General features: G+C 45.5%; 1 protein-coding gene across 1 annotated transcript; it reads right to left on the bottom strand.

The window, feature by feature from the left end:
- Window positions 1-22875: 22875 nt before the first annotated feature.
- Window positions 22876-67291, bottom strand: LOC119434844 (nose resistant to fluoxetine protein 6). The gene is made up of 15 exons (XM_037701899.2): window positions 66667-67291; window positions 53828-54039; window positions 47828-47939; window positions 47443-47527; window positions 39881-39969; window positions 39547-39729; window positions 38438-38531; window positions 36564-36650; window positions 35330-35495; window positions 34586-34668; window positions 32050-32172; window positions 30698-30818; window positions 28342-28528; window positions 26231-26373; window positions 22876-24645 (listed from the first exon to the last, which is right to left on the bottom strand). The coding sequence occupies exons 1-15, from the start codon at window positions 66992-66994 to the stop codon at window positions 24385-24387; spliced, it is 2274 nt and encodes a 757-aa protein (XP_037557827.1). The 5' UTR covers window positions 66995-67291; the 3' UTR covers window positions 22876-24384.
- Between the last annotated feature and the right edge of the window lie 4798 nt (window positions 67292-72089).

The raw sequence follows: 72089 nt of genomic DNA, 5'->3' as shown, positions 1-72089 counted from the left end.
TGCACTGGGCAAGTGCCGCTTTTAAATGGCCGCAATTCACGCCAACGCTTTAGGTGATTTGCGCCATGAATGCACTGGGTATGTGCCGCTCTTCAAGGAAGGAAGGAAGGAAGATAAGAGGTGAAAGGCAGAGAGGTTAAACAAGTTAAGTGTCCGGTTGGCTACTCTGCACAGGGGGATGGGGTAAGGGCAGAAAAGATTAGAAAGCAAGAGAAGATTATAAAGAAGAAAACAAAAACAACAAAAACATCAGTCCGCGCAATTCTACAGTTTTTCACTAAGTCCTGTTTCTTTTAAAAAGCGCACTAGCGCTTTTAAAGCAGTTCGTTCCGACGTCGGCTGGGACCAGGGACCAAGAATTCTGGCTTCCGTAAGGGGCCGGCTGTCATCTTGTCGAGCGTGGTTCTGAGGACTTTCCTTTGTGCACTAAAACGACGACAATCACACAGAAGATGTGCTATCGTCTCTTCGCACCCGCAAGTTTCACAATCTGGACTTGTGACCATTCTGATAAGGTAGGAGTACGCGTTGGTAAAAGCTACTCCAAGTCTTAATGAACCTATTATGAACTAGGGTGACTGAGTTTGTGCCACTGTGAGTGCGGCCAACGAGGGACCAATTCTCAGCGTTAGCAAGTACCTACGCGCCACGCTTCTCGTGCAGGAGACCACGCGCGGACTTCTCGGCAGTACCACTAAATGGCGCATCCTGTTCAGAAAGAAGCGCGAAAGAGGAACCCGGTTGCCGCATGACGCATTTCTGAGCGTTTGCACGCATCAGTGCGCCATGGTTTCAGAAGCCAAGCGCAGGCTTCGCAGCGCCAAGTGTTCTTAGGAAAGCGCGAAAGAGGAATTATGTTGCAGTGCACGTCTCATACATAACGCGTTTCAACAGTGGCAATACGTTACGTCGTTATATAAATTCAATGCTCAACGCATTACCGTCGACAGCCATCGTGAGATGGGTTCTGCCATGGAGGAAGGAAAATATAGGAGGGAGCATACCGCAACGCGATTGTCGCCGCCTGTGGGGGCCCAACACGTGATAAAAACGTCACAGCGTGGAGGATACGTCAGAGCGCGCGGTAGGTTTTAATATTCCCGATTGATTTTTGTTTTCAATGCCCATGCGAAACCATTTGAAATTCTTGAAATAAACAAAAACGAGGAAAAAAAAGGAACAACCTTTCTCCTTCCTGCATGTGAGCAGCTGCCGGCCGAGCGCGTACCGAATACAAACTACCGGTAACCAAACGTCTCGGCAAATCTCGATTCTCCGTGATCTCGACGCAAGAGGTCACGTGTTGGGTCCCCACTGCTGGCTACACGAAGCGTTCGCTTGCCAAGGCTGGCTGCGTGACGTAATGCTCCCTCCTATATTTTTCTTCCTCCTCCATGGTTCTGCCACCCCCCCTTTTTTTTTTGGGGGGGGGGGGGGTTCTTTCCTTCTTCCCAGTATACTCTGGTACGTCCCAGAACCATTGATATATCCTCCGCACCGGGTATGTGAATTTCCGTGGTTGTGGAGCGGCCAAGGATTGTGTATTTTAATGATAAGCCTTATTTGCCTCTAACTAGGAACTTTGCGGTCGGCAGGTTTCCGTCTCGCCTTGTTTGAGGCTTTTTCAATAAAGAATTGCGTGTCCGATGGCGGTATTTGAAACCGGGCCTCCCAGAGAAACAGCTCCATGCTCTACTTATTAGGCCACAGACGCCCATGTATGGCGCAAGAGAACAACAACGTTACCAACCTCTTCAGACTTGTAACTTGATGGTTGGCGCGTGTGTCACGTCACAGAGCAAGAATTTGCTTGTCTCTTGCGAGAGCGCGCCAGTCTCCCCCATACTTTTCTCGTGGCATCCAGATGTTACGTGACATTGCACTAACTTACCAATCAGCCCAGTTTACCAAGTGAACTATATTCGGGATGTACCCAAATTGTAATGGATAAGATTGTACGTTTCATCACCGGTGTACAATGAACGAATCATGGTGCCATTGTCGTAGCCATCGTCGTGAAGTCATGGATCATCGTCGTCGTTGTCGTGCCGTCGCCTTACCGTTCTCGTCAAACATGCCTTTGCATCACGAAAACAATTGTTCGACGGGCACGACACGTTGCGCCATCCGTTCGCACTTTGCGGAACCCCTAATCATGCTGATAGCAAGCTACTGCAAAATACTTCGCTTAACATAGATTCCCACAATGTGTTGTGTGCATACTTCTTCTAATCACCGTCTATGGAAAATGAGAACGAATGAAACGTATTTAATTTTGAAACCGATAGCAATGAACGATACAATTGATTGAGCTTTCTTTTTCTTTTTAGCTCATCACGAAAATATCATACACGATTTTCGTAGTACCTTACTCGACATACAGAACTGTCCAATTTATTACACTGAACGATAAACTGAACTATCAAAATTACCGCAGATCCCACGCACCATGTTGGAATCTACACACAGCGAAGTAGAGTGTGCTGAAACCTGTGATAGCTTTTGTGTTATTACAATGTCGGTACAAGGTCATACCGAAGGCCCTTGCCCATCATCTACGTTACAAACTGTCCAAACACAGCCATTTCGTATCGGCTCGGGTGCGCGCGCATGTGCTCTCGCGCACCCCTGCTCCCGAGCTCCGCAATGCGACCACGCCGCGATCATCTCAAAGAGCTAGTTGGCGTTGGCACGTTAGAAGCATAAGTTCGATAGTGGCCTAATTGTTGGAGCGTTGGTATGCTGGGTTGCGGAACCGAGGCGCGATCCCGCCATCACGCTCGTAATTCAGTGACCTTTTTTTAAGTGTGAGCTATTCGGCGAGACAGCAGCAGTACCCAGCAGTCACGGTCAGAAAGTTCGGCAGGTTTCGCACAGAAGGATTCCCTTTAATATGTAAATATCGTTCATACATGACCTGAGAAAGACACACGCTACAAATGAAAGAAAATCGTGTTCACAAAACTAATCACGTTTCTTAACAACATTCTGAGGAAGGCCGCGACTGCGCGATTCTAAAGAACAGCAGCAATGGAGGAAAGAAATATTTCAATTGATTCTGGAACATGTTACAGATGCTACACAAGGAGCAAGGTGACATACTCGACCTGAAAAGATAAAAAGTTTACCTTGAGAGCGGGACATTACAAAGAAAAAAATAAATGAAATACATCTGATTGGAAAGAGCCGTATCCAATTTTATTCAATGTACTAATGAAGGTGCCAACGATTGATTCAAAATGTTTTTGTTTAGGTGTTCTAAAGATCGGTAGCTACGGGAGCCTTGACCATGAGATGGCGGATGGATTTCACCAAACTTGGAAATCAAACAACGGCATTGTGAAGGAGGAGAAGACCACCTCTTTAAGCAGTATTCCTGTATGCACAGGAACAGGCGCACCATGCAAAAAAAAAGAATAATAATACTAAAATGGAACTCGCAGACATCAGGTAGAATCGAAGGAAAGCATAAGCTGATAAGCTTTGAATTGCCCCTTTGGGTCACAGTTTAGCTGTCAAGAGAACGACAAGACGTTTTGTTATCGTTTTAACTATGCCCCAGAATATGTGCCGTTTGAGGATAAACATTCCGGGTGTACGGATATTTTGAAATTTGAGCAAAATAAAGATTCTTAGAGGCTGAAAAAAGAAGGGCGGGGGGATAGGTTCCTTCCCTAGGACCTGGGCGCTTTCTGTTTTACGCGGAGTCTCGCGGCGAAGCAACGGAGCCGCGTCTATGTGAAGTGTAGTGGTTCCGTTATTTGTCATGGCTGATATGCGGTAGGCATCCAGGAAAGGAAGCAATGCATAGGGTTACTGCGCGCGGTTTCTTCTGCTTTACTTAAGCGGGCGACGTTACCTTGTACAGCGATCACACAGTTAGCGTGAATATTGAGTCTGTCCTGCGTAATGATAACAGAAGCCGAACATTGGGAAAAGGGGGTGGCGGAGCCCTCAAGCCCCTCCTGTCCCCCACCTCCGAATCCCCTGATTTCTGGTCCGCATCGTTTGTTTAATAACACACTTGGCATCGCTATTCGCCTTGTTTGCTCACACTTTAGTGACCGACGTGGGAGGAAAGACTACATCTTGGCAGCAGGTCGCATCGGATGGCAAGGTGCGAATTCAATAATGGCCTTTCATATGCTTTTCGGACGAACCAGAGAAGAAAAACTATAAAGTTGTTTTTGTATTTTATTTTTCAACGAGGCGTTGAAAAATTATCTTACTGAGAAATTTAAATTTGAGCAAGAATGAAACAGTGGTAAGTGTAAAATGCTTAAATATGTTAGAGTACAAACCGAGCTCATTGTATTAATGCTAAACAGCACAAGCGGTTTCTTAGTGTGCACATTTGCACAATAGTTTTTCGCTGACCTAAAAAGAAATATGCTTCCTATTTTAGATAACCAGCGCATCTTTCATATGGATAGAATAGTTGATCCTGTTGTTGCTGTAAATAGTTGAGTTGACGAGCACATGATCCTGGGCTCTGAAATCTTGTGGCAGTATAGCGGAAATAGCGGTGTTTTAGCCCCACATTAAAACCATTATCTGTCGCTTTCTCGAGCTGGACAGCTTAGAATAGATCAATTTTTTTTGTCACTACCTCTGCAAAGTTTCGTCATATCAGTGTTCACCGTAATGAGGCTAAATGTAATCAGGCGTTTATTTTTTTTCCCCTTTTTACCCTGCTTTCAGATTGCTTCTGCTTTAGTAGCTGCAGTTGACGAGCAAAAATAAAGCAAGCAGCTTTGAAGCGAAACAAACCAGATTCGGGTGGGCAGAATTATATTATCAAACGGTACATATGGACAGTGGCAGCTTGGAAAACTGTCATGTTCCATCGATAAAAACTAGAAGCGGCTTAAACACCCGCATTCTTGATATGATTTCCTAGATGACGATGCCGTGTAAACTACGTGTTTCAGTGCACGCCTCATCACTATTTCTGTTGTTTAAACGGCTCCACCAGCGCGCCAAACGATGCGTGGCAGCAGGAGGCAGTTAACATTGCCAGTGACCAACTAGTTCGACAAGACGGCAGGTCAGCATCTCGTACGCCATGGAGGAAAGTTTCTCAATGCCGTACGCAATGCGCATAATAGCGAAATGGTGCTGCCATCTGCTGTGTATTTTCACACCTTTTTCCTGTAAGAAACCTTCCGGAAAATCCACTAAGAGGCGCTAGTTGCAATGTGATGTAGCAACAGTTAGTTCAAAATGGTTGAAACGACCTACATAAAAATTACACCTGCTTCATGATCTTCCTCAGATATAAAACATCTTCAGGGACATAGTAAGAGAAGAACTGAAAGCTGGGCAAGTTGGTACCTATTCATATTCATACTTTGGACCGCGCATAGCGGGTACATGTCTTGTTTTATTTTTTTATGATTATACAATTGAAGGAGATATCGGCGCTTTTAATGGCGCAGGCTACTCCTCTTCTCAGGCAAGCAAGACTGAAAGCATGAAAACAGTGAGACAGTAAAATATCACAAACATTCGTGAAGTTCCGCACAAGAGTAAAGGAAGTCACAGACGTTAGTAAAAGAATACTCGGGGACAGACTGTACCGTAAAAACAAGAGAGCTCGAAAACAACGTCATAAGTTGACATTTTTGCAGATGAGAACGCCGACAAATCTACACGTATATACATAAAAAGACACAAACACCTAATAAAATCAGACGTGCGTTACAAATATACAGACGTGAGCCTCCAATATATGATCCATGGTATTAAAGACTAATAGTGGTGTCATATGCTCGAACATTTAGTATGAGCCTAATATTTTTGTATTTTCCACGAAGATTTTAAAAAGTCATGGGTGTTCTTTTTTGTAGTTTCATTGTTGGTCATGGAGCAAGTACTTTTTTTCAGAGTGAATGGCCGATGGCCTAGCAACATTAAATCAGCTTTTAGTCTTCGCATCGCAGTATCGTGTCGTGGGTACTCAAGAAGGAGGTGTGGTAAGTCTTCGTCAGCCTCGTCACAATGGCACTGCTGGCGGATTAGCAATGCATTGAATTCTATTCAAAAAGTGATGCGTATATGCTGTGCCAAGTCGCTGCCAAGTCGCAGGTGGTGCAATAACATTTCTATTTCTACTTTGGCAGAATGGGCAACTTAATGTTAGTATCTATGAAGAATATATCTGAGCCCTTTGATTTCTTATCAAACCAGTTGTTTGTGCTAAGTCAATAGGATATCTAGTCTCAGGAACAGGTGGACTTCATTACGGGTCAGAGGAATATTTCATGTATTTGATTTTCGAACATCGCAGCGTCCGCTGCAGTGTTTCCAGGAATATTGCAGTGTAACGGTATCCACTGGTAAGCTATAATGTGATTTCTGGCACTGACGTTTGTGTGTTCCTTGAGGCTTTTGTATATTAAATGTGTATTCAAAGCATTTCCGTCTGTGTTCCTGAATGACGTGAGGGCGGCTTGTGAATCACTAAAGATAACCCACTTCTGGGCGATCGCTACTCACGCTGTGAAGCTCAAAGCAGAGAAGATAGTTAATAGTTTGGTGACGGTAGACGATGTCCCTCTAGATAATTTAAACGTCTGTTCTAACTTCAGGCGCAATATGACAATTGCGGATGCAGACGAATTATTTTATCAAGATCTGTCCATATACAGATAGATATACCTTGGATATAAAGAGTAAATCTGGTACAGTGCAAGTTGCTGCGCAGGTATTATGAACATATCTCTCTTGTGGATCATTCCATTAACTTAAAATTCTATTTTAGGTCTTGTCAGCATCCAAGGAGAGTAACTAAATTCCAAACTGCATATTTCAAATCTCGGTAATAACGTTATGGGATCCTGAATAACCTTATGAATTTCACTTGTGTTTCTTTCGTTCAGGTAGTTCTTTAGTGCGTGCTCTTTAAGGTGCGTTAGAATTCGGTAGGCATCTCTACACATTTCAGCTGTTCATAAAACTGTAAAAGGCGAGTGATAAGCCTCAGCGATAACAAGAGGACTTGAGGTTGTTCGGGGGAACCCAAGACACACTCCAAGCTCTCTTGTCAAGAAACGTTAAAGTCTCCTTAGAAGTTCGTGACAAACCATGCAGAATGGGCACCGACTAGCAATTTTTTGCCTTAGGAGTGCATTGTGAACTTGCAGTAGTGATGCGACGGACCCTCTCCATATTGTTCCGATTAGTCGCTGAAGCACGATTATAACAGAATTGACTTTCTTTTCGAGTGTACTGATGTGTGAAGTCGACGACTATTGTCGATCAAGAGTAACGCCCAGGAATGTGTGCTGTTTCACAGTCATCAAAATTTTTTTCTTCCAGATTAAGCTGAAAATTCTTCAACTGCTGCCTATCATTAACAGATAGTACTGCTGTCTTATCCTAAGATAGACCCATGCCTCTTTTTTCAGGAAGTTGTCAATAATACCGAGGCCCTCCTGCAACGTCGATTGTAGCTGATCTACACATGAACCACTGGAAGCCCATATGTAGACATCATCTTCGTACAATGAATAGGCTAGACCAGCTGGAAGCTCTTGCGCGGGAAATCTGCCATTACTACATTAAAGAGAAATGGGCTAAATACACTGCCCTGTGGAATGTCCTGCGTGAAGCTGTGATATTTGCTGTCCCCTTCATTGATTTGCATAAATATTTTTCTACCATTTAGGAACTGTGAAATCCATCGCTTAGATTGTCCACATAGACCAAGCTCTAGCATGCTGCTGTAGTACTAAAGCGCCGAACAGACGACACAATAAGAGACACGGACGAGCGCTTACTAACAACTGCTGCTTTATTGACAGAAACACACAATATATACGCAAATCTGGCAGCGCAACTCACACGTTGTCGAAAATCACAGCCGGGCAAAAGACGATAAAACGATTGTAAAAGAAGACGAAACTCGAATAAAAGATGACGTTCGCGACTATGGCACGCGGTGTATAGGGTCAAAAGACCATAAAAAATAATGGTTTCGTGATACACAAAACCCCGCTGTAAGGGAGCACCCCATTAGAAACTAAAAGATTAAGATTTTTCACCAAGCGCAGGGGGCGCACCAACGTGCTAAGTTCTAACTATGGGTTTCTAAAATTACATTTCACTTTTATACAGTATTTTTGACGGTTCGTTGACGCATTCCAGGCCCTTCCTTTTAATGTGAAGGCTTCCTTCAGCTCACGGGCAACGCTGCCTCGACGTCTGCCCAGAACAACGCTATCTCTTCGGCGAGGCTCGCACCCGCACTCTTTGCAATGGATGGCGATATTGGAACCAGTCCCTTTTTCCTGTGGGCGTTCATGTTTTTTTTTACCCTTTCATTTAAATATCGCCCCGTTTGTCAGATATAAACCTTTTTGCATGAGAGCGGAATTTGATAAACTACCCTTACTTGCAACGGACAAGTGGATCGGTATGCTGGGTTCCGCAGGTCGCGCGTTCTGTTTTTTGGTTGTTAGCACGAGCGCACAATGTAGCAAGTCTTGAAGGGGCTGAGAAAACTACTGGGACTTTGAATTTACTCGCGACCTTCTTCAGGTTGTGAGCTACATGGTGAGAATATGGTATGACTACGGGTCTTAATCTCCTGGTTTGTTCTTGCATGTTTTTTTCTTCCTTTACCTTTTATCTTCTGGAGCAGGAACTCTACTACTCAAGTTACAACTGTCTGTGGGAATCCCGCCTCCTTTAGCCTTTCAATCTGCAGTTGGAAGCTGCTTCGTATACCATGCTGACATGATTTCCTGGCAGCCGATTCTAATGCCGCTGTGGCTATCACTTTTTTACGGTCTTAGAGTGGGCTGACTCATAAGACAAGAGCTCTTTTTGCGCTCGGGGGTGGTACTTCCAGTGCACTTCTGCTCCCAGGTTGAGCTCGAGGTCTAAAAACTGTAACTTATTGTTTTTGGTTGTTCACAGGTGTATTCCAAACCATGGCTATATTTTCTAAAAACTGCTAGAATCTCTGTGAAGTTTCTTTTGACAGTTTTGACAGTTTATGGCCATCCGTTGCAAAGAGTGCGGGTGCGAGCCTCGCCTAAGAGATAGCGTTGTTCTGGACAGAAGTCGAGACAGCGTTGCCTGTGAGCTGAAGGAAGCCTTCCACATTAAAAGGAAGGGCCTGGAATGCGTCAACGAACCACCGAAAATACTGTATAGAAGTGAAATGTCCTTTTTAGAAGCTCTTAGTTAGAACTTAGCACGTTGGTGCGCCGCCTGCGCTTGGTGAAAAATCTTAATCTTTTAGTTTCTAATGGGGTACTCCCTTACAACGGTGTTTTTTGTATCGCGTAAACATTATCTTTTATGGTCCTTTAATTCGCCCTATACACCACGTGTCATAGTCGCGAACGTCATCTATTATTCGAGTTTCGTCATCTTTTACAATCGTTTTATCGCCTTTTGCCCGGTTACCATGTGATTTTCGACAATGTGTGAGTTACGCTGCCAGATTTGCGTATATATGTTGTGTGTTTCTGTCAATAAAGCATCAGGTGTTAGTAAGCTAGCGCTCGTCCGTGTCTCTTCTTGTGTCGTCTGTTTGGCGATTTAGTACTTCAGTAACATGCACCAACTAGCCCAACAAGAAGTTCTGCTTGAACACCTTTCTTATACAGTGGACCATTCAATATGTGTTTCCTCCCCTACGTCAAATATGGCAGCCCTTGTCACCAACATCACATGGTCTTCATGCCGCGCCAGACACATCTCGTTTTGCCTCCAGAAGGGACTGATCCCTGGGGAAATTTCCGTCCTCTTTGGTGCCATTCAACCTTCCTACGGGCACGTGAAGTGGGTGTGTAGGATTGTACATTTGCAATTGTGGAGGTAAGTAGTGGCTCTTTTTTTACTATTTGCGCGTTACATGTCACACCAATTATCCTGAGTGGGTTGCCGAGAAGAAATTCCAGGAATTAAGAAAGCTTGCGGCTCAAACGGTGGAATTCTGGTGGCAGCACATGTTAAAAAACACACCCAAGCCCCCAGACAAGAAGTCTAGTGGACCTGTAAAAAATCTGGGACAAGCACAAGTCACGGAGGAAGTAGAAAATGTTCTCGCGAAGGGACCGAAGTTCAGCCTCGAACCTGAAACCACAGCGCATGAACTACTCGCTTTGAATAGGCGTGTTGCCGGGAAGGCGTCACCTGAAGACCAGGAAAGGTGCCTACTGGATGGAGTAGACGCTCTGTCAAGAACAGTTTCGAAGAGAACCTCGAGCAACCGGTCTAGGATTAACAAAGTAGTCACCTTCTTCAAGGACAAAGACCTGCTGTTTCTATGGGCTGACAAGGAAGGAGGCTTCGTTGTGGTCCCGCAAGGAATTTACGAGGAAAAGGCCTGCCGAGCTGTGGAAAAGAATTTCGCCACGTCAACCCTCAAGCCGACTAGAGTGAAATCTCAGGCAGTGTCCCTCTGCAAGGAACTGGAACTAGGAAAGATAGCAAATGCCATAAGTAAGTCCAAAAATAAGACTTTGGGCATGTTTTTTTACCACCAAGACCCACAAAGAAGTTCCGTTCCGGTGTATCGTGAGCGAATGTCAATCTTGGCAACGTCATGTTAGCCAGTTTCTCTTAAAGCATTTGAGTTCACTTAACATAGAAGATCCTTTCGAAACAAAAAACTACAATGATGTGGTTGGATTTTTGCAGTCCTGTGGTACCGTGGGTAATTTTTTCTCGGTCGATGTTAAAGATCTTTTCTCTTCTATCCCACAAAAGGCGCTGCTTTTAGCTGTTCACGCATGTATTGAAAAGAAAGGCACTGTACCGTTTAAGAATTCTGTGGGCATGTCAGTTGAAAATTTTATTAGGCTTTTGGAGTTTTATCTTAGTTCCGCGCTTAGTTCAGTTTGAAGATAGGCTTTATGTTCAGAAGAAGGGCAGCTGTATAGAGTCCTGTGTAGCCCCTATCTTAAGCAATATTTTTCTCTTGGTCGTTGATAGCATTTTGAACAGCATGCTTGAAAAAAAGAAGGTATTGAAAGTATGTAGATACGTAGATGATTTCATAAATGCGTTAAACAGACAGGATCCATCAGACCATCAATAAACTGTCGGAGATTCTAGAAGTTTTTATAAAATATAGACATGGTTTGGAATATACCTGTGAACTACCAAAAACAATAAGTTAGTCTTTGCGCTCTGCGGAAGTACCACCCCCGAGCGCAAAAAGACCTCTTGTCTTATGAGTCAGTCCACTCTAAGACCGTAAAAAGAGCAATAGCGACAGCGGCATTAGAATTGGCTCCCAGGAAATCATGTAAGCCTGCTATACGAAGCAGCTTCCAACAGCAGATTGAAAGGCTAAAGGAGGCGGGATTCCCACAGACAGTTGTAACTTGAGTATAGTAGAGTTCCTGCTCCAGAAGATAAAAGGTAAAGGAAGAAAAAACGCGCAAGAAGAAACCAGGAGATTCAGACCCGTAGTCATACCATACTCTCACCATGTAGCTCACAACCTGAAGAAGGTCGCGAGTAAATTCAACGTCCCGGTAGTTTTCTCAGCCCCTTCAAGACTTGCTACATTGTGCGCTCGTGCTAACAACCAAAAAACAGAACGCGCGACCTGCGGAACCCAGCATACCGATCCACTTGTCCGTTGCAAGGAAGGGGTGGTTTATCAAATTCCGCTCTCATGCAAAAAGGTTTACATCTGACAAACGGGGCGATATTTAAGTGAAAGGGTAAAAAAAACATGAACGCCCACAGGAAAAAGGGACTGGTTCCAATATGGCCATCCATTGCAAAGAGTGCGGGTGCGAGCCTCGCCGAAGAGATAGCGTTGTTCTGGGCAGACGTCGAGGCAGCGTTGCCCGTGAGCTGAAGCAAGCCTTCCACATTAAAATGAAGGGCCTGGAATGCGTCAACGAACCGTCAAAAATACTGTATAAAAGTGAAATGTAATTTTAGAAACCCATAGTTAGAACTTAGCACGTTGGTGCGCCACCTGCGCTTGGTGAAAAATCTTAATCTTTTAGTTTCTAATGGGGTGCTGCCTTACAGCCGGGTTTTGTGTATCACGTAACCATTATTTTTTATGGTCCTTTAGCCCTATACACCACGTGTCATAGTCGCGAACATCATCTTTTATTGGAGTTTCGTCATATTTTACAATCGTTTTATCGCTTCTTGCCCGGTTACCATGTGATTTTTGAGAACGTGTGTGTTGCGCTGCCAGATTTGCATATAGATTGTGTGTTTCCGCCAATAATGCATCAGTTCTTAGTAAGCGCTCGTCCGTGTCTCTTCTTGTGTCATTTGTTTGGCGCTTTAGTACTTCGGTAACATGCTACAACTAGCCCAACCAAAAAGGTCTAGCATGCTAACAAGTATATGTATGTGATTTACAGTGTCAAATTCTTTCTTATTCCCACAGTTGCGTTCATCTTCTACGCTTGTGACGAAGTCCAGCACAGCATCCATTGTCCAACGCCGCAATCTATACCCTGTCACTTCATCAGGTAGCACATTGATGTTTTCACACCACTACACACCACTACTGATTTCGACTGTCCACCATCTTCTACACTACCTTACAAAGACAGCTTGTGAGGCTTACGGGTCGGAAGGAGTCTTTAAGACACAGCGGGGTCTTACCAGGTTTACGGATTGGGATAACAAATGTGACTTTAGATGAATCTGGAAGAACATCCTTTATCCAGAGATTGTTAAATAGTTCTCAAAGTGCCATTCTACCTGCCGGTCCGCGGTTCTTTAACATCACATATGTAACGCCATCTGCGCCTGCAACAGTTATGAACAGCATGACACAATTGCACATTTCAACTCATCTAAGGAAAACTTGCAGTCAAGTTGAAGATATTTTGACAAAAAACATGCACACAATTTCTGATCTGGGAGGACTATAGAAATAACAAATTGATTGCAAGCGAGTGCTACGCCAGGTCTGACTATCAACTTACAAAAGTTGTCAGCAATGATTACTTCTGGTGTGCTGCGAACTATAGACGTTTTCACGAGGGCGCTTCCCACGATCTGGCGTCGAGAGTATGTGTCAGTGTTGCCTGTTTTGTCTGGACTGTGAGCTTTCCTTGCGCTTGCGTTGCGGAGTGGTAGCTTTCCTTCGATGTTTCCGTTTATTTTTGTCCCGAATGACTTAAGCTCGTAAATAATCGCATATACTCATCAAAAGGCTACGGGCCAGCACTGCAGTTTATGGGTGCACAAACAACCATCGGAAAATAACTATTTTGGGGACTGTAGTGTGTCCACAACACAGCAATTCGCGAGACTACTGCCGATGTGGTATGTTCACGCTTCACTGGTTTCCTGCATCACCTGAGGACTTAGCATTTCAGTCTAATATGAACAAATGCACACATCAGTTAAATAACGCAATTTGGTAAACGATTTTCGGCACATTTATTTTTATTTATTTATTCCATACGGCTAGCCTGGGTAGCAGGCCTTAAGGAGGAGTGCGCATACATAATTTTCGATGACAAAAAGTTGCAACATATAACATCACAAAGACATAGCGAAAAAAAATTGAAAAGTAACTGCACACAGAGGAAAACATTGCATTTTCGACAATGAAATGCATCATTATACAGTTTTTACTACAGGGACAAAAATCAGGATCGGTTCCTCAGCGCATTTATAAATAAATCAACTGTTTCACATCCTACAACATCATCTGGTAAAGAATTCTATTCACGGGTTGTTTTCGGAAAAAAAGAATTTTCGAACGTATCAGTGCGATTTATAAAATCTATGACTTTCTTAGAGTGACAAAAGTACACTGCACTTTCAGATGCTGGCTTTATATATAATGTCTTGTCAAGTCCAATGTTTTCATGAAAAACCAAATAAAAGAATTTCAACCTTTCCGTATTTCTTCTTCTTTGTAGTTCAAGTTCCGCCCTTTGCAAGAGGAGTGAGGGTGACATCTGCCAGCTATAACTATTAAAGACATATCGGATAGATTTTCTTCGAACCCTTTCTAGCTTTTTCATGTTGAACGCAGTAAAGGGATCCCATACTGCTGCGTATTCTAACGATGGACTAATAAATGTCTTGTATGCTATAAGTTTTATGTCCGGCGTGGCATTTCCAAGCCTCCTCCTTAGATAACCAAACTTTTTCATGGCCCTTTTTTCGATGTACTCCACATGGTCATTCCATTTTAGGTCAGATGTGAGTATTATTCCCAAGTCTTTATCTGCAGAGACCTCTGATAGAGCATGGCCATCAATGTGGTAACTAAACAAAAACGGTTGTTTTTTTCGCGTCACTCTCATTGCGACTGTTTTTTTTTAAATTAATTGTCATTTCATTATATGTTGCGAGAATTGTTAGCTTTTCGATGCAATATCGCAGAAGTTACATTTGTTATTCTTTCAAACACGACTTCATTCCAGTGCCTAATACGAGGGTCACCCGGGCTGGCGCACTTCAAGTTGATCGTGATCGAGCCCGATCTGGATCGAATTTCTTGGTCACGATTGGCTTCTTTGCTCAATTTGCGAAGGGAGCCAATCGCAATCGAACATTCCGAATCGGGCTCGATCGCTATCAAACGTGGCCGTGTGACACCGGTATAAGACAAATTGAAGCACTCTGCGAAAGAACTAGTCGGCAAATACACTTCGCAACGATCTGGAAAAATCGTGTCCTATGAAAGATGCATGCAGCCCCTGTTACCACCAAAACATTGTCTCTGCGTTCACACGCACTCTGCGCAGCCCTGCTCGTAAAGGTAATTACAAAATCTAGCACCTGGGCTGTATCAGTTAATTGCACTGGCATCTGTGATCAAATATCGCGCGTCGGTTTGCTGTAGGTACCTGCGCTGCTCGAGCGCCACGCTTCTGCTTTGACACTTGGTTATAAGCACCCTGCACTGCACCAGATTTTGCATGATTGAGCTGTTGAGTTGCGTCGGAAGCGTATGGAGTAACCACCGCATATCTACCAACCACTGACACGCGTCGTCGGGTGGCCGGCGCCTGGTTCCAAGCATTGCCCGACAGCTACGCGCCTGCTTTCGCTAAATGAGACAACCCTCAACCGCGAAACGTAATGGTGATCAGATTCAATCGACGGCTACGGTCACATGTTCCCAGCAATAACAATGAAATATACCGCTGATTAGCACGCCAGGTCTCGACGAAGCAGATGCGGCTGCCGCCGCTACCGACGACGAAACGCCACATCGACTGGCTGGGCTTACTGTTGCCATGGCATACCACACTGACCGTTCACGCGAGCACGTGAAACATGTAACAAGTCAAGCGGCACAAGATAAGCGAAGCGGAAGAAAACAATCGAATTAATGCTCGGCGAAGGTCACACAACCGAAGTGCGGCCGGCCTGCTCTCGCAAGGCTCACAGTCCAAAATGGCAGCATAACATGTTCTGACGCTATACGTCGCCCATGTCGGACAATGGCGCTACTCAAGCGTCGGTTTGTGAAAAGGTCTATAGCAAGGCCACAGAAAGATGGTTCTGAGGCACTGGTCCCTCAAAGAGCGCGTAACTGACCATATTTACGGAATTGGCGTGAAAGAGGACAACGTTGCGCAATAAAAACACCAGCTTCTCCTATGCGTAATGCGTGTAGGAGGCTGCGCGAGGTTGAATGAACTTTTCATGCGTTTTTGTACGCCTCGAGTTTTCCGATGCGGCGATACGCACGTTCTGCTCGTCTTCTAATGACCCTTAGGGACTTACATATTCACCGTTCACTGCAGTATTATCATTCGGACAAGGAATCTGCTTCATGCAAATGTTAATAATGTCCCTGGGTATCTCTGTAAAACTGTATATTTACGGATATGCGCCTACCCTGCTTGTTATGCAGTGGGGAAATTTCTGGCAATTCATAAATTTTAGGTACCGTCTACATTCTGTGCTGAGGCGCAGCAGCGGATGTTTTACCAGAACCGGGAAATTGTCGCTGCCATGTCTATATCCGTTGCTCACTCAGCACCACCAAGGAGTTAATGTGAGCAGAGAGTAGCACCTATGTGACTAGAGTAACGATAGCCGCCGAAATGTTGGAGAGCAGCCATTTAATGGTGTCAGGTTGCATTTCTCAGCTACACTCTCCAGAGCACTACCACGAGCATCGCTATGCTGAGTGCCCCAGATATAGTTATACACCTTGAAATCCCCGTAAATAATTACATATGAATTCCCGATGCTGAATAAACTGACTAAACTGCCCACAGTAATCCACCTAGCAGATTGAAAATAAATACTGATTACTGTGAATCTGTCTTTGCAGTTAATGTCTTACAAGCTACAAATTCCGGGACGTCCGACTCAGTGGACTGCATTAGATACGATGGGAGATCTTTTCTCACACACAATATCGTTCTACACTGTTACCAACCGGACACGATTAGTTGTATATAGCATAATTAGAAAGATGAAAATCATTTTGATCTCCTGCCTCCTGCATACATATTAGAGTAAAATTATGTTGCGCAAATATTTTGGGAAAATCAGTGAACTTTCTTCGGAGGCTATTAGCACTGCACTGAAATATACCTACTGTCTTATAACGGCTATTCATAGCAGGTGTACCATGAGGCTGCTGCTGTTTGTTGAAGCACCAGTGGTTCCATAGATAGCAGCGACTTTACCTCTGGCAAGTTCGCTTGTGCAGGGACCGCGAGAATTACACGTAGAGATGCGAATAGCAACAGCAAAAGCATATGTGACATTCAGGGAGGTGTACTGTCGCTTGTCGCTGCTGTGGAGCTGTCGCTTGCCGCCGCTGTGGAGCAGGTCGCTGTGGAGCTGCTTGAGGTGGTTGCTGTGACGATGGTTGAGACTGTCGCTGAGGGGCTCGACGCTGTTGACGCGAAGCTCGGACAAGGCGTGTAGCATTCTCAGAAGGAACGTATTGACAGTCACTGTCGGTACGTCGTCAGCCGCCATTCTTCTGGTGCGTTATTATTTTTCATATTTTAGAAGCAACAGGCGCTCCCTTGAAACGTTTGGGCTGCTTATACGAGAGGAAAGAAGTCCTACGAGGTACCTGCGTGCCACAAACCAGGTACCTTACCGTGACATTCCCTCAGACGCGGCGCACCTACGGTGACTACGGTGTAGGCAGCCGATCGAGAACGCCGGCCCGTAAGTCTTAAGGCTTATGACAACCATCGCGTTCTCAGGCCTCCACATTAGTACCACAGAGTCAGCCCAACATTCGACCCAACAGTCGTCTGGAACCAAACTTGGGATAAACGTTATCAAGCCAGCGCGTCTAGTTCTTGACGCTGTAGGAACTGTCGACGTACCTTTCGTACGAATAACCGAGAACAGTCAAAGCGAAGCCAAAAAAACCACGTGTTGATGAAGAACAGACATCTACCTACGAGCTAAGCGATGCTGTGGCGATAGACTGTCACAATGTTCAATTCACACTAGTAGCATACAAAAAGAAGCGCTCTGAGGGAATTCCATTTGTCTTTCGTCCGTCAGAAGATGATCGCAATTTTTGGCATATAAATCCGAACCATGCAGCTTCAGAAATTGTTTCAACGAAAAAAAAAAGTCTAATGCTTCAATGCTAACAGAGATGGAAGCGCCTCTGTTAGCATTGTTTCCCTGTCATATCGCGAGACATCTGCTGTCGCTGAATGAAGTTGCCGGTTTGGGAGTCAAGTCGTCAATTCCAGAACCTTATACGAGAAACCCTGGCAAGATAAAGCATGTCCCAATTCTGTAGGTACACCCAACCCCAAATATAACGGGCCATGAAATCTGAGAAAAAGCTGAATATCTTCGCAGTCTGACAATGCTGCCTGGTATTTGCATTTCGGGACTCATTTCGGGTCTCCAAAACGTCAAGAAAATAAACTTATTTTTGGGTTGGAACCACTTGAAGGTCATAATTAATTAACCCAACCAGACAGGCAATTCTGTCAAAATGTTTAGCCTTAAGAATAATTAGACGAAAACAGCACAAATTTATTTTGCACAGAAGCTCGACGCAGCGGCTAAGCTGCACTGAGCGATTACGCCTGTTGTTCTTCATGCCACACAGTTACAAAATAATTATGCAGATCTAACATCAATACTAGAATCTACGTGAAGTGTTATAGAGGGAAAGAGAGAGAGAGAGAGTATAATATATTGAGGAATCGCAGAGTGTCATCCAGCCTGCTACTCAGCTCAGCGGGAAAGGGAAGATGTGAAAGATAGAAGACTGGCGGAGTGATGATGAGTACAGACATCTGCATGCGATTATATACACGCTCGTGTTCAAAGGGCCCGCTCACAGCCTTGAATCTAGGCCTGCATAACCAAATATTATAAGAGAGCTTTGATTGCACACTTCATTGATATATCCGGTCAACCGCACAGTGACACTTTTTCATGGAATGGCCCGTTGTTAATGGGCGCTACCAATGCCTGCCGTTCGCAGTCACACTGGACACAAGCAACAAGTATGCGCGCTACACATATTCAGGTATTTTCCTCGCATCACATGCAGTCTGGCGAGTCCGCGAGACGGATGCCATGCAGATATTGTCGCGTTAATACATCTAGTCTGCCCCCTGACGCAATACGCTGAAAACCGTACTAATTGTGGTGCTACTTTTAAAGCCACGGCAATATTGTGTTTATCTACAAATGGTGAGCCCCCAAGTGCAGGCCATTAATTCATGGATGAAAAGTTCCTGAAAAGGTGGCCAACCTGAGCAGAAAACCATTATTTTCTCATTACAGTTTCGCTTCGGAGTGAAGAAAAAAATCTAGCGTAGCTTGCACCATAGGCGCAATGCTAATGAGACAGCCGAGCTGATGGGCACCTAGCTAGTCCTGCCTTTTGGGCTAGGCTAACCACTACCAAGTCATCCCCAGCATTTTCCAGAATTTATTGAGTATTGATCGATTATCTATTAGCTATTCATTGGCTATTTATTGGCTGTCGCAAAATATTGACCACGTATTTGGGCTAGGCTAAGCACTACCAAGTCATCCCAGCATTTTCCGGGATTTATTGATTATTGATTGATTATCGATTAGCTATTGATTGGCTATCGCAAGGTATTGGCTACGTGTTTGGGCTAGGCTATGCACTACCAAGTCATCTCCAGCATTTTCCGGAATTTATTGATTATTGAACGATTAGCTATTGATGGCTATCGCAAGGTATTGGCTACGTATCTGGGCTAGGCTAAGCACTACCAAGTCATCCCCACAACTTTCCGGAATATATAAATAACTGATTGATTATTGATTAGCTATTGATTGGCTATCAACTGGCTATCGATGACTGACTAAGCTTAAATAGTCCCAACCATGCTTAGCTAGACTTAGCCAGGCTCAGCTTCGCTAGTTCACAGGGGTATGTGTCATTGCGCTTGGACCCTTTCTGCACTACCGCCAGGATCGCTCCACATTTTTCGTGGACGACTAACGGAATAACGGCCGGCTTAAACAGCTCCGCTGTTAAAATCGTAACGTTCCGGTTCAGCTCCGGTTCAAGCAAAAATGCAGTTTTGTTTTCAGCTTTCGGTTTTCGGTTCAGTTCCAGTTCGATACCCTGTTTACAGTCCCTAAGGCCGCGTGTGCGTCTGCTCTCTAAACCAGCTTTCCCGCTTCCGCCGGTCAGACCACTGGAAATCTCTTCTCCGAAGCCTCCAAAGAAGGACCGCGTCTCGTGTTTCCAGTGCTCATCAGAACCTTTTGTCTTCATTAGTCACGAAGACGAGAAAGAGCTTCAGGCTACTTTTAGATGGATGACAATTTTTAATTTTCATATAATTTTCTCCACCTTGCAAATTTCTGCTGATTTGCCCTATCTTGTTACCGAGACTTTTAATGGCTTTATCGCACATCAGCGTATCCGGAAATGAAAGAAAGAGAGAGAGAGGTCATAAGCGAAAGTCTTGGCGGTTAACCACGCCGAGCCCGATAGGCTACCCTGCATTGAGGAAGGGGAAAGGGGATTGAAAGAAGAGAATGAAGACAGAAGTTCACACTTTGCACAGTGGCACAGTCAAGCGTTCATCGCTGAGTAAGTCAAAGGCGGTCATACAGGCTAGTGCATTTCAAAAAACGCAGCAGCGCCTTTGTAGCCTTGCACATAGTAGACGCATGAGGCCACGGACCCAAGAACTTTTCCCCTGTAAAAGGCATGTCATCTAAGGGCCCCAAAGCTGTCCGAAGGGCACTCCTCTCATCTTCGTATGTGGAGCAGTCACATAGGAGATGTTTGGTGGTTTCCTCAACACCACGTGCTGCAATTCGTACTGTCCGCCATTCCAATTAGGAATGAGTAGGCGTTTGTAAAAGAAACTGCTATTCGTAGGTGACCCAGTAACGTTTCTTCCCGTCGGTTAAAACCCGGTAAAAGTTGTAATTTGATATGTGGGTCCATGGCATATAAGCACCGGTTGGTAAACACGGGTGTGTTCCATTTTCTTAAAGTTATAATATGGGCAAGAAAGCTGAGGTGCCGCGCTGCATTCGTTCTCGACAATGGTATCGTGGGGCTTTCACATTCTCCGTGTGCCTCACGGGCAGCTTTGTCGGCACATTCATTTCCAGTGATGCTGCAGTGCCCAGGTAACCACTGAAATACTATGTCGGGGCCTCTGTCCACCGCTTGATGTTAGCGTAACCGTATCTCTGCTACCATTTGTTCATGTGGTCTACGGTGCAGAGAGATACAGAGAGCGAGCAGATGAATGGGTAGGGAGGTCAACCAGACGAGCGTCCGGTTTGCTGCCCTACACTAGGGGTAAGCGAAAGGGGGAATAGACAGAGGAATAGAGGGAGAGAGTGAGTACTGAGTACACGTGGGACGATGTACAGGGACACTATAAGCGGTCTCTTAAACCGGTGCACTTCAAGTACTGTACTAGTGCACGAATCGCTTTTTGTGCCAGTGACGGTTGTAGCATGTGCACGGTCCGAGTATATTTGACTCAGAGAACGGTCTCGAGTCCAGTCGGTTTAACGTTGTCCTGAGAGAGAGGCGTTGTAGGTCGTAGTGAGGACAGGTACACAATAGGTGCTCGATGGTTTCCTCGAACCTACAGGAGTCGCACTTGGGCTCTTGGTCATTGCCAATACGATAGGAGTAAGCGTTCGTGGACGCCACTCCCAGCCATAAGCGGTACAGCAAGGCTGCTTCGCCGCAGTTGTAGCAGTAGCAAAAGGTCAAGCTTATGCGATCGGCAATTCAAGGCACTTGAACTCCAGAAAGCGTGTGACTTTTTGCGTGCAAGCATACGAAGATCCCTGGCAGCAGTGTCGGTCCTCGCCAAAGGTATTGGACGCTTCTGGGTGTCTTCGTGGGCAGACCGGGCAGCCCTGTCAGCAATGTCGTTGCCCACGATGCCACAGTGAGCAGGAATCCACTGGAAGACTATGCTGTGCCCTATTTCCAGAACATGGTGGTGTACTTCCCTGATGTCGGCGCAGAGCTGATAAGAGTGACTGTAGGGCTGCCTTTGAGTCACAGAATATAGCCCATTGATTTGGTGACTGTTGATGCACATAAAGCACTGCGCTACGGAGGGCGGCAAGTTCAGACCCTGTCGGTGTTGTAATGTGGCTGATCTTCAACTTCTTGCAGAATGATGGTGATGGAATAATTACCGCACCAGCAGAGCTGGTTAGAGTCGAAGAGCCATCGGTATAAATGTGAATTTGATTGGAGTAGGAATCCTGCAGTATATGTAGAGCGGCTTGATTCAGGGCCCAAGTAGGCAAGGCGGACTTCGTTACAACTCCTGGAATGGAAAGCCGCACTTGTGGCTGCCGGAGAATTCGCAAAGGACACGGTGATCTTGCTGCAGGCGTGTAGTCTAATGGAAGAGAGGATTGGTAGGAGGTTACAATGCCCGAAAAAGTAGGAAGTGGTCTACTTTCTGAGAAAGAAGCAAGGCGTTGAGACTGTAGTCGGGAAAGGTGTCAAGGATGGTTTGTAAGGGTGTCTGTGGTGACATACGTACTGATGGGATGTTCCCTGATGATGGCAGTTGTTGCTGCTATTCAAGAGCATCGCGGTAAAGCTACTGACATACTTTCGTGTCAAGCACTAACATAAAGGCTGATGCCGAGAGTACCTCACTACACACAGTGACTATAAAAGACAAATATCGTGAATCACTTTCACTCCTTGTGGACCCAACCATATACCCGCCCTACGGGAGCAAAGGACTCAATCGATCGGAAGCCTCCTTGCTACATCGTATTAGCTCGCACACGGCTTGAGCGAACGTCGGCATATAGAGACAGGATAAAACTGTCGCCCTCATGAATCTGTGAAACATTACTCGTTCAAATGCCCATAATTTGTGGAAGAGCGCAAGACTATCCCTTGACGGACTGAACTGCAGTGAAACACTCAATCTTTCAGCGAGGACACCACAAGGGTTTTCAGGAGAGAGGTGTTTCAACTCCTCCGGAAGTTTTTTGAAGATGCCGATCTATTCGAAACGTTAGACTTGCTCAGAACTCTATAGTATGTTTATCCGGAATCATTAAAATGAGATGCTGGGGCGAAGAAATTGCCGGCATGCCCTTGCGAGGCTATGTATATATATATATATATATATATATATATATATATAGGTCCGTCCGTAGCTACTATCATCTTCCTCCCAGTGAGCAGCCATGCTGCGGTGAGAGGGCTCGCTTTTTAGTAAATGTATGTACATGTACCCAAGCATGAGTCCCGAAGTATGCTGCTATGCGTAAAAAACTAACTCTGTAAATTGCATGAATTTATCATGTTCATGCGACTTCAAGGACAACGCTAGAGTGTCGTGAGCAGCATGATTGCTAATGTAAAAGATAAATTAATTTCCCATCCCGAGCACCGAGAGCCGTTCATTCAGCAAAGTAACAGAAGAATCATTAGCGAACACACACAAATAAAACAAACAACACTTTATTCCACAAATATTGTGAACGTTGCTACATAAACATATAACACGTGGGAACTGGAGGTGGACATAATACACTATGGCTGCTCAACGCGGCAGAAAACATGAACTAGCATTGGTGAACGCGAGATTGCCACAAGATAAATATGGCAGATGCGGTCACGAATATATACAGTTTGAATGCATTATCGCCTAGATCTTGGCCGACATCATTCTTGAGCATTAATTGGGTAGCCCGCCCCCTTACCGCGCTTCCAGCCTTCACATCTACAAAGCGATGTTGAACAGAGTGTTGATGAGCAGGAAAGAAAACCTAAACAGGGATATTTCCCAGAAATCATGCAAACATACATATGTCTAGCAGTTGTAGCAAACAATTAGATTTTACAGTAAAAGTGCGATTCAAGCTACACCTGGGCTCGTCGTCGTCATTGTCGCGGCTTTTTCTTCATTTTTTACGTATTTAGTGTCATTGAGCAATACTTCAGAAACCTCTCGGATGTAGTAATTTTCTAATTGCTTTTCAACGGCTTTTATTGTTCTATCAAGAATGTCTTACCCTTGCCATCATCTGTAGTATTCTTGTGGCTATGATATTGAAGCGATTGTCACTGTATTTATAGAAAAACAGTCAGTTTTACCCCGTTCAATCATCGAAATGAAAAGGAAACGACAGTGTGTAAGGACTTGCCATTGTTAATTAAGATTTACACTATCTGGCGCTTTATCACGACCGCAGCAATGTTGCAGCCGACGTTATTTTCAATATTCAGAGAATGGAACGTTCGGTAAATTGAAAGGAAAATAAAGGCAAAAATCAGTTGCCGTGATCACTGCTACACTTTGGTTTAAATGTTTTGCCACGGAACCGCAGCATGCGAAGACACGGTGTTTTCTCGTACACGTAATTTCCGGCAGAAAGACTCGCGGTAAAGACCCGCTCGTACAAAATGCGAGAGAGATGGCTAGAGAGAGGGGAAACATCGCGACAATGTGCCTTAGGATACTAACAATGCAACCGTAGGCTGATGATAACCATCACATGACATTACAGTGAGAAGGCACCTAACAATGCATCCAAGGGGTTCCGAAGGGCAGGAACTTGTAATGTGAATCATTAATCACACACGCGACAAAGTGGGTCATTCTTGAAATACTTTACATAAGGCAGGACATAAAGCACGTGAGCGGCTCAACCGAATGTGTAACCAATAAAGAATTTTTTTTTTAATTTCAGTCTGCGCTGTTTACCGCTATCAAACAATTACTGAAATTCCTTCACAACGCCATATCTGCCGAAAAAAAAACGGCTACCGTCAACAGTTTTTTTTTTAAGTCTCCTCATTCATAGTAGTGAGTGCTATACACAGGTGACCAAGCCTTCATCGGACGTCCAACATGACTGGCACACGAACACCTTACGCGCTCAGCGAGACAAGGGGGGACCGGCCGGTGGATGATAAATACAGTGAGGCGGTGTCGAGTGCGCAGTCTATGCTCAGAGGTAGCTGGACTGGCCGGGAGGCACCACAGTGCCATTAGAGCCCGTTTCCGCCTTGGGCTTGTACAACATCTGCGGGCTCAGCTTGTCACTCTTGTCCTCTACGTAAGGGACGGTGCTCTTGGTGTCGTGCAGCTGCGGTCGCCGCTTGGGCATGAGCAACAGTTTCTCGATGCGGCCTGTGGGCGCCTCGCAGGCAATGAACAGGATGTAGCTGAGCAGGTAGCTGGCCACGAGCGCCCCAAAGTATTGGGTCACCTACGGTGTCAACAAAAAGAACATGCGTCACTCGCGGACTCCAAATCTCCTAGGGTCTTTTTTTTTATTTATGCCCCATTTGCAAGCGTGTGCTTGTGCCAGAGGCAGCTTGTTTTTGGTTTCTTAATTATTTAGCGAGTCACTGTGAGTCAGCAAAAAAAATTACTTGTTTCCATAAAGCCGATAATAAATTCGAACTACAAGCACATGTTCTCAAAACATCATTTCGGGACTCGCCGTTGACACTCACCCGTCGGTGGCTACGATACAGGGGCGTAGCCGGGGGGAGGAGGGGGGTCAAACCCCCCCCCCCCCCCTTTACCCACTGTTTTGTCTCGTCGCTGCTAGCTGACATGTTTCAAGAAACCGGTGCTGCTATCACAATTTCATTCCTTGGCGCTTCTGTGTCACGGTGTTTGTCAAGACTTTGACAATCTGTGAGGTTTTGGGCGAGAATGCGGCCGCAGCATTATTAAGCCACAAATGAAGCAACAAATGCGGCGGCCGCATTTTAGATGGGGGCGAAAATGCTCGAGGCCCGTTTACATAGATTTAGGTGCACGTTAAAGACCCCAGGTGGTCGAAATTTCTGGAGCCCTCCGCTACGGCGTGCCTCATAATCATCTCGTGGTTTTGGGACGTTAAACCCCAACAATTAACAATTAAGAACTGTGTTTTTACGACTGTTCGAAAAATCTGTCCCGGAATTATTTCACTTTACTTTCTTGCTTGATTGTCAGTTTCAAGCAAGATTTTCAGTGCGTGTTTAAGTTTTCTAGCGCAAAGACACAGCGAACAAGCTATTGCTATGTGAGTAGGTATAGCCTGGTCACACATGCATTTTCACGTGTATAGCTGTCCTTGACTTGTGAAACGCACTTCGCTCCAACGAGCACGATGTCATCTATGCTTAACGGAGATTAACGGTTAACGATCGCTTCTCCAATCGGGCGGGTCATCTCCATGATGCGTTTTCGAAGACTGGTCTATTCAGTGGCGCGATGAGAGGCCGTTTCCCCAAACGCCCACTGTACCTGTCGCATGCACTTACCGTATGTTACTGCGCTTACTTTACTTTTTACTTAATTGCTGCACAAGCACACGCGCGCGGGGGGGGGGTCCAAGTCTTTGATATACATGTATAGAGTCTGCTCAAACTACCGATATTTATTATCGATCACGCCACGTAGAGGAAAGCTGACGCTTGCCCCCCCCCCCCCCCCCCCCCCCCCCAAAAAAAAAAAATTTCTAGCTACGCCCCTGCTTCGACATATAAATCTGTAGTAACCGAACGAATTATAATTGCGTTACGCTTGATGAGTTAAACGTGTGAACCAAATTGAAGGCACATTTTAGCGTAAGATTAGGCCTTTATATCAGATGCACGTAACGCGTGGAAAATGGCACCGTTGTTAAACGAGGGCTTCGTAAAAACTTTGTTTCCCACGGACATGCACTAGGTTTGCGGCACATTTTTTTTTTTTTTTTTCTAGGGAAGCTGATTTGTTTTTAACGCCACTTTGTTTCCTCTGCTCTATACTGATGCAGCGCTCACGTGCATGCAATGGCCATTGTGGACACTCACCATGCTGTAGTGTGAGAAGAATATCCTCTCCCTGGTGACGTTCAACCGGATGTAGTAATACGGCACGTGCAGCAGGTACACTCCGAATGAGAGTCGACTGAAGGGAACGAAGGCACTCCATGACAGCCACTTGGCGATGAAGCCTGCGAGATTGCAGCGGGTATATAATATAATGCGTTATAATATACGTATAGTGCGTTCGGTAGAATCTGTCCTCGGCCGAGCTGATGAAACATTGTTAAGAAAGGGATGCGTAGGCGAATTTGCGATGTTTTTTTTTTTTTTTTTTTTTTTGCACAGGTGCTGTTTCTAAATGGCTGGTCGCCTTCACCTATAATATATGTATACATGTCCAACACATCATGATTGGTTGGAAGAATTTCGACTTCCTGCGGGTTCTTAACGAGCGCCTATGTCTTGGCTAGCACACGACAGCTTTTACATTCCACTGCCATCGCAATGCGGCCGCTGCGGCTGGAAGTAAGCCGCGACCTCAGCAGCAGAACACCACAGCCAGTGAGCATGCACCGTTGAATGTCGTTATACCCGTATTGAATGGAGCCAAGCTTTGTCGATCAGTAAAGTCTCGTGCTGGCTTCAGAAGACGTCAATAGCATTGCTGAAACATTGCTGCAAAAGTGTAAACCTGAAGCATGTCGGGTGAACTGCTGAAGCCGAACGTTCAAATACGAAACAACAAATCAACAGGTTCTACCTTCTATGCGTAGCTTCTATAGCATAACCTTAAAAAGCTAGCGCGCAGGCACGGCTTGTCAATTGCGTTTTCAGCCTCTCAGGAGCAGGTGAAACTATATACTTATCTTTCTAATTTTAATAGAAAGGCTATACTGTATGTCCTCGTTCTGTCTATTTCATTTCGTTCTCTCTTCTCGTTTCTCCGATATCGCGCCGCGCATATGAATGCAAGCTGCATGTTCTCGGATATGCAGTGACAGAAGGCGTGGCTGCCAAGCAAAGCACCAAAATGCTTTCGCTATGTGTTCCATAGGAGTTGTTTGTTACATTCCTTTGTCCAGCAGTAAGGCGTATATCTGCCAGATTGAGTGATGTGTGAACGACCGACTTATGGAACGGGCTGGAAAAGTTAAGACGTGTGAGGATAAGTATGCGCTTTCAGCTGCGCACACTTCTGCCAGTGCATGTGAGCCATGATTTAAAGACAACAATTCTGAGCAGAAGCGCTAGCGGAGGCTTTGGAGATTTTTTTCATAAAAAGAACAATGAAAAGGGCAGCACCAGCGAGGCCTTCCCTATTGGCCTATACTAAAGCGAGGCATAGTTTTCAAACAAGTGCATGGCTGTGACATAAGTGTGGACGTTGTTTATTGTTTTAGTTCCATTTTCCGTTTCATTAACATTTTTGGTCAATATTTCATTATGTGGATTCTGCGCACGTATTAGATCGGTTAAATATTTCTCTATTCTCCTGTGAATAAAAAATTGCTGTAAACGTTTGTGTTCGTCGTGTTCCTTCTTGTGCGCTTCTGTTTTTCTTTTTGTCAACACTACAATACTTTGGGTTTCTCAAGCGCCCTCACCGCGGCGCAGGCTTTAGGTTGATTAATAACGCACGAGCTTTTTAACCATTACAGATATCACTTTCTAATATTTTTTAGGTTGCGGCCCAAGCAGGCGTAGATCTTTGTGTTGTGCAGTTTCTAAAATTGTTACAATGGCTCTGTGATTGGGGCCACCTGCTTCTCTTTTTCACCACGACGGAACTGAAAAACGTCTGCGCACTGAGAATTTCAGTATGTAAAGTTTAATCCAGAGCGCTCTACTATGGCGGCCACCATAGCGCAAATGATAGTTCGAGTATCAGTTGACGTTTAAGTATCACTCAGACGTTTAAATAAATAAATAAATAACTCAATCAATCAATCAATTATTCAGGTGCTTATGTGTTCAATTTATTATTATTAATCGATCGATTACTTAATAAGTCAACGGGTTCGTGCTGTTTCGAGCACACACCCACGCATGGTTTTCTAATTGCTCAGATGAACCATGGCATTTAATATTGCGGTTTGGCTGCAGCAGGCCGCTAACATCATTGACGGGCATCACGGTGCACGTGTTTAAGTACTCACCGCCTCGGCCGGTGGAGCAGGCGAAGGTGAGCCAGGAAAGCCAGACGGACCAGAGGAGCCGCTCGGAGAAAGCGAACGACAGCTTGGCCCACTCGGGCGGGTGCTCGCCACGGTTCCAGTCGTACATGATCAGAATGGAGGTGAGCCCGCACGCGGCGCTCATCAGCCACATACCCGCCTGGAGCATCTGAAAACACATCGCCCAAGATAACGGAACATGTAATTGCTGAGGTCCTCACAGGCTACGTCATGATTACCAGCCTTTTTAAATCAAGTATTTCGCATCGCTCTACTTTTTGACTGTCACCAGCCTGTAGTTCAGACTGGTTCTTCTTTTTTTAACTTCGCAACGTGCTGAAAACAAATTCAGAAGACAAGACCATCCGAGAAAATCTCACGACCTGGGCTCTCCAGGTCGCATCAACCGAGGCCACCTATAGGCCAAGGCCTTCAGAGCTACTGTCTGAAATTCTGAACAACGTTTTTTTTTTTTTCTTCCTCCGCCTCCCACTCGCGCAAAAAAAAGTATTTCTTAGCAAGCAAGCGAAAAGACTGCATAACTCGTGTCGGCTCGTAACAATTCTCTCTCTCTTCTGCTCTCTCTTCAGTCTTTTTAACTTTCGACTCTCTCCTTCTCTCTTTCATTTGTCATAAGGGTTCATGCTAAAATTATGTTTTCTTTGCGTACCTTGCATCTTTTCTATACTTCTCCGTATTCGTGTATAGCGGAGTTACCACATGCGCAGTCGCTATTAGGGAGTTTTAGTGTAGCGGAAAGCAGCAATTCAAGGATTTAGCGTTCGCGTTAGCGTTGCGTGCTGCAAACTGCGCATGCGCAGAACGTAAACGTAGCCAGAACTCTTACGTACATACGCTATTTCCGGAATATAGCGTTCAACGCTAACACAAGCAAGGGATTCCATACGTAGGGCAAGATGGCGGCACCTGTTGAAGCGAGAGCCGTCCACTTCGGATCTATCGAGTCGTCGGCCTGCACTGTTCGGCTCGTTCGTTCCCCACTAACGCTCGTGTTTGCTTTAGATTTGTGTGATGATGCTTCAACAGCGGCGTACAAGTGACAAATGGACGTTGTTTTCGATATACTTTCTCGATTAGCAGCAGAGTAGGCTTAACGAGAGGGTTTGCTCATGTTTGCTGAATCCGCCTATAGATGGCACCCAAGTGTATTTGCGTTAGCGTTAGCGTTTTGCTCCGTTCCGCTATTCTAAAACACTACCTTGTACCGCGCAGTGCACCCTTTCTTTGCGTTAGCGTTGCGTCGCACGCTAACGCTAACGTAAGCGTTTTCCGCTATACTAAAGCCCCCTATTTTTCATTGCTGAATACAGGTAGACGTTCAGAACCCAATCATAGGCCATCGCTGAACGGCGGTGAGACCTTGCATAGGAAGCTCTGCACTAACCGTGTGTCACATAGATAAGATGCGACGGTGCATACAAACAGGTCGCTATTCAGCGCAGTACTGCTTCTAGCTACGCCGGAAGTGCACTACAGGAAACCTGCGCTGAAACTTCGCGTGCCAACAGCAGCGTCGCAATACAAAGCCGATTGAGCGGAAGTAGTTTTCAGTAGCGCATGCTGCAATGTCACGTCTGCAAATTCCCCGCTTGTTTTCAGGCACACGCGTCGAGATTCTGACCTGACCATTGGCATACTTGAGCGTAGGAGCGCATGCGCTCCTCGCAAAGTGCATGGCCGTGAACAGAGCTTGGCAGGCCGCATCGCGCTAAAGCAAAGGTTGATACAGGCGTGCGTTTGTTATCGTTCAAAATACCATAACGTTTTCATTGCCTCCCTACCGGACGGCGTCAGAACGTTTTAGCTGCACACTCAGACTTCCGTGGCTCCTCCTAACCAGTGCTGGTTCTCCACAGCAGTCGTTCTGCTCTAAGCTCGTCACTGACCGGATTGTCACACTTAACAAACTGTGGGCACGTGGCAATCATTCTCAGCACGACTTGTCTTCCCTGTTTAGCGACAACTAAGGCAGCCGAATAGGAGTCTCCCTACCTTATGCACTCGAGTAAAATGTTTCGTGCGAGCTTTCCCCGATGTTCAATAGGCCTTCATTGAAGGCAAAAAGCAAAAACTAAGCTGAACGACGCGTGCGCAAGTTGCGTCTGATCTTCTGAATAGTAGATAGTAGTAGCATATTTCTTTAATATATTATACACAAGTAAAGCGACAGAAGCAGAAAGCGCGTTTTGCGACTGACAAAGGCTTTATCACTAACTGAGAGAGCCTGACTGAATGCTTTCTCGACTACTGGAACATGAACCGCGTTCAAAGTTCTAGTCATGGACAATGGGCGACAAGGGGCAACTTTTGTCCTCACCTTGCTAATTTTAACTGATGGATACCTGTACAGGAACAGCTGCGTCATTGCTCCGAAGAAAAAGGCGACGCCGTGGTATGACGGGTGGGTGTAGAACTTGTTGAGCGTCCCGGTCATGACCCTGCAAGTACAAGAAAAAGACAGGAAAGTTTTGAACACTTTGAAAACAACACCCGCACACTGAGCTTTTTATTTCGATATACGTTAAACGGCTGCAGGTTTTCGAAATCACTCGCAAATCGTACACTACGGAGCCTTTCATATGTGTAAAGGATCAACTTTGGGACGTTAAATTCCAATCCATATTATTTATTTAGTCATTTTGTACAGCATTGTGAATCGCGAAATACGAAATGCCCACCATATCATAATATATATATATATATATATATATATATATATATATATATATATATATATATTGTGAGCATTATTCATACGTTTCGTATTCTCATCTGTACATACTCGTCATCACCGTTTTGGGGCCTGGTAGTGGGACTCTCGCTCGAGAGAATATATATATATATATATATATATAAACTTAGAAGCCTTCAAGTTCCAGCACTAGCTCACCGTGACGTTATAGATTTTGATAGCTTCTGGTAGGGCCCAAAAACTTATTTAGAGGTAAAGATTGTCTCCATTGTTGTCTAAAAGAGCCAAAGACAGAATATGGCCAGTTTCGCGAACTTCTGCACCGCCAACGCAGCCCAAACACGAAAAAAAATGCTTTGAAATTCGTGCCGTCCCACTGATGTCCTGGCATTGAGGTTTAGGTTGAAATTCAAATAATGAAGCTTTGAGCTTCATTTTCTCTTCTAATAACCGACATATTAACGTGAAATTAACGACAACAAAGTTTTCAAACAATACTTTACCAGTCTAAATTGATTTATTGTTTTGATTTTGTGTCGGTTTAAACTTGGTAACACATGATAAACACATGATATGCCACGTAACATCTATTCCTATTCAGTCTCGTAAAACTGAAGATTTAAAAAGAATTGTCTGTTTAAGTTGCTGGCATAAACTGCTATGAAAGCTCATTGTGTTGCGGAAGGCAGTTTAAAGAAAGAGTACCTTCGTCTCAGCTATGAAAATTTGCCTCATCGCAGAGTACGCGCAAACAACGGGAAGAGTACATCGATCAGGGTATGGCCAAGGGGGCCAAAAGTAAGAGCTTTAAGGTTTCAAAAAGCTAAGGGCATGATATTCACCGCGCAAAGCTACGCTTTAACGTTTTGTTGTTATGTCGGACTAGAAGCTCACTCGCAAGAACTCAATTAAGGGATTAAGTGTAACATAGACGATGACAAAGGGCGTTAGTTGAAAGAAAGAGAAAGTGGTCTTACGTGAAGTTGTCTGCCATCGGAAGAACGAAGGGTGTGTAAATTGTGTTCGAGACTTGCCAAGCAGATATCGAACAAGCAATGAGGGAGAGGCTTCCAAACACAATGATGGTCGTCCATATTTTTCTGCAAGAGAAAAATGTTTCCTGTCAGGTGCACGTCAGAAACGTCCCTTGCGATCACAGCAAGGCCAGTTTCTGCGCAGGTGGTCTTATTGCTGCGAATATGTCCCAATTGAAGATTTTATATTTTAGGCTAATTCGCATCCTACGATAATCTACTAGCTGCCAGGAAAATACCTCTGGCTAAGGACTGCCTTACGAACAGATAGGCCTCCCACAGGTGAAATGTTCGGTGTACCGTTCTCTTTTTCCTTAGGAAATAAAACACAATACTAATAAACTTGCTATTTTATCATATACTTAAGGGTTATTCAGTCATTTGTCGTCATTTTAGTCATTAACTTTTAGCATTATTTTGAGAAAATAGGGCGTCACTGTTCTTTTTCCAGGGTCTTGCAAGTTTCTGATCCAAGCTTTTTTTCATAATACACAAATTAAGCACACAAATAAAATGAAAAATACAAAACGCCTACATGAAGCGATCTTGAACAGACGGAGTACTCCATCGACGGATCTCTGTGCAACACTCAATATTACAAATTGAATTATTATATGAACTTGCACTGACTCATTGTACAATGGCTTTCTTTCACCAGAGTTTGGTCGCAACTGTCAGCCACAGAAGCTTACGGGACACAAGATTTGGGGGGACAAAAACAGAATTCCAGCGAAGCCTGGGCACATAGCCTCGAACTCAAAGTTGTTTGAGATCTGCATAATAGTGACCAACCAAGTTAGAAACGACATGCTTTAAGAGAACAGAAATTCACATTTGTAGAGTAGCTCGGCTGTTGCAAACTTTTGTGGCCGTCTGTACAATATATAGAAAATATTGTCATCATCATCCTCCTCTTCAGCCTATTTTGCTGTCCCCTGCAGGACGAAGGCCACTCCCAGCGATCTCCAATTACCCCTGCCTTGCGCTAGCTGATTCCAACTTGCACCTGCAAATTTCCTAATTTCAACAACCCACCTAGTTTTCTGCGGTCCTCGGCTGCGCTTCTCTTCTCTTGGCATCAATTATGTAACTACAATGGTCCGTCCGTTATCTGCCCTACGCATTACATGGCCTACCCAGCTCCATTTCTTTCTTTTAATGTCAACTAGAATATCGGCTATCCCCGTTTGCTCTCTGATCCATACCGCTCTCTTCCTGTCTCTTAACGTTAGGCCTAACATTTTTCGTTCGATCGTTCTCTGTGCGGTCCTTAACTTGTTCTCGAGCTTCTTTGTTAAACTCCAAGTTTCTGCCCCATATGTTTGTACCGGTAGAATGTAATGATTGTACACTTTTCTTTTCAACGACAGTGGTAAGCTCCCAGTCAGAATTTTGTAATGCCTGCCGTATGCAGTCCAACCCATTTTTATTCTTCTGTAAATTTCCTTCTAGTGATCAGGGTCCCCTGTGAGTAATTGACCCAGATAAACGTACTCCTGTAAAAACTCTAGAGGCTGACTGGCGATCCTGAATTCTTGTTCCTTTGTCAGGCAATTGAACATTATTTTTGTCTCCTGCAGATTAATCTTCAACCCCACTCATACATTTTCTCGGTTGAGGCCTTCAATTATTCGTTGAAATTCGTCCCCAGTGTTGCTGAACAGGACAACGTCATAGAAAATAAATTTGGTTGTAAAAAAAAGTGCAGTGATAGAGAATATGTGAACGTTTGTCTCATCGCAACCGCAAAAACCGCAACAAGGAGCCATAAGCCGCCTGGTCGAGAGACTGGTCCCACAACAGAAAGTACTGGAACACGGGATTCGAGTGTCCTTGTGGAAAAAGATACTAGAACCCTGTTACACTTTTTAACAAGTATCTTATATGTTACGCTGAATTTTATACCTCAAAATGCTGATTTAACCACTTAACGCATAGCCAATAGTATATATATATAGTGGTTTGATACACTGGAGCGAGCTTTCAGTTGTGGATAGTTCAGCAGACCATAATTAATTACTGTACTACTTACGTTTTAACGCAAGTACATATCATTGCTTCTTCTGTTTTTTTTTTCTGTACAAATGTACTCTCCAGTGTTCAGATTGGTCGACAATTTGTTCTAACTTTCGTTTATGTGGAGCTGTGTTTGGGTATTACAAGGTTAAAGACGACTGGACTTTGCGATGGCATTTGGTTGTGCAGCGAACGCTGTTACGTGTACACGTGCGCGCCACCTTCTGTGACTGTCCCTCATCCTTTTGTTTCTTCTCCCTCATCCAGTGTACTGTGCGAAGCTAGCAGCAGCCTTGTTAACCTTGTGGCCACCTCACGGCCTTTCCTTCTTTCTGTATTTATATACGTCATTTTCGAAAGCAGACAACTCCTGCTTTTCTTTCTATTCATTTTCATTTCGTGCAATAAAAGCTGAAATTAACGTTCTGCAAGTTCTCAAGTGCAGTCTTGATAAAACACTTACTTCTTGAAAAACTGGATGACTATAACTGAGATCACGAACAGCTGGAAATCCGTCGACATGTACCACAGGTGCCCATACATCCCCTGTGGAGAGAATTCCCATGAAAATTAGTTTCAGCAACACAATGGTGGCTTGGTTTCTGTGGTAGACAACAGTGTTAAACAATCTTTAATAAATGAAACGCCAACCTCGGCCCCGCTGTCTGCGCCTTCTTTGCCTAACGCAGCCTAAACCTGTCACCTTGGTGGTCAGGGCGACTTTGTTTTTGTGCCGAGTAAATGCAGACGAGAGAAAGGTAGTGCTTCAGAAGTAAGGACGACGGAATTTTGCACAAAGTGACCTGATTTTGGCTTTTTCTTTTTTCTCTGCCCTTCAAACAGGTAATACATACGTTCTAGTAGCTTCACTTCATCTGGTGATATCTAATCAACTACATGTATAACAATTTATTATTATAGAGAAGTTCGTGAATAGTTGTCAACCTTTTCATATATCACCTATGTAAATTATTCAATCAGCGTGACATACACGCACGCTGATGCGTGCCCTCGTTTTCTCAAGTTCATATGCCCCAATACGTACATCCAAATATCAGCAATTTTAAGCCTGCAATTCCCAAGTAATCCACAAAACCAAAGATTAACTATATGTTTCTAGTTATGCCATCTGAAATGTTGCGCTAAGAAAAATAATAGCCCAATGAAAAACCTGACGACAGAAAAAAGAGAAGAAAATAAAACTTACGATGTGGAGCTTTCCGGTGAAATTTCTAATCTGAAGCAAGAGTGCCCAATATTGCGTGCGGATTTCCTTATAGAAGTGCTCATACAGCGTCGGCGTAGTGGGACCTTTGAACATCAGCGGTGCAAGGAATGTGCACATAATACAAAAGGCAATGGGTACGGTTCCCCTGAAAAAGAAACCAAGAAGAATTTATAAAAAACAAAAAAACAAAAACAATTGTTTCTTTTGTAAGACGAAAATGAAAAAGGCTGTGTCGAACGAGCGCGGAAACAATGTGTCAATGAGTCTTACGAATTTTCATTTCAATATTCGTCTCATGTGAAAGCGCACTTTTTTTTATTCTAGGTTCTTCATTGCAACCTTTGTCTGCAGGAACTAAACGGAAAAAATATATTATGGGGTTTTACGTGCCAAAACCATCATCTGATTATGAGGTACGCCGTAGTGAGGGACTCTGGAATAATTAGTACCATCTGGGGTTCTTTAACGTGACCTAAATGTAAGTACACGGGTGTTTTTGCATTTCGCTCCCATCGAAATGCGGCCGCCGTGGTCGGGATTTGATCCCGCAACCTCGTGCTTAGCAGTCCAACACCACAGCCAGAGAAGCAATCGGAATCGGATGTTCTATGCTTAGACGCACCTTCGACCCCTAATAGCGCTATAAGGGATTTTCAGTTAATAGCGCTGGAGGGTCATGGTCAAGTGTCTCCGACGGAACCACTCATAGAAACTTTGGCCAGACTGTTTTAGCCCTATACCCTGGTTCATCGTGCTTCATTCACATTGTGTTTTTATTTATCAGCCTCTTCGTCTTTACTATATAGTACTAAATATAATGTCGCGTTACACGTTCGTGACTCTGTGGAGACCGAGTTTTTTATCCTTAAGCGAACCGCACCACCTCCTTTCTCTCTGGTGGCATGAACCTGCCAAGTAAATGTCACTACGGTCAGTTTACTGCATAACGCCATAACGATTCCATTACGTAGGTAATTAACATATGAGAAATTGTTACAAAGAGAAGGCAATGTAAAAATCTTCGAACGCTTACGATCGCGTATAACTTAGTGTGCAAATCCTACACCTTCACACACACAAGCATTAGCACTAGTGCCCCGATAAGTCTGATCCTCATCATGCAAGGGGGGATTCTATATCAACTACAGACACATTAAAGAATTTAGCTCTTTGACGTACATTCTTGGCCAAATGTGTCATGAGATGCATTTACCTGATGTATCTTCTGATAATGGCGATTATGGTGCCAAAAACAGCGTTGGAGCGTTCCCTCAGTAAGTTGTATGTCAGCAGGTAACCACTGTGCAGAAAGGGATAAAAATAAATGATGCAACTGATTATAAAGCCAAAGGTAACCACCCTTTGCAAAAGTTGTCACATAAACATCAAAGTTGCCTTAAGGCAATGGTCTGTAAGATTCCAGTTGTTACCTACAACCCGACAATTCAGAGGGCATGATAACTGGTATGGAATTGGAAGTGGGAGGTCCCTGGTTTTCATGGGCTTGAGCAAAGCTATATGAGTAACACTTTACATTGTATGCAGTTATACCAAGACACTCGAGGATGCTGAGCAGACATGCCATGTTAGGAAACTACTCTATACGCGGAGAGCACTCTCGATCAATGCGGTTCAGCGGCAGATTCCAAGTAGAGCACACACACACTGCTATCGTTTACAACACTCAGTACTCCCCCCCCCCCTCCCCCCCCAACTCTCTGTTATGCGTGCGCATTACAGTTGCTCAAGTGTAGCACGAGAACCTGCGAGCTACTTGTTCTTTTTGTATATACCAATTGGGTTTTATACTGACGGCATTTACAAATGTCCCCGAACCGTCCTCGAGTGTTGCTGAGTTCTTAAAGTGCAAAACTACGTAAGTGATTGATTCACGAAGCCCTAATGAAAGAACGCGCCACGAGAACGGAAGCCGGTGCACTAATGCGTGGCCGCGAAAATACAAAGTGCCGCGACCATTGTTTTATTTTTGTGCAAAAAGTTGTACACATGCTCTATTTACGTGTAGTCTCTAAGCTAATTCTCGATACAGAAGGAGCGAATACTAGCATTTCGCTGTTACGTTAACATCTACCCAACGCTGTGGTCATATTTACAGTGCTGTTCGCATGCATATATACTGCTTCTGATTAGCAGGCGCAGTGGCTATCACTCCTTCGGTCATCGTGTTTGGCCATCGTTCAACAGTCAGCCATTCAATAACCTTTTACGCCTGAAATTCCTTCGTCGATTCGGTCCCTGATTATGTGAGTCTGCCATTTTCTGCCAATAAACTAGTGGCCGACGTAGAAGCACGTCGCCGGTGAGATTTTGCTAAATTGTTGTCAACGCAACTTTATGTGAGTGGCATCATGCGGCTAGTGCTACGAAACTGCGAAGAAAACAGAGGGAAAGTTTACACTCCGCGAATTAGAAAGGCCGCTCCGAACATTGCTTACATCAAATAAAGCAATGGTAAGAGGACAACGCGTGCCGTGGCGCACTGCGTATGTTGATGGGCGTTCCGCTTCTGCGACAGGGATGCCTTCGTAAATCCATGCCCCCTATAAAGGCGGTTCGTTCGTTTGTTTGCGAGGGGAAACAACGTCGAGAAATGTTTAGGCTCCTGCAATCACTTCAGGCCTTCATCTATGATGCAGACTCCATTTCTTTCCCCAAGAACAACTGGCTGCAAGCTTGTTTCGACCCCCATGCAAAATCCTTTCACTCAAAGATTATTCCCGTCAGTTTATCGCCCATATACGTTGCTTCTTACTTCTTATACTGTTTTGTACCATTTCGCTTGTCTCTGTGTTAGGTAGAGCAGCGGGCTGCTGCGCTGTGGAAGCATGGTTCAAATGCTGTGATCGGAGACGTAATTTTTTTATTGAGCGACAGCTTGTTAAAACGCAGCTGTTTTCGTTCCTACTTACGCTTCTATAGTGTAATCGCTGGGAACCAACACTGAGCCATCGAATTGAGAAAACCAGCAATTAACCGACCTAGGCCAAACCCAGCGGAATGTAGGCAAGGAAGATTTTTTTTTTTTTAAGTATGAGTCACTTTTATGAGGAGTGAGTTCGTACTTACGCGAGGAACAAGAAAGTGTCCACACTGAGGTAGCCGGCCATGATGAAACAGAACAGGATGTTATCTCCGTAATGAAGAGCGTTGACAAGGCGGGCTGTGTCAAAGAAGGAAATTATGCCATATTTAGTATTTTGAGTTGTTTGCGGGGAATTATATCGCAGAGACATATTACCATAGTCATGCACCAACTCGCCCAGCAAAAGGTTCTTCTAAATATAAGAATCGTACTCGGTAATACTTAAACGCACTCCCGAGTATTATCCGACACGAGAAAGAGATGAACAATAGGGTGACACTCCCGCAAATATTTCGTTCATGGATCCTGCCACTCTGTCTTCGCTAAACAAAATTATTCTAGGGGTAATCCGAAGAGTTATGGATGCCAGTAGCGCCGTATGTGCAAACATTATCTAGCCCAACATTATCGCAAGTGACATATATATTTGTCACAGTTTACTTAAGTTTCACTTATAGAGAGGCTACGCCGTGATTCATGGTCATGCAATGTTTTCCCGATTGTATCAAGTTCATAGCCACATGAAAAGAAACACAAAGAAAAAGGCAGGCATGTTAACCAGGACTGATCGTGGTTGGCTACCCCTCATTGGGCGAGAGGGAAAGAAGATAACCATATAAAGAAGAAGGAATGCCGCAGATGAACTGCAATGTTCAGTACTGCCTCAATGACGGCTACTCATTCCGAAGGACTTCAGAAACAGCAAGTGGCGCAGCGAGCTCAACGTCGTGCTTAAATAGAAGCAGATATATGCCGTAAGTTACCATTTTTGATCTTGTGAAGACAGTTTTGCGCTTTTTTTGAAAACGACTGGCTTATGCGAGCGCATTTCATTGGGGGATGCACAAAGCAAGTGCCCACATTCACCACCTTCTTTCCTCTCTCTTCTTTCTATTTCCTTGTTCCCGTTCCCCCAGAAAAAGGGCAGCCAACCAGGCGCCTTTCTGGTTAACGTTCCTGCCTTCTCGCTTTCTTTTTTATCTCTTTCATCTTGCCCCGAACAACCATCTGGTGAACGAATATTTTTTTTTCATTTTTTAACATTCTCTTGTCAGCGATGAACATGGCAGCCTGCGAAAGAAATGTTGCTCACACATGTTGGTGAAGTTGAAAGTGCTGTACGAGTGGCCGAGGACGACCCAGCCGATGCTGAAGAAGCGCATTCCGTGCAGGAACCGTAGCTTGTATGCGTCCGACTGCTTGTCATCTGTCACCCTCACCAGCATCTTCGAGTTGGCCACCACGGAGAAGCTCGAGAGCGCTGTGAGCGCCGTTCCTGGAAAGATCGGATGATGCGTATTGCGTCACAAGCCTGTGGTTTAAGGACCGGGACCGCTAAACTTTGAAAAGATCACAGGTGAGAGGTCGAAGTGCCCACTGCTTGCAAGCCGTGGCGAGAAACTTTGTTTGACAGCTTGCTTCATTACCTCTTGGTTCATCTCCACGTGTGTTGTTCAGGTAGATGTCGATCGCTGTGCTCGCTGCCATGAGGAATGCAATCACTCCTAGGACGGCACTGTGGAGGTCCGAAGCGAAAAGAAAGAAAGAGCAAAAAAATAATCATACTAAGTTCACTAACATTTCCTTTAGGCTGCAATAACTCCATTTGACCTAAGTGCCAGGTTAATTAGCGAAGCAAGATCTTCATTGCAATATATAGAACACTAACACATTTCACTGGCGAAGAGAACTGACAAAGTACGCCGCTGATCTCAAAACTGTAACTTTGTGTGGATACGCTCCTTTCTTCGTTGTAACATACGAAATCGAAATGAAGTTGTAAAAGACCACGAAGAAGGCCGCAAATACTCACCAAGATTTTTTTTGCAGGGAAATCAAATCAAGCCAAAATAAGCCCAAGCGCTGTCAGAACGTGGTGCAAGTATAGGGGCAACAAGGCTAAGTGCTGGATGATCCGGTACATTATCAAAAGAAGGTTTTGATAGTGAGCTCACGTGAACTTGCATTTGCCTATGCACTTGGTGCTGTTTTTCGGGTTCATATGAGCAATAAAGTTCAGTACAACAGTAGTTGTGCTTTCTGCTGTGTATGTCTTTTTAGCTGGTTTTTCTATCTACCTGTAGCAGAAAAAAAAGCACGCACACTTCTGAATCTCAAAGATGTACTAATCGAGCTGCCACCATGTCTGCGAATTTCGCGGGCTTCTATTCTTACTCTTCCAAAGCGAAGCTTTATATGGCTAGGCGAAATCGCCTGTCCACAGAAAACTATCATCATCAGCATTGGCTCGAGCGTCGTCGTCTTCTTCAACGAGCCAACGAGCTGGCTCGTTGGCTCGTGCTCATGCACGGCACGCGCTCGTGCAACTGCTCCAGTGTTTGTCGTCATCGTCTGCTTCCACAGCTGGCTGCGTTGCAGCTAATCATTCCAGCGTAGAATTTCACTTCTTTTCTGTCGTCGTAATGAGAAGGCCGCGTTTACAGAGGTATGATCCAGTGCTTAAGGGGGTATGAGCCATTCATTGTCTTACCGTAAAGTACATATTTAATTTTGAAGCAATTTAATTTCGAAGACTCGCAAGCGGCAATGGCGGGCGAATGCTGCCAACCACGCCGCCGAGCAAACTCGAGACATCGAACGCAAGCGACAACCGCGGACAGCGGGCATACCGTCAGTGAGTCGTTCTCTCCATCGCAGCCGAACGTGTGTGTAACCTCATAATTGATAAATACTTTAATGAACCCTCGGGATTTACCCAGTGATAAACACCGGGACCGCACGTTTCAGCTTCGCTGGTTAACCATCTTCACGGAGCGGAAGGGCCGACGAATTTTTTTTTCGAGTTCGCTTTCCTGCTGTCATCACACTGGTTTTATAAAACACACACCTGCATCCGCATTCCTCGCATTTGAAATGCCAGACAGCTCGAGACAACTATCTACAGTCGAATACCTGTGACCTATCTGCCGATCGCTAAGGCACAATATTCGATGTAGGTCGGCGACGCGATAATAGTATAGCAAAAACGCGATATATACCACACCACTTTCGCTCTCAACCAAACGCTTGTGTGAGTATTTCTCAGCCTTGGTCATTTCTCGACCTTCGCATGTGCGGTGATCGAAAAGCGACAACCGAGCGTTGTCTGTACTGTTATAAGTTGGATTTCTTTTTCTTCTCACGAGGAAAGCCGATTAACCGGAAGCACGTTGCTTTCGACCTTTCCTAACCTTTCATCTGATGCTTGCGCAATCATAAACCTTGACTACTAGTTCAAAATACCGTACAGCGGCTGGCTAGCACGCAAACGTGCGCGCAACTCTTCCATATTTCTTGTCTCTCTGATTAGCCTTGTGTGCAACCGCGTACGCAGCTGTTTCTTGCGTATAATTTCAATTGCTAATTGATAAGCTTTGCATACCCTTTTAGAAATATATAAAAAGCTTGAGCTCACGTAATAGTACGAACGAAATAACACGATATGCAAACAACACTGTTTTCCTTGTGGTAGCTGGCTTGGTGTTCGCATATCCTCGGATGTATCAAGTTACGCAGTACGAAAAAATGTCACAGTTTCGCCCTAAGGGCGAAGCAATGAATGCGATAGCAACACAGCAATGTCATACGAAGTAAGGTGAGCGGCTTTGGTAGCAACAACACGCAGAACTGTTGTCGACGCCATCGGCGTTTTGCCCGCGTTAGCTCAAAATGCGTGCGGCGTTGGTGACTGTTGCTGGAGCCTCTGATATAAATAGGCACTTGGTGCCGCAGCTAAACGTCGCCTCCCTTCCCTCCCCCTCCCCCACGGCCTCTCGCGCGTCCGAAGAAGGCGCGTTTGCTCTACATATATGGTGATTGTAAAGGAGAAAAGAGACGCCTACTTCTGCAGCCCTTAAGCGAGCACGGCGCAGAACGCGCGTTTGTTCTCCGCCGTGCGTTCACTCCCCGTGAAAGACGCGCCCCTCGCGCCCTTTCACTCGCACATACAGCGTTCGGCGCGCGGCGACGATTTCATCTCCAAATGACGTCATACGGAACCTCACGGCGACGGCGACGGCGACGGCGACGGCGACGCCGACGGCAGAAATCTGCTTTTGAGTGTCCATATAATTGCTATCGCAATAAAACATAAACCTGTTATACATTTTGACTGCAGTGGCAGGTATCAGACATTAACGACTTCTTGAAAGTGGTAGCATCCCTGTCACAGGCCGCAGCATTCATCAGCATAAAGGCGAATTTACATATTTCTCTCACTACTGGATATATGCCGCGTCGTCCCTACTTTTCGAATGTTATAGGGTGGAAGGGCTTATTTACCATGAAGTAAAGAAATGATGGCGAAGTGGTCGCTAAGCGATATGGGAGAAAAATTTTCCGACTTTTTCGAAGAATTGAAAATGATGTAAGTAACATTTTCGCCTGTTTTCCTACTTTTTTTCTTGCTTTCAATACCGTCTGTGTGCGCAAACACTAAAAGTCCGAGGACTCACACACACACACACACACACACACACACACACATATATATATATATATATATATATATATATATATATATGTTTGTTTGTTGGCTTCTTATGATATATATATATATATATATATATATTAAGGTTGGGCGAATATTCAAAGTTTCGAATACGCATGGACTATTCGTATTCATATTCGCTAAGGAATTATTTGGTATTTTCGAATACTCAAAACTAACCAAATATATCGCGACAATCTACTGTCAGTCTTGCTACTGTTCTCTGTCTGCTAGACAAAATATTGCAAGTTATCAAACGCGAAACAACGGCAAAAAGATTTCGAAGCAATGTGGAAACAAAATCTTCGCGGTGGAAGCCTATATGATAACCGTAATTTTTGCTCGTATTCTGTGAATTAGTGTTTTTGGTTGTCTATTCATGTAGGAGTTTTATTTTTTATGCTACAATCAGTAGGGTTTTCTTTGTAACGGGCTTTTTACACGTGTTTACGGCAGACAAGTCCTTCAGCAGTTACTTTTTTTCCACAACCTCGGGTATTTTTTCGGCACTCATTTATTTAGCCTTTTTGAAACGCTAGTCATACAGCAGCCATTCATTCTTTGAAAGCTTTTTTGCAGTCAGGTAAAATGTAAAGATGTTGACGGGCTATTTGTGCAGTTTCTTTATTGACAACTAGTGATCTCGAGCTTAACGCTGATCCTTTGTCCCTGATAGTTAATTACCTTTTTTTACTAGTTAGTACAGGCGTGATACCCTAACTATACCGAAATAAATATTCCTGCTGGAAATATATAAACTACGTTTGACTATTCAATATTCGAATACTGTGCGTATTCAGAAAATATCTGGTGACCCTTTTCCTGGATCCGGTAGTTTTACAGGCCCTTACAGTATGAGGACGCACGTACGAAAAACGATGTCTATACTTCCAACGTTTCGGCCGGGGTCCGGCCTTCGTCAGGTAATCTTATATATATATATATATATATATATATATATATATATATATATATATATGTGTGTGTGTGTGTGTGTGTGTGTGTGTGTGTGTGTGTGTGTGTGTTTGTTTGTTTGTTTGTTTGTTTGTTTGTTTGTTTGTTTGTTTGTTTGTTTGTTTGTAAGAATAATGATCAAAACTGACATACGAGTGATCTCTTCATATAGATTTGCTATATGCTAATTCGCACAGCCAACTGCGTGCGCTAAAGTATAATCAACAGTAGCGGCTTCTTTCATCATCCGGGGAATAGCCAGGACCCACACATTAACACGAGCTGATGCTCCGTTCCACGAGCACCGCCTGTGCGGCTGCGTGAGAACTGCCTTTATCGGCGATAAACTGACGGCAAACACGCGCACTCGTGCCCTTGCCGACGAGTTGCCGCATAATTAGGGGGAATTCACAGCATGGAAAAAAGAAAGAAAGAACAAAAAAGAAAGAGGCTAAAACTTCGAGAAAGAAAATGCAACAGCCTCGCCAAAAACACACAAGAACGCTGCGCGCAAGCCTTATTGTGCGTTTTCTCGTGTCGGGACGGCATTGATCTTGCTTGCAGAAGCTCGCGCTGATTTCTTTCTTTTTATTCCTTCGACCGCTTTATGTTCGCATGAATTACACCTAGCGTGAGAATCGGTCCCGTTGCCAAACGCACTCCGCTCAATGCAAGCGCCGGCTGTGACGGGGGCAGCTGCGGCGGCAACACTCGACCGCGCAATCTCAATGGGGAGCCCGGGGCCATTCCCAGCGGTGCGGTGCCTGTCGTCGGAAGCGGGCTTCCCTCTTCTCACGTAGCAAGACCCCGCCCGCGCCAGCGTGATGCGACCGCCGCCGTTGTTGCCACTTGACTACACCTACGTCACGCATTGGCTGGGCGCCCAGAGCGAAAAGCTCTGACGTCATCGACACCGGAATTAACTTGTTTTGATATTCTCACTGCCGAACTGGCAGGTCTGTTCTGGGAATAAATATTACATGCGCTCCGTTTTCACCAAGTGCCCGCAGCAACAGCTTGAAAATGACATGTCCCCGCTGTCCCACGCCTCCAACGGACTCCTGGCATGAGGCGTTTCTATATTTATCTACTCGCTCAAGCGCACCTAGGAATTATCTAATGAGCGTTAAAGGTAACAGTCAAGCAACAAAACGAAGATATCCGCACTGTGGGCATATAACCTAGCAAGGAAACATGTGGGGAGTGTGGGTGGATATATTGCCCGGGGCAGTTTCCTTCAACTGCTGCGCTGTGCTTTAGCGCACAGGAGCCTGCATTTTTCATTCCCGAGCTCAATCTTATGCAGTCGAATGGTCGTTTGTCAAAGGACGCGAACCGTTTCAAACTGGTTCTTGTTTATCCCAGCGAGGATGTGACAGCAGCAGCAAACTTTTGACAGAGGCAAAGGGCGAACGCTGCCGGGCAGTCCATCCGTGCATTAACGCGCGACTAAAGGTGAGAACGAGTGGTCCCCCTGTCCCGAAAAACAAATATATAGTCGCTATCGGAGCCGCGCCAGCGTCATTTTCATGGTAATGCGTCATCACGCCCTGTCCAGACGATTAGCACGCGCAGGGACAAGTGGTTGACAAGTGGTGGAGAGTGGTATCTGACAGTGATATGCCTATAGAAAGAACGACCGCGCAAGAAGGCGCGCGGATAGTGTCAGCCGGTCAAGGGCGCGCAGCTCAAAAACAAAAACAGCATCCCGTTGCGTCACAGTTTTTGCCTGTCAGGTGGGAAGCCCGACCACAAAGACCGAGAATGCTGCTGTCAAAAGAAGCGGCATATGCTGAAGTCCTCGAGACCTTCTCGGATTTACGCCTGGGTGTGTATGTCACGTCTGCCTAGCAAGTGACGCACTCTGCGAAATGTGTAATCCCTCGGATGCGCGCCACGATCGCTGGCGAGTTAGTCTTCATACTTCAGTGTCGGTCTGCAATGTAGTCGAGTCTGAGCTGCTGAATGCCGATGAGTTAAGTTATAGACATGTATAGGTAACCCCTTTCTTACGTGCAACTTCTAACGGTGTATTGTTTGACATCACGACTGCTCCTTTACCTCCAGCCTGTATGCCAAGTCGCTCGCTCGAACAGTTGCCCGTCTTTTCGATTAACTTCACGAGAAGTTTGACGTCCTTCTCTTGTGGTGGGGAACGTTCGAGTATATCGTGTTGATCTTGAATGAACGCTGATTGGCAGTTCGCCTTAAGGCCTATGTGTTAGCTCTGGACTAGTGAACTTTAGCTTTAAACAAATTAATTTATTATGAATTAGAGGTAATTAGTTATTTGTGCTGCTGTTAGTACGGACGTAGAGGTACAGCTGTTCTCAACTTATGCGTCAACAACTCTGTCAGGAATTGGTGAAAACCTTAGGAGAACTTGAATGGGTACATCGCAGGTGTGCATGTTCTAGATTGCACCTTTGCACAATGTTCTAACAGACCAATCAACATCAAGTTTGAAACGCCATTGTTTCAATTTTCACCCCATACAGTAGCCTTCAGGATTCTTTCTTTCTTTTTTTTTGCACCCTTTCCACAGAACTTCATTTTATTTGATGTGACAGGTGACGGAGCATCGGAGCCTTAGCGAGCATCCACTTTCAATCAAAGAATTCTTCTGGAGAAACGCATGGCGTAATCGGCTGGGGGAAAAGCCCAGACGGCGATGTTTATGCGATGTGCAAAGTAAGCACCGTTTGTTTATTTTTATTTTTTATTAACGCGTACGTGGCAGTTCTTCCAAGATTATCACCAATAACAAACAACTTTGAAACATTGCTGACAATTTTCACAAACAGACTAGAAAGTAAGAACCACCATATTAGGGATGGGGGAATTTACTAGTAAGAGCCCTTGCCAGATAAAAAAAAAACGGCACAAGAAATGAACAGGCAAACATTGTATGCTTTTGATAGTTTTCGTCCATTCCACCACTTCACAGTATTTTGTTTTATTTTCCCTTTCGAAACATACGTCACCATCATCATTGACAGCTCGCCAGGTCCTCATGTGCTGCTTTATTAATAGCAAAACTGAGAGTGAACGCTTCTAAGTATATCAGTCTAAAATCACTGTTAACCCTGAGAAATGTGTTACTATCGCAGTCTCAATTACAGACCCGAAGAGCAGCGTTATATTGAATAGTTTAATCACACTACCGCGAAAGAAAGAGCTGTAAAAGGTGGAATATAAGCACTCCTAAGGACACGTTGTTTTGTACAATCTTATTCATGCTTCTGCAGTGTGCCAGAAAAAAAGTGAGGGGGGGGGTGGTTAGGGAATGTATTAGGAACGTTGGTACTTCCTTAGATTATCCTGATACAATGCGCAGCCGGCTTCGCGAAGGCATTCCTTACGTTACAAACTGTACATGCCACGATAACTTGCCTGTGACCCATACATGTGGCCATTTCCCACGACCTCCTCGGCGAAACACGTGTAAGAAAAGTTCTGTGTGTGTGTGTGTGTTTTTTTTTTCAAGTCGCACCGGAATGCCCGCACGTGCTGCCGTTAATCCTTGTGAGACCTGCACAGACTTACATGATTGCCGCCTGCGTGGTGCTGATTTCGGGAGGTATGTTCGTGGCACAGTCCGTCACCGTGACCTTGGTATCCCCGGTTATCACTGCAAAAGACCAATTGTCGCGTTCTGAAGCAATATCCTTTCTTTCGTGTCTCCCAACTTTCATTGGCATGAACTCTATAGCGCCGTGAGAACGACCAGTATTGCCAGCTTCACAAGAAATGTAGCGCCATTGGAGCTGAGACGTTTGCATTATTGCTGGCAGTTACGAATGCAGCATGGCCTAAGCTTTAGCCGTGAGATGTTGGCAAGGTCTCAACATATATCCCAGGCGAAGCTCAAAATTGAAGATAGCCCCAATACATTGGACTCAAAGAGCATATTAATAATATAGTTACTTACAGACGCCAGCGATGGCTTCGATGTCTTCTGGTTTGCATTCGTGGACTATGCAAAGTCCGATTTTCACGCCATGTACGATGTCGTCGTTCTGGAACCTAGAAAACGTTGGTGTCTGGAAAAAAAAAGTTGGAAGGTGATTCAACCTCTCATTGAAGTCGGTCGAAGAGAATGTCTTCCTGAGCGAGTCGGGGTGAGAATGGGGCGGAGTCACTGTGCACGGCACTCTGTCGCGTCACCTCTCGCGTGAGGGGAGTAGGAGGAGTGCTTAAATTTTTAAACTGCATCTTCGGGATCGGCTCACGCAAAAAGGGGGCTAGATAGACACCCAGACACCCGATACGGACAAGGGGGGGAGGGGGGGGGGTAATTCGCTAAGGAAGACATTGACTTGAAAAATAATAGATAGAGAAACAGCGGGATAAGCCATTTCTTTTCTTACGCGTGCGTCTCAGATATAAAGGTGAACGTAAAGTAGGAAAGGTTCATAGATCTGGCTGAAAGGGCGATGCTACCCGACGCTGGGGGTAAGCGCGAATTAGGTAAAGCATCAGGAGGAGATTAAACTGGTGAATTAATAAAGTTGATTATGAAGAACCTATGAAGCGTGCAGGCTTCGCACATGATAGCACACGCACTCAAACGTGTGACTTCGGATATCCGCAGCACCGTCTTGTGTCTTGTGATAGCCATTCAAGTCACCGGCGAAGGAAAGACATCCGCTATCCCCGCTCACGTTCGTGTTGCTGTGAATAAATTTTAGCAACTGTGCATAATAACGCTCAGGCCACGCACAGAAGAAAGGCTATACTAGTACTGGCGGTAATTTGAATGCTTTAAGAGAGTTTATTAACAGTTGAGACAGAGTTTACTCTTTTGCGCATTCTGTGCACGCTCGCCTTTTAGTAAACTGTGAACCACTGCGCGCGCGCAGCTGAAGCGCTGCCAACGGCGTTTTCGCAATGCTCAGAATACGTGCAAGTGTTTTTCACGTCAGACGCATTTAAGCTAGCAATCATGTATATACAGCGATATAAGTATTTGTCGTAACATACTATTATTTTGCAGCCCAACGCTGATATAATTTCGTTCCTTGTCACCGTCGCGGTTTAGCATCGAAGATGCGGTGCCATCAAAGGCCCGTAGCTTCGGATTTGATAGCTCAGGTCTGGTCTTGTGCTGCCCATTAAGCCCAGTTTTGGTGCTGTCGTGTACGCTTGACTGTAAGCAGTGAAGACGTAGAAAATCTTAAAAGGACTAGGATGCCAGTAAGTAACATTCGTACACGAAGTAGATAATACGTCCCGAACCCGGCTTCTCCACACAATTCAAACACCGCCGCTAAGATTGTAAATATTGCGTTCGAGGCATGGATATAGATGGCGTTTGCACGCTGAGAGCGAGAATGCGAGCACGTGCGAACACGCTTCCTGCTTTTCCCACTCTTTTAAGTGCAAGCATCGCTATATTAGCGGCAGTGCTCAAGTGATGCGGAGAAACCCGACTAACTTTTGCGGGTCGTTTTACGATTTTGAAAACGGGTAACTACACAGCAATCGTAATACAACTAGCATAGCGCACTAATAACGAGGGACAAGTCCTTACTGCAATTATTATTATTTTCGGTGCTGGCAGCGTCAAAACAAATATGCTTTTTTCGAGTTCGCATGCATGGCACCTGTAGTACCGGCATAGGAAAGTGGCGCCTACTTTGAAAAACCACTGCGGATCTTGCTACAGCTGCTTGAAGAAAAAAATATTTTCGCGTTGGTACGGCATCCTGCAACGCAAGGTCTCCGCCGAGAAAGCGTCGCAGAATTTCTCGTAACGCCGCGTTCGTATCAGTGCGATGTGCGCGTCGACAAACGCAGCGCGAGAAGCGCGTTTACAGTGGAAGCACTTCGTGCTTCACGCGGGCATTCCGAACAACCGCTTTGAATAAGCCAACGACTACCGAGAAACGACGCAGCCACGTGTCGTCTAGTTCACCCAGGGTAGAGCACAGTCGAACTCACTTTCGACGGGGTATTTCTTGCCATTATTTCAACTTTTGCCCCTTTTTATCTTTTTTTTTTCTTTGATACGGTGCCAAGGTTGCAAACCGATACCGGTGTCCTCAGCCGAGCAGAGGAACTCGGCCGCGTCAGAAACGGAGGCCGGTCGGTTGCGGTCCGCTAGAGACAGTTCGTTTCCATGGAACGAAAAGAGAGAGAGAACGAGGGAAAAAACAAAAAAAGAAAGGTAAAGAGTGCGGAGCGCTGTGCAGCCTTTGAAGTGCATACGGTAGGAAGGACATAATGAGTTTTCGTTTGAGCCGAGATTGAGTGCGTAGGGAGTAGGCGGTGAGCGCCTCACCGTGCGTGGAAGATCGGTGCAGTTTTCTCACGCCAGGCCCGCCGAGTAAATGAACAAATGTCGCTCGCGGACAGCTTTGTAGCGAGATTCACGACAAGGCGCGCCTAACGATCCCTGTACGTTGACTGTGAGCTAAACATAGGTGACCACTTTCACAAGGGGCAAGCTGTTTTTTCGGTTAAGTGACTGTGACCTGTCATATATTGCTTCCATTGCATACAATACGTACGCAGCTCTGAGCGCCAATTCAGCCAATCTTATCGCACCCTGCTGCTTTGGTGCTCTAGGCCGAATAGAAATGTTGCCACCAAAGCCTGGCATCAAGGTGGCATCAAGGTACTACGTATGACTCAACACTACGTGTAGGCCACTGACACCGCTGCAATACTATACTATTAGCGAAACTTGCATCAACACTACACTTATTCCAGCCGCGCAAAGCTGCTAATGCATTCCTTCTTTTTCTTTTTTTTATTCTTGTTGATGTGCCTTCAGTTCAATGCCGCAAGAGAATAGATGATTTGCTTGATGAGATTGATAAAACCTTGGAAAAGATTGCATCGAAAGAATGGCTTCAACGAAAAAGTGGCTCTATAGTGAGGGCGCTAGACGTGATTGTATAGTAAAAGACTTGGGGTGAGAAAAGCAACATTCACCTCCCCGCCACAGCACTTTTGGTCCACTGTGTGAGCCTGCACGTGCAGCCATTCTACCGACTTAAGCAGGAAGGAATAGGCTGCGAGACCTCCACCAACCACCCCCTTTCCGCCCATATTTCGAATATACTAGGTTTAAACTTGTCTAAAGCAAAATAGCGTGTCTTTGTGGCTTTTCTGTATCGGGCTTTCGCTGTCTTATGACCTTGCGAGTGCGAAATTTGCATCAGCACGTATCTCCACAGGTGGAATCTAGTTGTGAACGCGCGAGTATAAGTTATTCGCTGGTTATTATAAGTTACAGCAAAATAAACAAAACAATATTACATGCACGTTGCGGGAAACTGGATTTAACGCAACGTGTGGGCTAGTAAAATCATGTTGAGGGCGACTTGGTTCACAACATCAAGATTGAGCGCAATGTGTAAACATTCGCAGACGTAGAAAGAAACTCATTCGACAAAAGCTCCGACGACTTTTTTGTGAGGCGTGTTTCCTTCTCTGTCCACATTACGTTTAGACAGTCCCCTCTTCTAAGCGTACATCGTGCTTCCAATCAATACATCAAAGTGCTGGTTTCGTGAAATTCGTGCTACTTTAAATTGTGTGACATTAATTTAACATTGGATATGGTCTCATGTCCCAAAGCAGCACATAACGTGGGACGCCACAGTGGACAGATCCAGTTTGATTTTAACCACTCGGGCTTTTTTTTTTTTTTTTTGACGTGCGTGTAAGTGCTAGTATGCAAGTTTTATTTACATTTTTCAGCATTCTAGCGTGTTGCAAGCACGTGTAGCATGTTGACAGTAAGTGTAAGTATGCCAGCATTTTGGCACGCGGTCTCCGCGGTCAGGAACAGCGTTGAACAATAAAACGGTGTGGTCCCGGAGCCACCGCGACCGGTATACGTGCCTTGCTTTTAAATCGAGGGTACTCCTCCATTTACGAAATTAAAGTTATGTTAGGTGCTTTATTCTCGCTTTTGCGGAAGATTTTTGCTTTGATGAAGCGAAACAATCATTTGACTCATAGATACATAGATACATGCTGTATAGACATGTGCCAAATCTGGCCTCGCCATGGCGGCTCAGTGGCTATGTGGTTCTGCTGCTGAGCACGAGGTCACTTGTTCGACTCCCTGCCTCGTCGGCCGCATTCAGGTAAAGGCTAAACGCTAAAACGCTTGTGTACCTTGTTTTGAGTGCACGTTAAAGACCCTCACGTCGTCAGAATTAATCTGAAGCCCTCCGCTATGAAGCCCACTGGGGATCCTCGGGACGCTAAACCCTACAATTCAATTCCGTCCACTGTAAACATCATGGAAGGAAAGCCTTCCATTGTTTATATGCTCCACAAGGCGAATAATTTCTTCCGCGTTTCTGTTACGGAGTGCTGGCAGTTCTTATTACTGCTTATTTTTGTAAAGTAGTCATGTAAGCCGTCATTATCGTCGAACTGTTCCGTATATTTCAATTTCTGCCTCAGATAAAAATATCTGAGCAGCCACCAAGTCAGATCATTTCTGTCCTGTAAAAAACCACGGTAAGACTGTCGAGGGTACAATGTTGCTTGCGAAAACCGAAGTGTCTAGAACATTTCAAAGCGTGTAGTAACGGCGACCTCAACGTAATGTGTGGTCATCGAACTTCACTGACATTTGCTGCATGTAGAAATAGCAAAGCCGCCTTGGCCGTACGCGGGGTCTCATCGCTTCCATAAGTGCGCGCCGTGCATGGTATGCCAATACGTTTCCGGCACGGGGATGAAGTGAGTTAAAGAACAGTAAGCTTGTGCCTGTGTAGGAAGAGATCAGCGTTCCTTTCCAAGCCAGGCTGTCTGTTCTAACATCGCTCCTTTTCGCAACGGTATGGGTTTTTTTTTCTGTTTTAATTTGGTTACGTCATTTGGCAACGTGTGATACTTTTGTAACTTTTAAAGCGGGCTACTAACTGTCAGATGTAGTCCCCCATTACGAATATTTTTACCATCGTGAATACTAACACTTAATGCTTCATATCGGGGCTTACGGTCAGCACATCAACTTAGCGCTTCAGAATTAGCTTTCTCCATTTCGAAATAGACTTTACACACATTCCTCAGACAAAGTAGATGACCTGCCTGATTTTTAAGAACTATTCACTGCATAGTGTTTTACAACACTTTATTCTAAACAATTTAAATCATCTGCGCGTTTTCTTTACAGCACGAAAGGATTTCACGAAAAAAAAAAAAGGAAACGTATTGTCTTTAGCCGTCATATACTTACGTTACATTTTAACATAAGGGCATAACCTGGTTCTAATCATGTCTTCAATTCGCATTTGAAATGGACGAACAGCAGCACAATAGCTGTAACTAAATTCACTGTAATTGAACACTATGAGATGATCTCCGACTGTGCAGGAGCAATTAAAACACTTACATCATTACTTAGGAAAACGCGCGAAAAAAAGAGCAGACACGGCAATGTGACAGCGTTGTCTAGTCATGTCCCCGTTTTATCACGCAGTTCTCTAGCAATCAAGTAATTATCATGTAATTATGTGCCAACAACCTCCGTCCCTCATCTTTCTCTAAAGCCCTATACATTTCGTACGCTTTCTTTGTCTTCGGATGCTTTTGTATGCGAAGTAGCGCAATTAACTTAACAAGCCCGTCTTCTCCACAATGACCTCCTGAACTGCAGGACTTTTGTGACACGAGTCAATGTTTTCATCTCAACCGTTTGCGAAGCATACTAAGATCGCAGCGTAGAGCGCCCACAGCTCGCCTCATGCCCTGTCTCTCCCGCATAATGGTACGGAGCATCTTTTTTTTTATTATGCTTGGATTATTAACTGCCAAACTAACAAAAGTGGACCAATCGAAGGGCACAGGTAAGCAGCGCTTCAACTCTCCACCGCAGACAAATAAAAAAAAAAAAAAGGAACGAAAACACCCAGCACCCGGGCACGAGCACCGCGGCATGCGCTGGAAACAGGGCACGTACCCTCCTGTGCGAGAGGCGTAGGGCATCGTCCACGTGTTCTAGGAAGGACATGTCCTTCCCGAGTTTGATGTACATGTTACAGTACTGGGCGCGCACCTTCTCTCCGCCGTACTCGTCCCGGATTACCGTCTCGATGCACTGGTCGTAAGCGCCCAGATCGGACAGCGATCCCTGGAACAGGCCGGTTGGGTACTTGCCCGATGCATCAATCACTGCGAAAGGAGGAGAGCCGTAGGTTAGGATTGTTGCTTGTTTACTCGTCGATCCAATCTCCCGGCGAGCTAGACCGAATGCAAATCTGCTGGTGTCGCGAGACCGGCTGTGGTTGGCGTTCACAAAGGGCGACAACCGAGTAACGTGCAGCGTTTGTGTCTGTTACGCTTCGTGTGGGTTCATCTTGTCGCCGCTGCGATCAGTCGATGCCAAAACTATTTGTAGTGTAGTTTCATTCGGAGAAGTGACGTAGGGCATGAGTATGTTTAGTCTAGCTGCATCACTCTATAGCAACCAATTTGAAACAAACAAGAAGACAGTCTTATTTCCCATTAGCCCACCTTAAACTTTACTGACACGTCGCGAAGGCAAAGGCGAGGATAGATGTGTTTGCGGCTAGCTATGTCTTCAGTTACGTAAGAATACGGTTGTTGCTAAGCTTCCTGGAAAAGATCTACTTGATTTGCTGGGAGAATTAAAAAAGCGAGGGGTGCGTTTTCTTTCTTTTTTTTTTTTGTCCCATGTCGTATGAGATGCCATAGCAGATCGAGGATGCGAGTGGATCAAGCGAGGTTCGTATGCTTGCATTGCTATACGCGCGCACGTATTGATGGGTGCTGGCGTACACGTATGCGCCAAGGTAAATTAAAGGGGGGAAGGAACTTGTCACTGATAACAACGAACTGAAATAAAGAAACCAGTAAGCTGTGGAGTTGCGAGCGCACCACCAATTAGACCATCTTCGCAGCGAATGGGATGTTATCCTATTCTCTCTTGATTCCCGGAAAAACTAGCTGCAGGTGCGCAGAAGGAGTGGACGTTGTGTTTTCTCCTCTGTCGCACCTCTTTCAGACGACGAAGTCGGCGCGAAGTATTCGTCGAAAGAAAACATCAAGAAAAGTGACTTTCGTTATTGGTCTTCTTGCGCCTACACCGCCAGTCGTCGGTACGCCGTGTCGGTTGCTTTGCGACCCGCTGTAAATAAAATCTGCCCTTTCTTTATTTTATGCATCGCTGTTAACCTCCCGCTATTAGTCGACATGAAGAAGTTTCAGGGGGTTTACGTCGATTTGAAGATACGCACTGCAGCGCACCAACAGAGTATCTTCAACAGTGCGAGCATCTACAGCAGGAAATTTCTAATTTAGCAACCAGCCTTCCATCCTGACTTATTCTCTTGCATAGATGGAAAAAGGTGGCCTCAGTATTCTTTTTTTCTTTCAGTCCTTTACGCTCAGATACGCGCCTGGCTACGTTTCTCTTATTTGCGTTCCCACTCCCTTATTATCAATTCCAGAAGCATGTTTCTTAGCACAGCTCAGGAGAAAAACCGTATCAGAACAAAAGCTTGGGTAAAACGGGGCTGGTCTGTTTTTGTCTTCTATTTAAAGTTTTTTCCATTAACTCTATGTTGGTGCCTGTTAGATTGCGCCGGCTACTCCTCTTCTCTTAATTCATAGATGAGCTTCAAAAAAACGTAAAACAAAGAACTGAAAAAGGACTGTAGTGACAACAGTTCTAAATTTCACCTACACACAACAAAAACAAATGTTTCTGAGCAGTTCACAAAATTAGAATGTTCATTTTTTAAGTACAAATTACGTCCCTTGTTGGTAGAAAACACAGCGCACACGAGCACACACGCAAGAGCTACAGGAACATGATAACAAAAGTGATTACAGAAACACAAATGTGTTAAAAATGTGGGAAGAGAATGAATACCTTCTTCAAGTTCATCGTCGTGATCAAAGTTACAATAACAAAATCTTGTAACTTTGAGATATTCATCAATATTTAAGGAACTGTACTAATGCACGTGCTGGACTGTTTAATTAAGGTCATGCACCCAGGATTTCATTTAGTGATATTGGCCTCCTATCTAGAGCATGTATCTTCGCGAAAAGCATAATTTTTGCGGCGCAATAGAAGATGTTCTATGTCTTCTTCAGTCTCCTCACACGATCACACAGCGCTGTCGGTATTTCCTATGTAGTACAAGAAGCATTTAGTATGAGAATCCTGTTCAATTATCAGACTTCCTAACTTGTACTAGATAAGCAGGAAGTCTAAATGCTCCCAGTGTTTACTTCCGCCATCTCCACAAGTGCATATACTTGTTGGATTAAACAAATAATGACATGCAAATAAAAAGTCAGCAAAACTTTGGAGCACTAGCTGACTACTAGTGGCAAATTTCTCGAGATCATAACACTAATATATTTTACGTGCGCAAGTTACTCAGCCATGTACCGAAATCACTCAGAATCAGGCAAATAATAACCGAATGAGAGCATTCAAAACTTTCTACTTTCAAGTTTCTTATTGTTAGCAACCAACTGAAAAAGGGTAACAGCAGTATCAGCGCAATCTACAATCTTTTTAAAGAACACTTTCAAATATAGCAAAAGATATGTAAAATAACAATATTTTAAACAGTATCTTAAGTTTTCAGTTACTTTAATCATAAGTCTAAAGAAACCTTAAATAATGTTTGGTAGAGCACTCGGTTAGCTTGTTGCCACACCCTCACGCTACCCGAAAATGTATGCACATTTTCAGCATACTCTGCAAATTTATGTCAGTGCATTTCCCCGCGTATCTTATCGGCCGGTAAAAGCGAAGGCATTTCGCTCTTGAGTCCGGTCGTGTGGCGACTCCGTTAATTCCACCGGCAGCTCATGAACTGGTTCCGCCAAACTCTTCCAGACAAGGTCAGCGATATCGAGCACTCTGCACACGAGGAGAAACGCGTCTCCTTCTTTTTTTTTTATTTTTTTATTTTGCCTTGGAATGGGTCATTCGTCGGTGCATACATGCCTGAACTGCTTTTCGTTCTTTACTTTTCTTCTTCCTTTCTTTTCTTTTTCTTTTCATTTGTCGCGTTGTACTAAGCATGCTTAACCTTCCGTCTAAGTTTGCGTCAGTGTGGTGGATTCTTAACGCGTCAAACTAAATCTAATGGCTATCGGAAGGTCAGTAGACGAAGGCGTGTTGTTTAGGTCACGTTTATTACGTCGAAGCAGCCGGTTTTATTGAGGGGCAGCGAAACGACAGACCTTTGGGTGGTCTTGAGAAAGAAGTGCTTATATATGTATATATATATATATATATATATATATATATATATATATATATAGCCGAATTGCTTTTTATTGTTTTATTGTAGTGTACGCACTGTTTCATGCCTCAACGCTTGAGATAACAATAACGCAGCTGGTCTTCAGTCTGGGATGACGCACTCACAATTAACGGGACATGTATAGGTAAGAGTACAAAGCCCTTCTCTGCGATCAAAACTTTATGCATTGTATTATAATAGCCTGCCACAGGTGCTTTAATAGAGAGACATCCGTTTAGATCTCGCTAGCTGAATGCGGTCGAACGCGAGGTCATGCGAGCACCGTTAGCGATACGTTTCTTCGATACTCGGTGCGTAAGACCTTCAGATTTGTCTACACGATAAACAGCTCTGCGCGACGCCTTGCAATTGTGAAGGGAACAAGCACAGGCAAAATAACTCAGCAGCGAAGTCCACAGATCGTATTGCTGTATCTCCAACGTGGCACTCAACACTGCAACTCGTTTTATTTCGTTAACGATAACATATGTATAGTCAGTAAATATTTGTGTGCTGGTAACACCTCCAAGGTTGTTTATGTTTGTCGCTTTTCCTGCTGTCTCTGTGACGCAACATGATAAAGAAAAGAATGTCGTAACACTTCCTCTGATTGCCGCATATTTCTTATTTTGTTATTACGATCTCTCTATTTCTCTCATGCAAAGTAAATAACAATTACAAAAGGAAAAATGCAACAACGAAGTGAATCACTACGCAGGCGCTTCCAAACACCCGTTCACGAAGTCACTTGTTTTCCGAATGGCAGCTGTTTTTTGCTCACGCTGATTGGTGCGCATCATGGCCGCATCATCTGTCACTGCGTCTCAAAGGTTGTCGGCCACTAGTTAGTTCGCCTGCGCGACAAATACAATAACAAGCGCAAAGAAAGCGGAGTCGCTGTTTACATTCTCTTCTCGCCGTGGTTCGAACGAGAGGGAGACGGGATGGTTGCGCAATGCTTTGTTTTGCTCGTCGTAACCGTGAGGGCTCCGTTCGTAAATATTTCACGGAAAGGCGAGTTTAACGAACGCCTCCACCTATTGTTCTCTCTTATAACAAAGAGCCCATAAATAATTCATCGCACATGCCCCGAGTCAAAATGTTATTGTCTTAGAGCATCCTTTTACGTTTACTTTGTTTCCAATAAATGAGTGGAACAAAATCACGGTAAAGGCACCTGGGTTATTACTGAGAAATTAAGGTGACGCCAAGCAGCTGGATTTAATTGCGTGCCAAGTTCCTTGCCCCTCATATAGTTGACCCATTATGTACGTACGTTATACAACAGACAGATTTAAGTTAAGCATTATGAAAGTGTCTAGAAAGCATAAGCTTCTTCTACGACCGCCTTTTGTCTACGGAGTATATTTTTGTACCTGATGCAAGGACACACAGAGCAATGAACTTTATAATACAACTGTGTGAAGAATAGGTGGAGCAATGTATTCTTTTGCTGTGTTTTTTAAGGTCATTGTGGAATAGACTTCTTTTCAAGGAAGTAACTGCAAGACCTCTGCATCTATACTGTTGGCGCTGGTTGCTTTTGGAGAATAAAAGTAAAAAGAGAAAAGGTAAAAGGGGGGGGGGGGGGGGGGGGAGTCTTTTTTCCTTGTTGTTCGTCCGTGGGGGACACGATTAGTTACATTTGTCATCTGTCGTATTTCTGCACCCTTCACAGCTTCATACCCAGATGAGCTGTCGAATCACTCATCGCGCTACCACATCGCACTCGTCCTGGCGCAGAAAACGCGTCGTGCTGTTGACCGGAAACCTAGCGTCAACGCGCACCATTTTGACCGTTTACGGTGTTCAGACACGTGCTGCGTCAGAAGGGCGTCACGCACCAAGGCATAATGGGACCAGGGTCACCAGTATTCGTGCGCGGCTGGCCGGGTGTTACTATTGAGACATCTAGAGAGAAGAGTTCTGTCAAAACGCTCCCCTAATTTAAGGATGGCCAACATCTTGTTGCGTGGTCCCTCCCGGCTAGTCCATTTTTGCTAAACATCGATAGGAAAACGAGGTACAGTCTCACAAATGTATTGTCATTCATTAATCGAAAAATGTGAAATAAAAATGGGTCACTTGTTTTCTTCTTTTTCTTTTTCTTGATCATGTACATTTTTCCGTGCCACAAAAGTATACCAGGCAGCATTTCGCGTTTTCTGCTCGGCCTTGTTGCAGTAGAGACTGTCTTATGGCTCGACTCCAAAAAACATGTAGTAAGTATCCTGTCCGTATTTCCTGTACTTTGTATCAGGTTGTATGATTAACTCCCTTTACGCCTCCTCGTTTTGTCTGCCCCATTTGTCTTATCTGTACATTTTGTCTCGCGCATTGCTTTTTAAGTGCATCAGCACGAAGGCTCCGCAGCTGTTCCTGGGCTCTACAATGAAGGCTTGATTGACTGATTGATTGATTGGTTGTTGTCGTTTTAATGTATGCGTGCGACCAACACTCAGACCTTATGGTTGTTCCTGGGCACGTTAAATTAGTGACTGACTGATTAATTGATTGACTGATTGATTGGAAGAATTATGCCCGGTATAGCGATGTGCGTCAGGAGAGGTGCCGTAAGGAGAAATCGTCCGAGGCTTTTTACGCGCACCAGAGCCTCATCGCGCGAGCGTCTTCGTATCCCGCTTCCATAGCTGTGAGGCGGCCACGGCTAGGAAACGAACACTGTACCGCTTTCTCAGGAGCATGGACCCCATATACTCATCTAATCTCCGTGTAAATACGTTTTATCGCTCTTTTCTGGCGCTATATTTTCGTGGCAGAAAATGTAACGCGCGTGTAAATAAAGGCACTGTAGGAAAGTTATTTTCGGCTTAAATAATTACGTCTACCTTTTCCACAGGTCCCGAGTAGGCATGGATTGCAGTCACCAGACCACAGCAGGCACGGGTTTATGTTGGGGCAGCCACAAGGGCAGCCGAGTTAAGCGAGCGTCTACATGTTAGTTGCGTGTGAAAGCCGGCTTTCACTGCGCTGGCTGCTCGCGGAGCATCCTCGAGCTAACAGCGCTTAGTGGGAGCTTACTCTTAAACAGTGGTAAGCTTCACGAACGTTTAACTCACTGTTTATCAGGTGAAGGGAACTCTCGGTTAATTTGCTTTGGTTAAGATGGCATATAGAATGTCGGCGTCAGTGGTACATTAGTGATTCACATCCTGGTGAACTGTGTTGTCCAGCACAGGCACTCGACTCGGTGCCTCAACTTCTTTAAAAGCAAAACTCCCGAATCACTGCATCACGTCGGGTGGGTAATTTTCACCTTCCGGGCCTGCGCAAAGTTCCGACAACGCTGAATTACCCTTCCTTTTTATTTCATCAGTTCTTGTTTTTATTTTGTGTCCGCTCGAGTTGGAAATTGTTCGCCCATTATCCCGCACGCCATCGCGAATTCTGCAGCAGGTGTCTTCCGCTCGTGTGCAACCAAAGGCGTGCTCGAGTGCACAGCGAACGTGCATAAAGCCAGCTTCTGTTTATGAAAAACCGAGCTGTTTCCAAATGAGCTAAGCTATAGCCCAGCGGGAGCTGTACGTATAGACGCTGCGTATCCCCGGCAGCTTTCAAACCGTATCCGCATTGCGTCACGTGCGTACACGATGGTGTACGAAGGGCTAACAGAGCGGACGATACTTCAAGGTCGTTAATTAAAGCGACCTTCGCCGCCGCATTTGCTTTTGGAACGAGCGAACCCATTCTCAAGACGGGCCGATACGTGTCAGACGCCGTTCGAGCCGTCTTCCTCACAATACCCCCCCGTCTGAAAAGCGCATCTGGCCGCCTCCTCGGCCCGTGGCGACGCATTTGCATTCCTCCCTCCGTGACTTCCCGAGCGAACCCTAGTGGCCATTGTTTCTAGGGCGCCCCAAACGGCTCAGCAGCTTCCGCTCTCCCGAGGCCAGGCTTCCGTGTTTTCATCGCCCGGCAACCTTCACCGCTGCCCTCGTTCGAGAAATGGGCTTTCGCCTCTGGAGCGATCATCGGGTCCGATGCATCAGCCGCGTTTCTCCGGCGGCACGCGACCGGCGTTCAAGGCCAGCCTACGGCAACAGTGCCACACTGCGCCGAGGCGGGCAGCCGCCGGTTATCCCTCCGGTGGGACCTCTTCGTCGTCGACTGGGGCGCACGCAAGGCTATAGGCGTGCGCGCTCGGCGCGTTCGCCGATAACAGGTTAGACGCCTCCGCCAGGCGACGCTTCCTGTCCGAGAATTACACGAGAGGCTGTGCCCGCGGCCAGCCCTCGCAAGCCTCCGAACACCCGGGCTTGCGCCACATCGAGCAAGAAGCTGCATTGGCAAGCGACACCGACCCGCTTTGATCCGCGCGGCGGGGAAAATGCCCCCTTTAAGTATTTGCGGGAGAAGTCAGGAAAACTGGGACCCATGGAAGGGCTGCTATGCTCGACGCCTCAAAGCGATACCGCATAGCGCATTCGAATCCAGTGGACTCGCCATCCTTGAAAAAGAGAGAGCACCTTCTGAATAAGCGCAACCGCATACTTAGCTAAAGCGCGTCCCAATGCTGCTACTGTACAACAGCAAATATTTTCTTGACGGCTACTGCAGTCTTTCTGGCCTTACATATTAAGGCAAGCCAGTACTTCGAGCGCCTCGCGGCCTTATAGCCCCGTAAATGTAAGACATCGATGTAACGAAAGCAGTCTTTACGGTCGTCCTTGAACGACCTGTTCGTGAAGCGTGAACGATGCGAGACAACACGATCGTTCTGACCGACTTGCAGTGAACGGCTGCTTTCAGCCTTGCTATTTGGGTTGTGATTACGGAGGTAGCTCTGTACGCAGCAGCATGGAGACTGTGAACGGGCTCGGACAGCTATTTACCATCGTTTCTGCCTTCTAATTCTAATAACGACACTTGTTTGCCGTGCAGGCCAATTTATTTCGGGAAAATGATGGGATAGTCACGCACCCCGTTTGTGACTGCGCTCGCTGCAGAGTGCGAAAACGTTCTTGACCGCGCTATGCTTGAAGAGCCGCCCTTGTCAAAGGCCAACTGGCCCACACCGCGACATCTGCGCACGCAGATGACGCGTTATGACGTACATACTGCGCTACAAAATATGACACTTGCTACGAGCTCCCTCGCATGCACGTGCATATTATGCGCTTCTTTTCGTTCCTTTAATTTGCCTCCTAGCACACAAAATCTTGGTACCCTTTCCCAAGCACAGGGTAGCCAACAGGGTGCTGCTCTAGTTCACCTATCTGTCTACCTCTCTAGTTCTTTTCCTCTCTCTCTCTCTTCTGCTGCTGCTTCTGCGGCTTATGCAAGGGATATTGATTAGCGTATAATTATTTTGCGTGTAACAAGTCTGTCAGGAGCCCTGTGTTCTGTCCGCACCCTAAAGAAGATCTAAATCCTTCGTTTAAATTTGTGAATTTCACTTATCTGCACTAATTCGTTAAGTATCCCGACTATGCACCGTGAAGATAAGTCGATCATGCTTAATTATGACACCTCACGTTTCAGTGTGCTTGGTACTTTTCAACACTGGCCTTCAACACAGACGCGAGCGTGTGCGCACGTATTGCCCCTGCGAACCTTGAAGTGCGAAGCGCTTCGATGTACGGTTTTGTGAATTCAACATTTACTTGCAAAGCGACAGCATTAAGTTACAAAACTTGGTCACGATCCGTATACACAGAGCGCTGCAGCATTAAGTGGAGCACTGTTACGAAACGGGATATTTTTATTCCAGTCTTCTGCATTATACGGAATTAGTAAATTCAATGAAATTCCGCCAAAGGTAACGAAGGGCTGCGAAAGAAAAACACATGCGATCTCATTCCTGATTCAACGTATTAAGCCACCCAGGGATCCGCAGAGTATCGCAAATGTGTTTCTACTTTTCTTAACCAGGTCGCTGGTGTACACGCCGCGCAGGGTCACAAGACGTGTCCTTATATTCTAGAAAGGAAGGTCAAATCGGAGCCCTTGGTAACACCTTATCGTAGTCGGAAGAATAAATCCCGTGTTCGCTAACCTTCGTTTTGTAAGATTAGCGGCTTTCACTTCCAAACCATGATGTTATAGCAGTTGTGCAATCGCGCCTTGCAACGCAGCAAGTGTAGCTATCGGTTTCGCGCAACACCGTAATCAATGCAAATCACCACGAAGGGCACATCCGCCTGACTTCCGCTCGAGAAAAAAAAAGGAGGTATTATTTGAGTTTGCCGACGATCTTTCATTGCGTACGTTTGTGCCATATGACCGTGGTTGTGTTGATATGACAGCACTCTGGATAATATATTTTCCAACCTGATCTACGTTGCGTTAACGAAACCTGCTCATTGCCTTTTCTTCCTGCCTTGTGTGTAGTCACTGGTTATATAAATTGTCAAGCGTGTGGCAGGCCAGTTATCTGTGTTATTAGTTATCTGCCAGTTATTCTAGCACGACAATTCCCGGCTAATGCGCTTTTATTAATGCACCCCTCACTCGTAATATGCCACATCCTCGCGGTGGTTAGTTACCTGTCACGAATATCAGAAGTGTTCTACCCTAAAAGCTATCATAACAACATGCACGCAGACATATGTGGCTTATACGTACGCGTATAGTTACACATGGTTGTGCTCCTAACACTATGCTTGCAAGTGTGCCTCCCTTCTCGCGACTCTACGGGCCGTTACACGCGCGACGATATAGCCGCTGCCACTTGACTGCATCGTGAGGCTCACTCGCGATAAACTTCATTGCGAACGTATACGGAAGGTGAAGCATCCTATTCCCAGGCCTTTCTTCGTAGTTTCTTTCTTTCATTCTTTTTTTTTCTACTGGTGGCGGGAAAAGAAGGCATCGGTAAAGGTATACGTCAAGGGGTCACATTCCAAAAGGTTTTGATCGGCACATGCACCGTCCGATATGCTTTTGACAAAGATAGCACGCGTAAAGCGCATTGTTTTGTCCCCTGGCGTCTTCGCGAGCCTACAGCGATGCACTCTACGAAATTCTATTATCAATGCAGAAAGCAAGCATCTAGTGCCGCGTTTATCACATAGAGGCATATTGACGTCAGTGCCAAGAGAACGTGAAAGTTTAAGAGCTGTTGTCCGTGAATTGTGCTGTTCGCTGAATATCGGAGAGTTCGTTTGTAAATTACTTCGTTTTCCTTTGCAGCATGCACTGTCAACTAGGGGAGCACGCGTGGCAAAGGAATTAAATATTAATTCTGTTCTGAATATATATGATAATGCATTTAGACGATGTATGCACCACCCACTGACTAGAGGCTGTCCTACATTAGGGACTGTATTACATTAGATTACAGACTGTATGGTTAGGTGACAGTATTATTGGTATTTTTGAGACTTTCTTCTACAGTGTCGTGGAGTTATTAAACTTGGATATTGTATGTAACACGTATTTTTTTACGTTGTAGTGTTACTGTGAAAACGTTGCATGACAAGTATTTTTTATGTTCTGGTGCTTGTATGAGAAGGTTGTTCGACATGTAATCTTTAATACTGTATGTTGCATGTTAGACGCATTAAAGAGCTAAGGAGTAGCTGGCGCCTTATTTGTGCGTCAACACCTTCTTATACCATATCAATAAAAAATATTCATATTTGATTCCCGAGCGATACAGTGGATGAAAATGTATTAATAAATTTAGTAGTCAACCATAGCGCTCAATTACGCGCATTTTTCGGGGTTTTTTTTTTCTCTCCTTCGGCAACGTCCCACATCGTGGACGCAAAGCTGCGTCGCTGCCTTGCGGCAAGAAATATTAGCATGGGTGCAACTTCTTCGACCAGTTTTGTGAATGCATAATGTGTAGGCGAACATGCATATTTCATCAAGCATTCAAAAAAACAATTTATGTAGTGTCATCACACGCGCACATAAATATGTAAGCGGTCACTACGTACTCGCGCATGCCCGAGTTCGGCAATACTTCATCGAAAAAAAAAAAGCTGTGAGATTTGCATGTAAAAAAAATGCAAGTAAAACTGAGCACGGTCTCTTTTCTTGTCAGAGATGCACGAAAAAAATTTCGCCCCCATGTCACCCGCAAAATGTCATCGCCGTCACAGTAGCGCTCCCCTTTACGTCTAGCGCGATAGTATGATGAAGGTGTAGTGCAGCTCGATGAGGAGCTAGAAACTGAGACCTCCGTTCGGAGATGATGTGCTGGGAGCGATCTAAAACTTGTCCAACATCTCGCCCGTGCCAGTCACCACGGGGTTTTTTGATGGACGGCTCTCCCACTCTTTCTTTTTTTCTTTTTTTTTTTTCCTTCCCTTGTGTTTGTTCAATCGGCCGCGAAGGCCGCGCGTGTTACAGGCGGTGCCGGAAGGCGCCGCTCCGGGCGCCCTTGCACCCGTTGTCTGTGCACAGCGGTTAACCTCCGACAACGCAGTGATTTGCACCGAGCGGCGGCGAAACGCACCTGGGCACTGCAGAGGGCACCCGTCAATCTGCGTTACCTTCGACGCCATTGTGTAGGATATTGTGTAACGCTTGTCGGTGATCAATGAACGCGCTACGCGGGATTCTCTGCCGCCAGCTGCCGGTGTTTTCCCGCAGAAACGAATGGGGGCGGGCTTCCCTGAAGTGTCTCTCCTCGGCGCGCTCGTTCGTCTCGCGCCTGATTAAGCGGCGACGCGTCTGGGATTCCACGCAGCTGGCGATTTGTATACGACGCCGTGTCGCAACATTTCAGGCGAGCGCTGCGGCAATGAAGGTGCCCGTACAGTCTATCCCATCTGGCATCTTCCACTCTTCAGCGTACGCAAGCGAACGAAAAACAACAGATGGAGTCATTCTTCGCGCAGACGTTAGTAACGGAGGCGTTCTACCGTGTGTCCCAGCTAACTTTAGCCAAGCTGTTCAAAGAAGAAAAAAAAATGGTTAAAGAGAGAGAGAGAGAGAGAAATCGTTAAAAAATTATGGTCCAAGATGCGGTTGTACGATCTACGGTATTCGGTCGTCAAGCCTGTGGTGACTGAACACTTTAGGTTTTATAATCATACCTTGCACTGTGATCTTTTAATCTTTTGTTTTCTTTGCACAGCTTGGCTAACGTTTGCTGGGACACCCTATATAGCGTTTATCTAAGGTTGCTTCAGCGGCGCGGAATCCTGAAATTGTCGTTTTCGCTCGCCATGCAGAAATCCATGGACCGCCTGGTACAGGCCCGAAGTCCACATAAGCACACTCGACAGACAAAAATGCTGCTAGTCGCCGGAACTCTGGATTGGTGTACGTATTTTTTCAAGTAGCGCATGTGCCAAAGGACGGACTTAAGCACGTCCTTTACACACACAGGCTACAAAGCACCATGTGGGAGCTTCATTTTGCATTCTAAAGAGCAAGGTGGAAGTTTTCTGAGCTCCGGCTTTTCGGCATCATTTTGGAAAAGGACAAAGGGAGAATGAGGGACACTCAAAGCTAAACTTAGTAACTTGTCTCACTACAGGACATTCAAGTGAAAAAAAAAAAAAAAATGAGAGCGGCAATAGTCAGTACTCACTCCGCAGCGTCCATGGCTCGAAGTTCCTCAAGCTGTGGACGAACTTCAGCAACTTGAAGGCGCATTGCCGTGACATTTTCGCGTTCAGAAACTGCTCAGCCATGGTGTCGTAAGAAGCGTCCAGGCGCTCGCGAATAGCCTGGCGCATGCGATCCACCATGCGCAGCTGTGGTGCTTGTGTTGTCGTGGCCATATCGATGGCACCAGCGAGTGTAGTGAGCGCTTCTTCGGCAGTGGTGTTCTGTGCGGCAGCGGTCTTGGGAGTACTGAAGAGCAGGGCTGCCGCTCCCAGAAGAAGAAACACGGCTCGGCCCGGCGCCCGCGCCATGGTGTCTCGGGGTGAAGCCGGCACGACGGTCGCTTCTCTGCGCGGAGCTGTCGCGTCAACGGCGGCGGTGGTTCTCCAGATGCGAAAGCAGCCGATCGAGAGGAGAGCGTCGGAAGCGCGAACGCGGGAGCAGCAGCAGTCTCCTCCGGAGCGCGGGGTCTCTCTGTGCGATTCGGGATGGCACCGCGGTCTCTAAAAGCTCGCGCCCGGTAAAGCCTCCGGTGGCCCACTGTGATGTGTGTGTGTGCCTCCGTTCGGCGTATGGAAATCAGCCTTGGTCGCGGTGGGCCTTTGTGGCCGTGAAGGAGGCATACTCACCTCCCCCCGCTCCCTTCCTCTCGCCCAACGTGTGTCAGAGGAGAGGGCGTCCGCGTGTCTTTACGTCAATGGCCTCACGGCTAGTCTCTCTGCGCTCTGAGTCCGTGCACGAGATTGGCGCGAGGAGGAAGAAAGATAGAGAGAGAGAAGGGGCGCTGTGCCCACCACCGACGCCCCCCCGTTCGCCCGACGCGGCTCACGTGTAATTGCCGCCTCCTGGTCGACAGCCTTCGACTCCGGCCGCCGGAGTTCCCGTCCAACGGGCGGTGCGAAAACAGTTCGCGCGAAACAAAATACGCAACGAGTGAAACGTGACATCTGACCTCGGCGCGATTGTTATGGACGTGTGACCGAACAGAGATCTCCAACGATGACGTCGGGCTGCATCTATTTCCAGGTTGACGCAGCAAGACCGTTTCCCATAGTGGAGAAAGATAACTTTCTCGCGCGGGTCGTGGGAAATTGTAGGACGACAAGCCTTCTTTAATCATTCGCATCACAACAGCCTGCCCTGGCCACGTTCTTCGTCATTTTTTTTTCGTTTAGTTTTCTCTCAACTGTAATTTGGTCTCGTGAGTATGTGAGCCTGGGTTGCATAAAACAGATTTTTTAATATCTTATTTTGTTATTATGCTTGCCAAGTGTGCGTATACATAACGTGAAACTTTTAGGTCATTTAGTCACAGCCGTGTAGTTCCCTACGGTTTTCTTAAAAAAGAAAGAAAAAAAAGTGTCCACGCCCGCTTTTAATTCGCTTATTTTCTTGCGGTGACGGCCACACCAGAGAGCTGGCCACAGTCACAGTGAGCAGGCTCGTTACTTTCTTTCACAGCGTATGAGACACTCATTGTTTTACGAGAATGACGTAGCCGTGCCTTTTGCACACTGACTGTCCTTGCATAATGCAAGAAAAGATTCAAAGCGACGGCTATCCTGCTTCGTCGAGCTGAATGCAGCTAGACGTATTTACCCGCAACAATGTCTCGCGTGGCATATGAAATGTGGACAAGTGAAGAAACTAAGGATGCACGGGCAAACCCAGCCCTTGTTTCGCTATCTGCCGTCTGTAAACTCTCGTCGAGCAGGAAAGAGTGGGTGAGATTTCTAATTGAGCTCGTACCCGTTATTTTTGTTATCTAGACTGGCAACTCCTGGTGTTTTAGGTCACTGTTACGTCTGGGAATACGTAAAGAGTTTGCAAACGTGCCTTACATTTTCTCTACTTTTCGTGTCCAAGAGCGAAATGTTCCAAGGGAATCAAATGAAGGGGTAATTTGAGCTTTTCCCTCAAGAAAATAAGAAAAATGAGAAATAATACGGTGTACTGCGTGTCTGCTTACAGACTTCACAGCATTTGTACTGCAAATAACAAAGGTAGCGCTGCGGAACGAAAATATGGAGAGAATTGACTCGCTGTGCATGTCCCCGCTCGTGTCATTGCCTCTGCATCACTGTATACCATTCTTGCGAAATTGCTGGTACACGCCAGCAACTACTGCTCACATTTATGTATGCGGTATAGACAGAACTGCAACGACGTACAATGACGTACGTGTATATTGCCTCATTAAGTAGATTCAAGAAAACGCTGAGATATTGAGATATCCGAGCCTGACACTTCATCCGGTTCACCTCGGCAGCACGCGAAAGCGGCACGCTATATGCGCACTTGCCAGTGTACTCAGTTAGTGCTCCTATATACACTGTTTTCGGTGGCATTTTTATGATGTGCTTAGCTTTACGAGACACGAATTTAGTGTCGCAGTGATCTCGCTCGCTCGTACGGCGGCGCCATTGTGGCCAGGTCGAGCCTATTCCCTATGTTCCCTTCCGGCCTGTTAAACACGCCCGAAGTTGTGTGCAGCGGCGGCGGCCGTGCGATAATGACATCGCGAAACGATACCCGTTTCATATTCTGCGGGTACGGAAGGATATGCAACGTTCACGAGTACTTCAAACGAAGCAGTTTGGTTCGCGGTGCTGACTTTTACCCCGCTAATCACGTGTACTGCGTGAGGGAAGAAATCAGCAGTGTCGTCGGTCTGTGGGAAATCTTCGAAAAGTGCGTGGCACAAATGAAAAGCATTGAGTACGGCGTGCGCTTAGAGGTGAGCACACTGTTTTTCTTGCTACGCATTCCGGTGGTTATCGAATTACCTGTTTTGTGTAGTGCTTGCATTTTAGAAAGCTACGTTTTATCGCCAGCTTGGCGAGTCCGCTAAGCCCATGATCGCACGCATTGTTTAGCACGCGGTCGCCGGGGCTAACGATGTGCGCTGGCCGCAGTATCGCGGCCCGGGTTTGACGATAGCAGAAAGCGGGCCAGCCCGGCCCGACGATATTAACAGAGCAGCGGCCAGGTCGAGCGGGCCGCCGGTACCGGCCAGAATTCACATAGTTTATGGTCCGTAAGTGCTCCTTGCCATGCATGAAAAATTGCTCCTGCAATTCATAAATAAAGCATAAAAAGCTTTTTTGTGCAGCTTAAAAACGAGCTCGCGGTGTAAAATCAGGCTGTAAACGCAAGCAGATGCAGCAAGCTCAGCTCTCCGCTCTTTGCTCGGTGCACCTGCATGGGGTGGTTTAAGTTTCGATACGTTGCACGTTCACTAGTAATAATAAAAGAAAACAAGGGACACCACTATGTCCTAATAATGTCCTGCAGAACAGGCAAAAGAAAGCGCGCGAAGAAAACACATGTTTGTTTACCTTGCGCACAGGGCGGCTGCAATCAGCCTCGTACAATTTCCAGGGAAATCAATCAAATTCCACCTTCGGGCAGCATCCCGGCGGCGTTCTTATAGCCTTTGTGACATCTATACCCAGCAGCAGACCAATGTTTTTTTTTTTTCTTTTTTCTTTTTTTCCGCGTCGCTAGTGGCCATTCTCACCACTGCGTTGCGGAGAGCAGGGAGCGTACACATTTTGGCGGCAGTCGCCACAGTGCCGGATTCAAAACAGCAGCACGCAGGCCTACAAAGGTGCGTCGTCAGAATAGCATCAAACAGACCTGAGAACCAGGAGCGGAGCTAGCGTACGCAGAATGAAATAAAACTGTAAAGAACCGACGCAGCACGAATGGCGCAAAAGTCCCGTATACGCAATCTGTGGGCCACTTGAACAGCTGCTTCGGGACTCAGTGGACTAACATTAACAGGGACAGGCAGTGCGTTATCCCGACTACAGTTTATCGGCACGTCTGTGGTTAATGTCGGGAGTGCCGAGAAAACTGTTTAATACTAGAAAACACAATGCATGGCCTGCGTGCCACGGCGCGAAACGCCTTGCTGGGCGTCCAGTGAGATAGTCCGACGAGATCAAATGCGCCGTCATTCAGCAGTACTAATGTGCCTACAATTTTTTTTTTTTAGGATTCAAATTCTGCCTTGCAAAGAGACAGACAGGGGATGCGCAGAAAAAGCTGTCAGAAACAGCTTGACAAAGCCATAGCCCCCTTTCGCTTGGCAGTGGCTTCACAGCAAGGCTTTTAAAACAAAGGTAATTGCAGTGTAATAACAGTTACACAATAACGAACAAGTACAAAAGAAAACGTAACAATATTTAGGCAATACTTAGATAATATTCACAAAAAAAAAAGGAAAACAGCTAGAACCTACATGGTAACATACGTTCGATACCCTCTCTGAACATCGCGACGTCAGGCGAAAGAATTTACGCAGTCAATTATGCCACCTTTGAGCTTGTTGTGCGTGATGACAGGGTCGCAAGAGCCGGACGTCTCGACTTTAAAATCGCAACTTGGTATGGTCAGGGGCTAAGAATCCATACGTCATGGAAAAGTGATGGAGAGGCGGGAAAGAGCCGGTGGCGGTTTGCCTTCTTTTTCTCCATTAAGCTCCATATGACGTTATGTGCGTTTGCTGCTAGCCCCCCATATACATCATGTACGAATTTCATTGCGGCAAGTATAAGTGAATGGCAGTTGTTCTTGAACGGTGAGTATAATTGCGAGAGAAACGAGCCAGCGAAGGCGTGAAATTCAAGCGTGACTCCTGTGGCAACACACTGGCTTGGCCCCGGCAACTGGCCTCAATGCAGCTGAAAGAGTGAAAGAGAAATTACTCATGGGGGCTAGCACCTATGTTTGTTCCGCAACTGCTGTAGTCTGTGCAGCAGTCCTTATGTCCGGACGGCAAGTGTTGAACCGAAATTATTTCTGGAAAGACCGCCAGCTTTTGAAATTGCATTCCAGTTGCGAATTTGATATGGCTGCGTCTTGCATAGACGTCTACACGCTGTTTTGTGTTCTTTATTTGATACGAATTACCGCATTTGCATGATATCTCGATGTATCATTTGGTAACATTTATCTGCGCTGATATGTCTGGACTGAGCCATATGATTTTCTTCGTATACGCAGAAAATGGTTAGACGAGCAACGGAACTGTGGGAAATTCTGCGCGCTATTCATGTAATTCTCTCACGGAGATACATTAGCTATTCAAAACACATTCAGAAAATTCTTCTTTGGGTGTTGCTTCAGCGTGAAAGTGAAGGAAACGTTTTAAAAATGGCTCTAACTCTCTGAGTCGGTTCGGGATAACTGTCAATCTGTTTCGTTATCGGCTCTGGAAGTGTCATATGTAATATAAAGCAATAAATTAAATATGAAATACTATATATAGGTGATGAAACGTTTTACAGAAGTATAGGTACAGAAAAGGCTGCGTGGGAGCCGGCACAGCTGGTTGCATGATACAGCATGGTAGAACGTACGCTGGCACGTCACTGATGGTGAGATAGTTTTGGACAAGAA

The sequence above is a fragment of the Dermacentor silvarum genome, chromosome 1, assembly GCF_013339745.2.
Source record: "Dermacentor silvarum isolate Dsil-2018 chromosome 1, BIME_Dsil_1.4, whole genome shotgun sequence".
In the NCBI taxonomy this organism is placed as follows: Eukaryota; Metazoa; Arthropoda; class Arachnida; order Ixodida; family Ixodidae; genus Dermacentor; species Dermacentor silvarum.
Note: the sequence above shows the minus strand (reverse complement) of the source record. Positions and strands in the feature narration are given on the sequence as shown.

Bases quoted from the DNA above. Each gene is read 5' to 3' on its own strand.
- LOC119434844 (XM_037701899.2), bottom strand. From the start codon at position 66,994: ATGGCGCGGGCGCCGGGCCGAGCCGTGTTTCTTCTTCTGGGAGCGGCA. The intron at 35,496-36,563 runs GTAAATGCATCT...TTTCTTTTTCAG, and splicing joins ATTATCAGAAGATACATCAG to GGGAACCGTACCCATTGCCT. The intron at 34,669-35,329 runs GTAAGTTTTATT...TTCTCTCCACAG, and splicing joins TCACCGGAAAGCTCCACATC to GGGATGTATGGGCACCTGTG.